This window comes from Phyllobates terribilis, unplaced genomic scaffold (assembly GCF_046119375.1).
Source record: "Phyllobates terribilis strain yellow unplaced genomic scaffold, ASM4611937v1 Scaffold_12__6_contigs__length_324123572, whole genome shotgun sequence".
Classification (NCBI taxonomy): Eukaryota; Metazoa; Chordata; class Amphibia; order Anura; family Dendrobatidae; genus Phyllobates; species Phyllobates terribilis.
Genome location: NW_027362772.1, coordinates 43320150 through 43392238, shown reverse-complemented (window position 1 = coordinate 43392238; position 72089 = coordinate 43320150).

The following is a 72089-nucleotide window of genomic DNA, read 5'->3' as shown; positions in this document are numbered from 1 at the left end:
TGAGTTATCCTAGGGACCGAAACCCTTCCAAGCGACGAGATACTGCAAACTCCCTCTATACCATCTAGAATTAAGGATGCGGGAAATTTCATATTCCCCCTCCTCCACCACCGGAGGAACAGTGGCAGTGGCGCTTCTATCTGATACATAAGCTTTTTTCAATAGAGAAACATGAAACACCGGATTAATCTTCCAGGTGATAGGAACCTCCAACCTAACAGCAGATTGGTTACCTACCTGAAGCACCTTAAAGGGCCCTACAAACTTGGGACCCAATTTTTTAGAAGGAATCCTCAACCGCAGATTCTTAGAGGACAACCAAACCATGTCACCAACAGTAAACAAAACCTCTTGACGTTTCCTGTCAAAGTACCTCTTAGATTTTTTGTTAGCCTCCTGAAGATTACCATGCACATCCATCCAAACTCTTTCCAAATCACCGGAAAAACTCTCCTCCTCAGGCACAGCCGATACCAATTTGGAGAATGACCCAAAAGAAGGATGTCTCCCAGAACAACAAAAAAAAGGCGAACACCCAGCAGAAGAGGATGTATGGTTGTTAAGAGCAAATTCAGCAAGCGGCAGAAACTCAGACCACCCCTCTTGATTGTCTGCCACAAAACAACGCAGGAACTGCTCAACATCCTGGTTCATTCTTTCAGTCTGTCCATTAGACTCAGGATGATATCTAGATGAAAATGACAAATGAACTCCCAACTTGTCACAAAAGGCACGCCAAAAACGAGCCACGAACTGAGGTCCCCTATCAGAAACAATGTCAGTAGGAACACCATGGAGTCTGACAATCTCCTTGACAAAGGCCTTAGCGAGTGTCTTAGCGCAGGGCAGTTTGATGAAGGGAACCAAGTGACACATCTTGTTAAAACGGTCCACGACCACCCAGATGACCGTGAAACCCTCAGAGGGGGGAAGGTCATTAATAAAGTCCATAGCCAGATGTGTCCAAGGTGCACTAGGAACCTCCAGAGGGCAAAGCAACCCCACAGCAGGAGTATGTGAAGACTTAGATCTAGCACACACAGTACATTGACGCACCCACTTAATGACCTCCTTCTGCCATCCAGGCCACCAAAAACTGCGACCCACAAGTCTCTTGGTCTCAAAAATTCCAGGATGACCTGTCAACCGAGACTCATGACACTCAACAAACAAATCTCTCCTAAAGGTCCTAGGCACAAACAACCTCCCATGGGAGTGTTAGATGGGGCATTCTCCTGTGCTTTAAGAATCTCATCTTCCAAAACGGAGTCCAATGAAGCAATCACAACACCTTCTTGTAAAATGCTCTCCTCCTCCTCAGCACCGACCGTGGGAGAAAAGCTGCGAGACAAAGCATCAGCTTTAGCATTCTTGGTACCCGGGATGTAAGTAACGGAAAAATTAAACCACGAAAAAAAAAGTGCCCACCTAGCCTGACGGGCATTCAAGCGCTTGGCAGCATCAAGATAGATCGGATTTTTATGATCAGTGAAAACCTGAATGGGAAAATCAGCACCTTCCAAGAGATGACGCCAGTGTTCAAATGCGAGTTTAATAGCCAGCAATTCCTGATTACCAATATTGTAATTAAGTTCAGTCTCAGAAATTTTTTTAGAAAAAAAGGCACAGGGATGTACTCCATCCTTGTTTTCCTGAGACAACACCGCACCGACCCCCACAGAAGAAGCATCAACCTCAACCAAAAACGGCTTAGTCACATCAGGCTACATAAGGATGGGGGCAGAGCTGAACCTCTCCTTTAGAAACACAAAAGCTTCAATGGCCTCAGTAGTCCACTAAACCGTATTAGAACCTTTCCTGGTGAGATCGGTCAGTGGTTTAACAATAATAGAAAAATCTTGAATGAATTTTCTGTAATAATTGACGAAACCCAAAAACCTCTGTATCGATTTCAAACCAATAGGCCTAGGCCATTCCTGCACAGCTTGACTTTCACCGGGTCCATCTCAAAGCCCTCGCTGGAGATAATGTAGCCCAAAAAACTAATTCTCTGTACAGCGAACTCACATTTCTCCTGCTTAGCAAAAAGTGAATTGTCAATCAATAACTGCAATACCTCACGTACGCTCCACCAATGAGACTCCAGGTCAGGCGAATAAATCAAAATGTCATCCAAATACACAACCACATTTTTGCCGATCAAAGGTCTAAGGATGTCATTACTAAGATTCTGAAAAAATGCTGGTGCATTGGTAAGACCAAAAGGCATAACCAATTTCTCAAAATGACCCACAGGAGTGTTAAAAGCAGTCTTCCATTCATCACCCTCCTTCATGCGCAACAAATTGTATGCCCCCCAGAGATCAATTTTAGAGAACCACTAGGCCCCCACTAACTGGTTAAACAAATCAGGAATCAATGGCAGTGGGTAGGGATTGCGAACAGTAATTTTATTAATCTCGCGAAAGTCCAAACAAGGATGTAAACCGCCGTCCTTTTTTTAAACAAAAAAAAATCCAATAGCCACAGGTGACTTAGAGGGTCTGATAAGACCGGCGGCCAAGCTCGTCTGTATGTATTCCTCCAAAGCCTTTCTCTCAGGAATAGTCAGATTAAATAAATTACTTTTAGGAAGAGTCGCTCCAGGGACAAATTCAATGGTACAATCGTAGTCTCTATGGGGAGGCAAAATTTGCGACTCCTCCTCAGAAAAAACTTTCCAAAAATCCTGAATAGGTACAGGTAATTCCCCTTTATCCACAGCAGCAATGTGCCCATTACAACACTTGTCATAACATTTAGGGCTCCAGGACTTAATTTCATTGGTAGACCAATCCAGTACAGGATTGTGCAATTTTAACCAGGGCAACCCCAAAACTACTGGAAAAGGCAAATTATTTAATACCACCAAATCCAAATTTTGTTTGTGAATACCATTAATAGTGAGGGGAAATTCATAAACCTTGTGAGTAACACATTTCAAGGGAGAGCCATCGACAGAAACCACGGCAATAGGGGATGACAAAGGTTTGAGTTTTAAATAAAATTTTTCCAAGGATCCCCCATCAATCACATTCAGAGTTGAACCACAATCCACAAATACCCGAAATTCATTTAATTCTTCCTAAGCTGCGGTAGTAGCAGAAAGAAATACACCCTTAGTGTTTAAACAGGCTATTTGGGCGTAACTGACCTTTTTTTTTTCTTTGTTCATACGAAGCACACAGTTCTTAATGAAATGGTCAGACTTGCCGCAATAAAAGCACAAACCTTCAGAAAGCCTGCGTTTTTTTTCCTGAGAGCGGTGTGACATCGCCCCAATCTCCATCGGCTCTCCAGTGTCAGTACAGACCCTCTCAAGACTCTGAGCTGACATTGCAGAGGATTAACTCTCATTAACCCTTGCACACAGTCTCCTGTCCACCCGTATAGCTAATTGCATTGCCTCCTGCAAGTTTCCAGGTGTAGGATAAGCAATCAGCAGATCCTTAACCCTTTCACCTAGCCCAGCAAGACTCAAACTTTTCAGAGCTGAATCGTTCCACCCCACCTGAGCAGACCACCGACGGAAGTGAGTACAATAATTTTCCACATTACCTGATCCCTGCCTCAAATGTCTCAATTCCGTCTCAGCTGATGAGACACGATCAGGATCATCATACAACAACCCCAAAGCAGAAACAAAACTATCCACTGATCTAAAGCACGGATCACTAGGTTGGAGAGAAAAGGCCCATCCCTGAGGTTCTTTGCGAAAAAGTGACATTATGAACCCTATGCGCTGTGATTCATCACCAGAGGATCTGGGTCTCAAACGAAAATACAATAAACAGACATTTTTAAAGGAAAAAAAATCTTGTTGTTCACCAAAAAATAAATCAGGCAATCGTACCTTTGGCTCCACAAAATGCTCTCCAGAACAGCTACTCACGTGTTGTTGGAGCTCGGCCACCTCCAGAGAGAGTCCCTACAGGCGTTGAGCCAAATCCTGAACCGACACCATGATGGAAACTGGAGGTCTTTCCTTAGAGAAATTTTTTGGGCTGGACTTACTGTTATGATCTGCTACAAGCACTAAGGAAAGACAGGAGATCTGTCCCTACAATAGAACTAAGCTAGATCCCTACGATGTAACGGGGAACCTGATCCTGTGATCAGACCCGCTAAAGTCCTCAGCTAGTCTGAACGAAGACCTATAGATGTGAGGGAGGGATCCACACAAGTACTAGGGACTGGGAGAAAGATGGACACCTCCTAGCAGAAATTGTAGCAGTAAAAAGACAAACAAACAACATAGAACATAGAGGTCAAAAGACCTAGCTAAACTGACTGAGAAAGGTAACAAAGCACCTGGCTAGCTTAAGAGTAGAAATTACAATGAAGTCCAGCAAGGCCATAAGGGCGGAGCAGGATTAAATAGGCAAAAATGGTCATGTGACCAGCAAAATAGAAAAAACCTAACAGGAGAGTTCTAACAATAAGTTTGTCCCCTTTTATGCCCATAGCAGCCAGAGATGCAGATGTGTTATGTGCAGCATGAGACGGGGCATTATCATGCATGAAATGATCTCGATGGTCCAGATGGATGGAGTGGAGGATGGCCGGTTGATAGACACCCCATGCAAACATGGCTACGGCGCTAACAAGGAGGAGGTGGAGTAATGTTTTTGGCTGGAATCATGGGGATAGTGATTGTCGGCCCTTTTAGGATCCCTGAAGGGGTAAAGATGAACTCCATAATGTATGTTGAGTTTCTCAAACAGCACTTCCTTCCATGGTTCAAGAAGAAGAACCGTGTATTCCAGAGCAAGATCATTTTCATGCATGATAATGCCCCATCTCATGCTGCACATAACACATCTGCATCTCTGGCTGCTATGGGCATAAAAGGGGACAAACTTATGGTGTGGCCCCCATGCTCCCCTGACCTCAATCCCATTCAGAACCTTTGGAGCATCATCAAAAGGAGTGTCTATGATGGCGGGAGGCAGTTCACATCTAAGCAACAGCTCTGGGAGGGTATTCTGTCCTCATGCAAAACAATTGAAGCAGAAACCATCCAAAACCTGACAAATTCAATGGACGAGAGAGTTCAGAAGCTCCTTTCGAACAAGGGGTCCTATGTGCAAATGTAACATCACCTAGAATAAAGTTTTGAGTTGAAAACTGTTTGATTTCAGTTTGTAATAACCTGCTAATGCTTATAATTTCAAAAATGACCATTTTTTTGTTCTTTATTAAAATGAAAAGGTTGAAAACTCTGCTGTGCATAATAATTTGGAACATGCATTTTGAGAGCAGTTTGAGTTTTTTATTTTTTTTAAAAATATACTGTTATCACAGGCAGTTTGTACAAAAACCTTTCAATTGTGCTCTAATAGTTATTTGACTGGAAAATTAGAATGACTGCAATTCATATAGGTAATTTGGGAAAATCTGAGAAAATATTATTTGCATAATAATTTGGAACACAGTGTATGTAGATATTGCAATAAAAACAAGACGTTTGCAGCTAGAATAGTCATTTATCATATTAACAATGTATAGAGTGTATTTCTGATTCATTTAATGTTAGCTTCATTGAAAAAAAAATGAGCTTTTCTTTCAAAAATAATGAAATTTCTAAATGATCCCAAACTTTTGCACGGTAGAGTATCGATTGTCTATCTATCTATCTATCTCTCTATCTATCTATCTATCTATCTATCTATCTATCTATCTATCTATCTATCTAACTATCAACTATCTATCTATTATCTTTCTATCTATCTTTCTATCTATCTATCAACTATCTATCTATCTATTATCTTTCTATCTATCTTTCTATCTATCTATCATCTATCTATCTATCTATCTATCTATCAATATCTAATATATATAATTGTCTTATCCCATCTGTCTGTCTGTCTGTCCAGGAAATCCCGCGTTGCTGATTGGTCCGGCCGCGGCCAATCAGCGACGCGGGATTTCAGAACAAGATGGCGGCCGTTAGCGGCTCACCTGCGCACAGAGGTCAGAGGCGATGCAGCCGGGAGATGACCGGCGCTAGCATGGAGGTCAGCGGCGATGCCGCCGGCCGCGACCAATCAGCGATATTGGCGCCAAATTTACACTCTCACCCTCACACACTCACCTTCACCCGCTCACACGCACACCCACAGACGCTCACACTCTCACACCCTCACCTGCTCACGCTCACACTGTCACCCTCACACGCTTATCCTCATACGCTCACCCTCACGCGCTCACCCATTCACCCTCACACACTCACAACCACACGCTCACCCTCACACGTTCACGACCACACGCTCACCCTCACCCGCTCACCCCCACACGCTCACCCTCATCCTCACACACTCACCCTCAGACGCTCACCCTCTCACGCTCAACCTCATCCATAGACGCTCACCCTCAGACGCTCACCCTCAGACGCTCACCCTCACACGCTCACCCTCACACACTAACTCTCATACGCTCACCTTACACGCTCACCCTCACACGCTCACCCTTACACCATCACACGCTCACCCTAACGCTCACCCTCACATGCTCACCCTCACATGCTCACCCTAACATGCTCACCCTCACACGCTCACCCTCTCATGCTCACCCTCACATGCTCACCCTCAACCGCTCACCCTCAACCGCTCACCCACTCACCCTCACCCGCTCACCCTCACACTCTCATCCTCACATGCTCATGCTCACCCTCACACGCTCACCCTCTCATGCTCACCCTCACATGCTCACCCTCAACCGCTCACCCTCAACCGCTCACCCACTCACCCTCACCCGCTCACCCTCACACGCTCATGCTCACCCTCACACGCTCACCCTCAAACACTCACCCTCACCCGCTCACCCTCACACGCTCACCCTCACACGCTCACACCCTCACATGCTCACACTCAACCGCTCACCCTCAACCGTTCACCCTCAGCCGCTCACCAACTAACCCTCTCCCGCTCACCCTCACCCACTCATCCTCACACGCTCATCCTCACATGCTCACACGCTCACCCTCACGCGCTCATCCTCACACGCTCTCACCTTCACATGCTCTCACCCTCACATGCTCATTCTCACACGTTCACCCTCACATGCTCACCCTCACACGCTCACCCTCACATGCTCACCTTCACACGCATACCCTCACACTCACACCCTCAACCGCTCACCCTCACCCTCAGACGCTCACCCTCAGACACTCACCCTCAGACTCTCAGACGCTCACCGTAAGACGCTCACCCTCAGATGCTCACCCTCACACGCTCACCCTCACACCCTAACACGCTCACCCTCAGACGCTCACCCTCAGATGCTCACCCTCACATACTCCCACCCTCACACGCTAACCCTCACATGCTCCCACCCTCACACGCTCACCCTCACACGCTCCCATGATCACCCTCACACGTTCCTAAACTCACCCTCACACGCTCATCCTCACACACTCACCCTCACATGCACATCCTCACCATCACACTCTCACCCTCACACGCTCACCCTCAGATTTCAACCCTCAGACGCTCCCATGCTCACCCTCATATGCTCCCACACTCACCCTCACACGCTCCCAAGCTCACCCTCACACGCACACACGCTCACCCTCACACGCTCACCCACACACGCTCACCCTCACATGCTCACCCTCACCCGCTCACCCTCACCCTCACACGCACACCTTCACACACACCCTCACACACTCACCCTCACACGCACACCCTCACACCTGCACACGCTCACCCTCACACGGTCACCCTCACATGCTCACACACTCACCCTCACACGCTCACACGCACACACCCAAACACTAACCATCACACGCACACCCACACCCTCACACGCTCACCCTCACACCTTCACACGCTCAACTTCACGCTAACCCTCACACGCTCACCCTCACACACACACCCTCACATGCACACCCTCACACGCTCACCTTAACACGCTCACACGCTCACCATTACATGCTCACCCTCACACGCTCACCCTCACATGCTCACCCTTACACGCTCACACGCTCACCCTCACATGCTCACCCTCACACGCTCCCCCTCACACGCTCACCCTCACATGCTCACCCTCACATGCTCACCCTCAACTGCTCACCCATTCACCCTCACCCGCTCACCCTCACATGCTTATCCTCACACGCTCATGCTCACCCTCACACGCTCACCCTCACACGCTCACCCTCACACGCTCACCCTCACACGCTCACCCTCACACGCTCTCACCCTCACACGCTCTCACCCTCACATGCACATTCTCACACGCTCACCCTCACATGCTGACTCTCACACTCTCACACGCTCACACCCTCATATGCTCACCCGCACACCCTCACCCTCACACGCTCTCCCTCACACGCAAACCCTCACACGCACATCCTCAACCGCTCACCCTCACCCTCAGACACTAACCCTCAGATGCTCACCCTCAAACTCTGAGATGCTCAACCTCAGACGCTCACACGTTCACCCTCAGACATTCACCCTCACACGCTCACACGCTCACCCTCAGATGCTCACCCTCACACGCTCTCCCTCATACCCTCAAACGCTCACCCTCAGACGCTCACCCTCAAATGCTCACCCTCAGATGCTCACCCTCACATGCTCCCACCCTCACCTGCTCACCCTCACATGCTCACCCTTACATGCTCACCCTTACATGCTCACCCTTACACGCTCACCCTCACACGCTAACCCTTACACCCTCACACGCTCACGCTCACCCTCACACGCTCACCCTCACACGCTCACCCTCACATGCTCACCCTCACATGCTCACCCTCAATTGCTCACCCCCTTACCCTCACTCGCTCACCCTCACACGCTCATCCTCACATGCTCATGCTCACCCTCACACGCTCACCCTCACACTCTCACCCTCACACACTCACACCCTCACATGCTTATTCTCACATGCTCACCCTCACATGCTGACCCTCACACTCTCACACCCTCACTCGCTTACCCTCACATGCTCACCCTCACACGCACATCCTCAACCGCTCACCCTCACCCTCAGACGCTCACCCTCACACGCTCACCCTCAAACTCTCAGGCGCTCACCCTCAGATGCTCACCCTCAGACGCTCACACGCTCACCCTCAGACGCTCACCCTCAAACACTCACCCTCACACGCTCTCCCTTAGATGCTCACCCTCAGACGCTCACCCTCAGATGCTCACTCTCACATGCTCCCACCCTCACACACTCACCCTCACACGCTCCCACGCTCACCCTCACATGTTCCTACACTCACCCTCACATCCACTCCACACACACTCACTCTTACACGCACACCCTCACACCCTCACCCTCAAACGCTCAGACGCTCACCCTCAGACGCTCACCCTCAGTATCTCACCCTCAGATGCTCATCCTCAGACGCTCCCACGCTCACTCTCACATGCTCCCACGCTCACTCTCACATGCACACCCGCACACCCTCACCCGCTCACCCTCACCCGCTCACCCTCACCCCCAGACACACACCTTCACACACACACCCTCACACGCTCACCCTCACATGCTCACCCTCACGCATGCACACGCTCACCCTCACACGGTCCCACTCACATGCTCACACGCTCACCCTCACATGCTCACACGCACATCTCCACACTCACACGCTCACCCTCACACGCTCAATCTCACATGCTCACCCTCACATGCTCACCCTCACACGCTTACCCTCACACCCTCACACGCTCACCCTCACACACTAACCCTCACACACTCACACGCTCACCCTCAGATGCTCACCCTCAGACGCTCACCCTCAGATGCTCAACCTCACATGCTCCCACCCTCACACACTCACCCTCACACGCTTCCACGCTCACCCTCACATGTTCCTACACTCAACCTCACATCCACTCCACACACACTCACTCTCACACGCACACCCTCACACCCTCACCCTCAAACGCTCAGACGCTCACCTCAGACGCTAACCCTCAGAAGCTCTCCCCCTTAGATGATCATCCTCAGACACTCCCACGCTCACTTTCACAGGCTCCCCCGCTCACCATCACACGCACACCCGCACACCCTCACCCTCACACGCTGACCCGCACACGCTCACCCGTTTACCCTCACCAGCTCACCCTCACCCCCAGACGCACACCTTCACACACACACCCTCACACGCTCACCCTCACATGCTCACCCTCACACCTGCACACGCTCACCCTCACACGGTCCCACTCACATGCTCACACGCTCACCCTCACATGCTCACACGCACACCTCCACACCCACACGCTCACCCTCACCCTCACACGCTCACCCTCACACGCTCACCCTCACACGCTCACCCTCACATGCTCACCCTCACACGTTCACCCTCACACGCTCACCCTCACACGCTTACCCTCACTCGCTCAACCTTACACGCTCACCCTCACATGCTCAGCCTCACACGCTCACCCTCACACCCTCACACGCTCACCCTCACAGCCTCACACGCTCACCCTCACACGCTCACACTCACATGCTCATCCTCACACGCTCACCCTCACATGCTGACCCTCACATGCTCACACCCTCACACGCTCACCCTCACATGCTCACCCTCACATGTTCACCCTCACACGCACACCCTCAACCACACACCATCACCCTCAGACACTCAGCTTTAGATGCTCACCCTCAGACGCTCACACGCTCACCTTCAGACGTTCACCCTCACACGCTCACCCTCACATGCTCATCCTCACACGCTCATCCTCACACGCTCACCCTCAGACGCTCACACTCAGACGCTCACACTCAGACACTCACCCTCAGACGCTCACCCTCAGATGCTCCCACCCTCACATTCTCACCCTCACACGATCACCCTCACACGCTCCTACGCTCACCCTCACACGCTCATCCTCACACACTCACACTCACATGCACACCCTCACCCTCACACGCTCACCCGCACATGCTCACCCGCACACGCTCACCCTCACACGCTCACCCTCACACGCTCACCGTCAGATTCTAACCCTCAGACGCTCCCATGCTCACCCTCATATGCTCCCACGCTCACCCTCACACGCTCCCACGCTCACCCTCAAACGCACACACGCTCACCCTCACACGCTCACCTGCACACGCTCACCCTCACATGCTCACCCTCACCCGCTCTCCCTCACCCTCACACGCACACCTTCACACACACCCTCACACGCTCACACGCACACCCTCACTCCTGCACACGCTCACCCTCACACGGTCACCCTCACATGCTCACACACTCACCCTCACACGCTCACACGCACACACGCACACGCTAATCATCACACGCACACGCTCACCCTTACACGCTCACCCTCACACGCTCAACTTCACGCTCACCCTCACACGATCACCCTCACACACTCACCCTCACATGCACACCCTCACACGCTCACCCTAACACGCTCACATGCTCACCATTACATGCTCACCCTCACACGCTCACCCTCACATGCTCACCCTTACACCCTCACACGCTCACCCTCACACTCACCCTCACACGCTCACCCTCACACCCTCACATTCTCACCGTCAGACGCTCACCCTCAGACGCTCACCCTCAGATGCTCACCCTCACATGCTCACCCTCACACGCTCCCACGCTCACCCTCACACGCTCCCACGCTCACCCTCACACGTTCCTACACTCACCCTCACATCCACTCCACACACACTCACTATCACACGCACACCCTCACACCCTCACCCTCAAACGCTCAGACGCTCACCCTCAGACGCTCACCCTCAGAAGCTCACCCTCAGATGCTCACCCTCAGACGCTTCCACGCTCACTCTCACATGCTCCGCCGCTCACCCTCACACGCACACCCGCACACCCTCACCCGCTCACCCTCACCCCCAGACGCACACCTTCACACACACACCCTCACACGCTCACGCTCACATGCTAACCCTCACACCTGCACATGCTCACCCTCTCACGGTCCCATTGACATGCTCACACGCTCACCCTCACATGCTCACACGCACACCTCCACACGCACACGCTCACCCTCACACGCTCACCCTCACACACTCAAACGCTCACCCTCACACGCTCACCCTCACACGCTCACCCTCACATACTCACCCTCACACCCTCACCCTCACACGCTCACCCTCACACGCTCAAACTCACACGCTCACCCTCACATGCTCACCCTCACACGCTCACCCTCACACCCTCACACGCTCACCCTCACACGCTCACCCTCACATGCTCATCCTCACACGCTCACCCTCACATGCTGACCCTCACATGCTCACACCCTCACACGCTCACCCTCACATGCTCACCCTCACATGTTCACCCTCACACGCACACCCTCAACCACACACCATCACCCTCAGACACTCACCTTTAGATGCTCACCTTCAGACGCTCACACGCTCACCTTCAGACATTCACCCTCACACGGTCACCCTCACATGCTCATTCTAACACGCTCATCCTCACACGCTCACCCTCAGACGCTCACCCTCAGATGCTCCCACCCTCACACGCTCACCCTCACACGATCACCCTCACACGCTCCTACGCTCACCCTCACACGCTCATCCTCACACACTCACCCTCACATGCACACCCTCACCCCCTCACCCTCACACGCTCATCTGCACATGCTCCCCCACACACACTCACCCTCACACGCTCACCCTCAGATTCTAACCCTCAGACGCTCCCATGCTCACCCTCATATGCTCCCACGCTCACCCTCACACGCTCCCATGCTCACCCTCACACGCACACACGCTAACCCTCACATGCTCACCCTCACCCTCACACGCACACCTTCACACATACCCTCACACGCTCACCCTCACACGCACACCTGCACACGCTCACTTTCACACGGTCACCCTCACATGCTCACACACTCACCTTCACACGCTCACACGCACACACGCACACGCTATCCATCACACGCACACCCTCACCCTCACACCCTCACCCTCACACCCTCACACGCTCAACTTCATGCTCACCCTCACACACTCACCCTCACATGCACACTCTCACAAGCTCACCCTAACACGCTCACACGCTCACCATTACATGCTCACCCTCACACGCTCACCCTCACATGCTCACCCTTACACCCTCACACGCTGATCTCACGCTCACTCTCACATGCTCACCCTCACATGCTCACCCTAACACGCTCCCCCTCACACGCTCACCCTCACATGCTCACCCTCACATGCTCACCCTCAACTGCTCACCCACTCACCCTCACCCGCTCACCCTCACACGCTTATCCTCTCACGCTCATGCTCACCCTCACACGCTCACCCTCACACGCTCACCCTCACACACTCTCACCCTCACACGCTCTCACCGTCACACTCTCTCACCCTCACACGCTCTCACCCTCACATGCTCATTCTCACACGCTCACCCTCACATGCTGACCCTCACACTCTCACATGCTCACACCCTCACATGCTCACCCTCACACCTTCACCCTCACACGCTCACCCTCACACGCAAACCCTCACACGCACATCCTCAACCGCTCACCCTCACCCTCAGACGCTCACCCTCAGATGCTCACCCTCAAACTCTCAGATGCTCAACCTCAGACGCTCACACGTTCACCCTGAGACGCTCACCCTCACATGCTCACCCGCACACCCTCAAACGCTCACCCTCAGACGCTCATACGCTCACCCTCAGACGCTCACCCTCACACGCTCTCATTCATACCCTCAAACACTCACCCTCAGACGCTCACACGCTCACCCTCAGACGCTCACCCTCACACGCTCTCATTCATACCCTCAAACACTCACCCTCAGACGCTCACCCTCAAATGCTCACCCTCAGATGCTCACCCTCACATGCTCCCACCCTCAATTGCTCACCCCCTCACCCTCACCCGCTCAGCCTCACACGTTCATCCTCACATGCTCATGCTCACCCTCACACGCTCACCCTCACACACTCACCCTCACACGCTCTCACCATCGCATGCTTATTCTCACATGCTCACCCTCACATGCTGACCCTCAAACTCTCACACCCTCACACACTTACCCTCACATGCTCACCCTCATACGCACACCCTCACACGCACATCCTCAACCGCTCACCCTAACCCTCAGACGCTCACCCTCAAACTCTCAGGCGCTCACCCTCAAACTCTCAGGCGCTCACCCTCAGATGCTCACCCTCAGACGCTGACCCTCACACACTCACCCTCACACCCTCAGACGCTCACCCTCAGATGCTCACCCTCAGACGCTCACCCTCAGATGCTCACCCTTACATGCTCCCACCCTCACACACTCACCCTCACACGCTCCCACGCTCACCCTCACACGTTCCTACACTCACCCTCACATCCACTCCACACACACTCACTCTCACACGCACACCCTCACACCCTCAACCTCAAACTCTCAGACGCTCACCCTCAGACGCTCACCCTCAGAAGCTCACCCTCAGATGCTCACCCACAGACGCTCCCACGCTCACTCTCACACGCTCACGCTCACACGCTCACCCTCACACCCTCACACGCTCACCCTCACACGCTCACCCTCACATGCTCATCCTCACACGCTCACCCTCACATGCTGACTCTCACATGCACACACCCTCACAAGCTGACCCTCACATGCTCACCCTCACATGTTCACCCTCACACGCACACCCTCACCCACACACCATCACCCTCAGACACTCACCTTTAGATGCTCACCCTCAGATGCTCACACGCTCACCTTCAGACGTTCACCCTCACACGCTCACCCTCACATGCTCATCCTAACACGCTCATCCTCACACGCTCACCCTCAGACGCTCACCCTCAGACGGTCACCCTCAGATGCTCCCACCCTCACACGCACACCCTCACACGATTACCCTCACACGCTCCTACGCTCACCCTCACATGCACACCCTCACCCTCTCTCCCTCACACGCTCACCCGCACATGCTCACCTGCACATGCTCACCCTCACACGCTCACCCTCACATGCTCAACCTCACTCTCACATGCTCACCCTCACACGCTCCCACGCTCACATTCACACGCTCCCACGCTCACCCTCACACGTTCCTACACTCACCCTCACACGCTCATCCTCACACGCTCACCCTCACACGCACACCCTCACACCCTCACACGCTCACCCTCACACGCTCACCCTCAGATGCTCACCCTCAGACACTCACCCTCAGACGCTCACCCTGAGACGCTCCCACGCTTACCCTCAGATGCTCCCACGCTCACCCTCACACGCTCACCCGCACACGCTCACCCTCACACGCTCATTCTCACCCGATCACCCTTACCCCTTCACCCTCACACGCACACCTTCACACACCCTCACACGCTCACCCTCACCCTCACACCTCCACATGCTCACCCTCACATGGTCACACCTCACACCCTCAAACGCTCACTCTCACACGCTCACCCTCACACGCTCACCCTCACATGCTCATCCTCACACGCTCACCCTCACATGCTGTCCCTCACATGCTCACACCCTCACACGCTCATCCTCACATGCTCACCCTCACATGTTCACGCTCACAGGCACACCCTCAACCACACACCATCACCCTCAGACGCTCACCTTTAGATGCTCACCCTCAGACGCTCACTCGCTCACCTTCAGACGTTCACCCTCACACGCTCACCCTCACATGCTCATCCTCACACGCTCATCCTCACACGCTCACCCTCAGACGCTCACCCTCAGACGCTCACCCTCAGATGCTCCCACCCTCACACGCTCATCCTCACACGATCACCCTCACACGCTCCTACGCTCACCCTCACACGCTCATTCTCACATGCTCACCCTCACATGCACACCCTCACCCCCTAACCCTCACACGCTCACCCGCACATTCTCACCCGCACACACACTCACACGCTCACCCTCACAAGCTCACACGCTCACACGCTGAGCCTCACACGCTGACACACGCTCACCCAAACTGGCTCACCCTCAAACACTCACCCTCACACGCTCACCCTCACATGCTCCCACGCTCACCCTCACATGCTCCCACGCTCACCCTCACATGTTCCTACACTCACCCTCACACGCTCATCCTCACATTCTCACCCTCACATGCACGCCCTCACACGCTCACCCTCACACGCTCACCCTCAGATGCTCACCTTCAGACTCTCACCCTCAGACACTCACCCTGAGACGCTCCCACGCTCACCGTCACACGCTCCCACGCTCACCCTCACACGCTTCCTCGCTTACCCGCACACGCTCACCCTCACATGCTCATCCTTACCCGCTCACCCTTACCCGCTCACCCTCACATTCACACGCTCACCCTCACAAGCTCACCCTCACACCTCCACACGCTCACCCTCACATTCTCACACTCTCACGCTCACACGCACACCTCCACACGAACACGCTCACCCTCACACGCACATCCTCACCCTCACACGCTCACCCTCACACTCTCACATGCTCAACCTCATGCTCCCCCTCACACGCTCACCCTCACCCTCACACGCTCACCCTTACACCCTCACACGCTCACCCTCATGCTCACCCTCGCATGCTCACCCTCACACGCTAACCCTCACACGCTCACCCTCACATGCTCACCCTCAACGCTCACCCTCAACCGCTCACCCACTCACCCTCACCCGCTCACCCTCACATGCTCATCCTCACACACTCACACTCACCCTCACACGCTCACCCTCACACGCTCACCCTCACATGCTCAGCCTCAACCGCTCACCCTCAACCGCTCACCCACTCACCCTCACCCGCTCACCCTCACACGCTCATCCTCACACGCTCATGCTCACCGTCACACGCTCACCCTCACATGCTCTCACACTCTCTCACCCTCACATGCTCTCACCCTCACATGCTCATTCTCACACGCTCACCCTCACATGCTCTCACCCTCACATGCTCATTCTCACACGCTCACCCTCGCATGCTGACGCTCACACGCTCAGACCCTCACACGCTCACACCCTCACCCTCACACGCTCAAACTCACACGCTCACCCTCACACGCACACCCTCACATGCACACCATCAACCGCTCACCCTCACCCTCAGACTCTCACCCTCAGACGCACACCCACAAACTCTCAGACGCTCACCCTCAGACACTCACCCTCAGACTCTCACACGCTCACACTCAGATGCTAACCCTCACACGCTTACCCTCACACGCTCACCTTCAGAGACTCACCCTCAGATGCTCACCCTCACATGCTCATCCTAACACGCTCATCCTCACACGCTCACCCTCAGACGCTCACCCTCAGACGGTCACCCTCAGATGCTCCCACCCTCACACGCTCACCCTCACGCGATTACCCTCACACGCTCCTACGCTCACCCTCACATGCACACCCTCACCCTCTCTCCCTCACACGCTCACCCGCACATGCTCACCCGCACATGCTCACCCTCACACGCTCACCCTCACATGCTCAACCTCACTCTCACATGCTCACCCTCACACGCTCCCACGCTCACCCTCACACGCTCCCACGCTCACCCTCACACGTTCCTACACTCACCCTCACACGCTCATCCTCACACGCTCACCCTCACACGCACACCCTCACACCCTCACACGCTCACCCTCACACGCTTACCCTCAGATGCTCACCCTCAGACACTCACCCTCAGACGCTCACCCTGAGACGCTCCCACGCTTACCCTCAGACGCTCCCACGCTCACCCTCACACGCTCCCACGCTCACCCGCACACGCTCACCCTCACACGCTCATTCTCACCCGCTCACCCTTACCCCTTCACCCTCACACGCACACCTTCACACACCCTCACACGCTCACCCTCACCCTCACACCTCCACATGCTCACCCTCACATGGTCACACCTCACACCCTCAAACGCTCACTCTCACACGCTCACCCTCACACGCTCACCCTCACATGCTCATCCTCACACGCTCACCCTTACATGCTGTCCCTCACATGCTCACACCCTCACACGCTCATCCTCACATGCTCACCCTCACATGTTCACGCTCACAGGCACACCCTCAACCACACACCATCACCCTCAGACACTCACCTTTAGATGCTCACCCTCAGACGCTCACACGCTCACCTTCAGACGTTCACCCTCACACGCTCACCCTCACATGCTCATCCTCACACGCTCATCCTCACACGCTCACCCTCAGACGCTCACCCTCAGACGCTCACCCTCAGATGCTCCCACCCTCACACGCTCATCCTCACACGCTCACCCTCACATGCTCTCACCCTCACATGCTCATTCTCACACGCTCACCCTCGCATGCTGACGCTCACACGCTCAGACCCTCACACGCTCACACCCTCACCCTCACACGCTCAAACTCACACGCTCACCCTCACACGCACACCCTCACATGCACACCATCAACCGCTCACCCTCAGACTCTCACCCTCAGACGCACACCCACAAACTCTCAGACGCTCACCCTCAGACACTCACCATCAGACTCTCACACGCTCACACTCAGACGCTAACCCTCACACGCTTACCCTCACACGCTCACCCTCAGAGACTCACCCTCAGATGCTCACCCTCACATGCTCATCCTAACACGCTCATCCTCACACGCTCACCCTCAGACGCTCACCCTCAGACGGTCACCCTCAGATGCTCCCACCCTCACACGCTCACCCTCACACGATTACCCTCACACGCTCCTACGCTCACCCTCACATGCACACCCTCACACGCTCACCCTCACACGCTCACCCTCAGATGCTCACCTTCAGACTCTCACCCTCAGACACTCACCCTGAGACGCTCCCACGCTCACCGTCACACGCTCCCACGCTCACCCTCACACGCTTCCTCGCTTACCCGCACACGCTCACCCTCACATGCTCATCCTCACCCGCTCACCCTTACCCGCTCACCCTCACACTCACACGCTCACCCTCACAAGCTCACCCTCACACCTCCACACGCTCACCCTCACATTCTCACACTCTCACGCTCACACGCACACCTCCACACGAACACGCTCACCCTCACACACACATCCTCACCCTCACACGCTCACCCTCACACTCTCACATGCTCACCCTCATGCTCCCCCTCACACGCTCACCCTCACCCTCACACCCTCACCCTTACACCCTCACACGCTCACCCTCATGCTCACCCTCGCATGCTCACCCTCACACGCTAACCCTCACATGCTCACCCTCACATGCTCACCCTCAACGCTCACCCTCAACCGCTCACCCACTCACCCTCACCCGCTCACCCTCACATGCTCATCCTCACACACTCACGCTCATCCTCACACGCTCACCCTCACACGCTCACCCTCACATGCTCAGCCTCAACCGCTCACCCTCAACCGCTCACCCACTCACCCTCACCCGCACACCCTCACATGCTCATCCTCACACACTCACGCTCACCCTCACACGCTCACCCTCACCCGCTCACCCTCACACGCTCATCCTCACACGCTCATGCTCACCCTCACACGCTCACCCTCACATGCTCTCACACTCTCTCACCCTCACATGCTCTCACCCTCACATGCTCATTCTCACACGCTCACCCTCGCATGCTGACGCTCACACGCTCAGACCCTCACACGCTCACACCCTCACCCTCACACGCTCAAACTCACACGCTCACCCTCACACGCACACCCTCACATGCACACCATCAACCGCTCACCCTCAGACTCTCACCCTCAGACGCACACCCACAAACTCTCAGACGCTCACCCTCAGACACTCACCATCAGACTCTCACACGCTCACACTCAGACGCTAACCCTCACACGCTTACCCTCACACGCTCACCCTCAGAGACTCACCCTCAGATGCTCACCCTCACATGCTCATCCTAACACGCTCATCCTCACACGCTCACCCTCAGACGCTCACCCTCAGACGGTCACCCTCAGATGCTCCCACCCTCACACGCTCACCCTCACACGATTACCCTCACACGCTCCTACGCTCACCCTCACATGCACACCCTCACACGCTCACCCTCACACGCTCACCCTCAGATGCTCACCTTCAGACTCTCACCCTCAGACACTCACCCTGAGACGCTCCCACGCTCACCGTCACACGCTCCCACGCTCACCCTCACACGCTTCCTCGCTTACCCGCACACGCTCACCCTCACATGCTCATCCTCACCCGCTCACCCTTACCCGCTCACCCTCACACTCACACGCTCACCCTCACAAGCTCACCCTCACACCTCCACACGCTCACCCTCACATTCTCACACTCTCACGCTCACACGCACACCTCCACACGAACACGCTCACCCTCACACACACATCCTCACCCTCACACGCTCACCCTCACACTCTCACATGCTCACCCTCATGCTCCCCCTCACACGCTCACCCTCACCCTCACACCCTCACCCTTACACCCTCACACGCTCACCCTCATGCTCACCCTCGCATGCTCACCCTCACACGCTAACCCTCACATGCTCACCCTCACATGCTCACCCTCAACGCTCACCCTCAACCGCTCACCCACTCACCCTCACCCGCTCACCCTCACATGCTCATCCTCACACACTCACGCTCATCCTCACACGCTCACCCTCACACACTCACCCTCACATGCTCAGCCTCAACCGCTCACCCTCAACCGCTCACCCACTCACCCTCACCCGCACACCCTCACATGCTCATCCTCACACACTCACGCTCACCCTCACACGCTCACCCTCACCCGCTCACCCTCACACGCTCATCCTCACACGCTCATGCTCACCCTCACACGCTCACCCTCACATGCTCTCACACTCTCTCACCCTCACATGCTCTCACCCTCACATGCTCATTCTCACACGCTCACCCTCGCATGCTGACGCTCACACGCTCAGACCCTCACACGCTCACACAATCACCCTCACACGCTCAAACTCACACGCTCACCCTCACACGCACACCCTCACATGCACACCATCAACCGCTCACCCTCACCCTCAGACGCTCACCCTCAGACGCACACCCACAAACTCTCAGACGCTCACCCTCAGACACTCACCCTCAGACTCTCACACGCTCACACTCAGACGCTAACCCTCACACGCTTACCCTCACACGCTCACCATCAGAGACTCACCCTCAGATGCTCACCCTCACATGCTCATCCTAACACGCTCATCCTCACACGCTCACCCTCAGACGCTCACCCTCAGACGGTCACCCTCAGATGCTCCCACCCTCACACGCTCACCCTCACACGATTACCCTCACACGCTCCTACGCTCACCCTCACATGCACACCCTCACCCTCTCTCCCTCACACGCTCACCCGCACATGCTCACCCGCACATGCTCACCCTCACACGCTCACCCTCACATGCTCAACCTCACTCTCACATGCTCACCCTCACACGCTCCCACGCTCACCCTCACACGCTCCCATGCTCACCCTCACACGTTCCTACACTCACCCTCACACGCTCATCCTCACACGCTCACCCTCACACGCACACCCTCACACCCTCACACGCTCACACTCACACGCTCACCCTCAGATGCTCACCCTCAGACACTCACCCTCAGACGCTCACCCTGAGACGCTCCCACGCTTACCCTCAGACGCTCCCACGCTCACCCTCACACGCTCCCATGCTCACCCGCACACGCTCACCCTCACACGCTCATTCTCACCCGCTCACCCTTACCCCTTCACCCTCACACGCACACCTTCACACACCCTCACACGCTCACCCTCACCCTCACACCTCCACATGCTCACCCTCACATGGTCACACCTCACACCCTCAAACGCTCACTCTCACACGCTCACCCTCACACGCTCACCCTCACATGCTCATCCTCACACGCTCACCCTCACATGCTGTCCCTCACATGCTCACACCCTCACACGCTCATCCTCACATGCTCACCCTCACATGTTCACGCTCACAGGCACACCCTCAACCACACACCATCACCCTCAGACACTCACCTTTAGATGCTCACCCTTAGACGCTCACACGCTCACCTTCAGACGTTCACCCTCACACGCTCACCCTCACATGTTCATCCTCACACGCTCATCCTCACACGCTCACCCTCAGACGCTCACCCTCAGACGCTCACCCTCAGATGCTCCCACCCTCACACGCTCATCCTCACATGATCACCCTCACACGCTCCTACGCTCACCCTCACACGCTCATTCTCACATGCTCACCCTCACATGCACACCCTCACCCCCTAACCCTCACACGCTCACCCGCACATTCTCACCCGCACACACACTCACACGCTCACCCTCACAAGCTCACACGCTCACACGCTGAGCCTCACACGCTGACACACGCTCACCCAAACTCGCTCACCCTCAAACACTCACCCTCACACGCTCACCCTCACATGCTCCCACGCTCACCCTCACATGCTCCCACGCTCACCCTCACATGTTCCTACACTCACCCTCACACGCTCATCCTCACATTCTCACCCTCACATGCACACCCTCACACGCTCACCCTCACACGCTCACCCTCAGATGCTCACCTTCAGACTCTCACCCTCAGACACTCACCCTGAGACGCTCCCACGCTCACCGTCACACGCTCCCACGCTCACCCTCACACGCTTCCTCGCTTACCCGCACACGCTCACCCTCACATGCTCATCCTCACCCGCTCACCCTTACCCGCTCACACTCACACGCTCACCCTCACAAGCTCACCCTCACACCTCCACACGCTCACCCTCACATTCTCACACTCTCACGCTCACACGCACATCCTCACCCTCACACGCTCACCCTCACACTCTCACATGCTCACCCTCATGCTCCCCCTCACACGCTCACCCTCACCCTCACACGCTCACCCTTACACCCACACACGCTCACCCTCATGCTCACCCTCGCATGCTCACCCTCACACGCTAACCCTCACATGCTCACCCTCAACGCTCACCCTCAACCGCTCACCCACTCACCCTCACCCGCTCACCCTCACATGCTCATCCTCACACACTCACGCTCACCCTCACACGCTCACCCTCACACGCTCACCCTCACATGCTCAGCCTCAACCGCTCACCCTCAACCGCTCACCCACTCACCCTCACCCGCTCACCCTCACACGCTCATCCTCACACGCTCATGCTCACCCTCACACGCTCACCCTCACATGCTCTCACACTCTCTCACCCTCACATGCTCTCACCCTCACATGCTCATTCTCACACGCTCACCCTCGCATGCTGACGCTCACACGCTCAGACCCTCACACGCTCACACCCTCACCCTCACACGCTCAAACTCACACGCTCACCCTCACACGCTCAAACTCACACGCTCACCCTCACACGCACACCCTCACATGCACACCATCAACCGCTCACCCTCACCCTCAGACGCTCACCCTCAGACGCACACCCACAAACTCTCAGACGCTCACCCTCAGACACTCACCCTCAGACTCTCACACGCTCACACTCAGACGCTAACCCTCACACGCTTACCCTCACACGCTCACCCTCAGAGACTCACCCTCAGATGCTCACCCTCACATGCTCCCACCCTAACACGCTGACCCTCACACGCTCCCACGCTCACCCTCACACGTTCCTACACTCACCCTCACACGCTCAACCTCACACGCTCACCCTCACATGTACACCATCACACGCTCACCCTCACACGCTCACCCTCAGACCCTCCCCCTCAGACGCTCTCATGCTCACCCTCACATGCACATCTGCACATGCTCACCCTCACATGCTCACCCCCACACGCTCACCCCCACATGCTCACCCTCACACGCTCACCCTCACACGATCACCCTCATCCGCTCACCCTCACCCTCTCACCCTCACGCGCACACCATCACATACACCCTCATGCACTCACCCTCACACCTGCACACGCTCACTCTCACAAGGTCACCCTCACATGCTCACACGCTCACCCTCACACGCTCACATGCACACCTCCACACTCACACGTTCACACTCACACCCTCACCCTCACACCCTCACACGCTCACCCTCACACTCACCCTCACACACTCACCCTCACACACTCACCCTCAAACACTCACCCTCACACGCTCACCCTCACACGCTCATCCTCACACGCTCACCCTCACATGCTCACCCTCACATGCTCATCCTCACACGCTCACCCTCACATGCTGACCCTCACATGCTCACACCCTCACACGATCACCCTCACACTCTCACCATCACATGCTCACCCTCACATGCTGACCCTCACATGCTCACACCTTCACACAATCACCCTCACACGCCCACCCTCATACACTCACCCTCACACGCACACCCTCAAATGCTCACGCTCACCCTCACATGCTCACCCTCGCACACGCTCACCCTCACACTGTGACCCTCACACCCTCACACGGTCACCCTCACATGCTCACACGCTCACCCTCACACGCTCACACGCACACCTCCACATGCACACGCTCACCCTCACACACACACCGTCATCCGCTCACCCTCACATGCTCACTTGCTCACCCTGTGCTAGTCGGTCATCTCCCGGCTGCTCGCAGCAGAAGTACCCCGACTGGAGGCCTCGCTCCCCAGTCCTCAAAAATTCATTAGGGGCCCCAGGGGGATACATTGGGGGTTTAATTTAAAGTAGTGCACAACCCATTTAAATACTGCTTCGCTGATTAGTTGCGCCCGGTCGGCCGCATACATATTCTAGAATACCCGATGCGTTAGAATTGGGCCACCATCTAGTATCCATATATTTAACTATTATCTATCAATAAATCTATTCATCTATCCAATTATCTATCAATCGATCTATTATCTATCAATATATCTATCCATATATCTATCTATCAATATATCCATATATCTACAGTATCTATTACTCTCCATATATCTATCAATATATACATATATCTATCTATTATCTATCTTAAATAATTAGATAGGTCAACAGATAATAAAAAGATATATGGATAGATAGACAGATAGATAGATAGATAATAGATCGATAGATATATAGATAGCTAGATAATAGATAGATAATAGATAGATATACAGATAGATATAAAAATGTGATATATATATAATCTGTGCTTTGCATGTGTACCTTACTGTTCATGTAATTTATTAATAAATGAATGCATTTCTGGAAAAAAAATGGCGTGTGATCCCCATAATAATATTAACCAGCAGAGGGAAAATGGACAACTGGGGCCGATGTTTTTAGCCTGGGAAGAGGGTATTACCCATGGAGCTTCCCAGGCTACTAATATTAACCCCAAGCTGTATACATAGCCTTTATTGGTTATTAAAATGGGAGACCACCAAAAAAATGATGTGGGGTCCCCCTATTTTAACAGCTAGCAAAGGCTATGCAGACAGCTGTTGGCTGATATTAACAGCCTAGGATGGGGCCATGAATATTGGCCCCCTCCGAGGCTAGAAACCAGAGCCGGCATCAGCACCCGGCACACCTGGGCAAGTGCCGGGGCCCTGAGCACTCTCCTGAGCTGTCGCAGCGCAGAGCGGGAAGACGCACGCAACACTGGAGTCCGGATCAGCAGCAGGTAAGAAGTGAGGTGAGGTGAGTATTTGATTTTTTTTTTTTTCATGTATGGTGGCAGGCGGCATGGGGCATTATATGGTGGGGGGGTGACATACTGCATGGGGCATTATAATTGAGGGTGGGTGGGTGACATCCTGCATGGGGCATTATAAGGGAGGTTGGGTCGGTGACATCCTGCATGGGGCATTATAAGTGAGGGGGGGTGACATCCTGCATGGCGCATTAATTATAAGGTGAGGGGGGGGTGACATTCTGCATGGGGCATTATAAGAGGGGGAGGGGGGAAGTGACATCCTGCATGGGGCATTATAAGGGGGGTGACATCCTGCATGGGGCATTATAAGGGGGAACAGCCTGCATGGAGCGTTATATGGGGCCAGTATTCTGTATGGAGCGTTATATAGGGGCCAGTAGTCTGTATGGAGCGTTATATGGGGACCAGTATCCTGTATGGAGCATTATATGGGGACCAGTATCCTGTATGGAGCTTTATATGGGGACTAGTATCCTGTATGGAGCATTTTATGGGGGCCAGTATTCTGTATGGAGCGTTATATGGGGACCAGTATCCCGTATGGAGCGTTATATGGGGACCAGTATCCTGTATGGAGCATTTTATGGTGGCCAGTATTCTGTATGGAGCTTTATATGGGGACCAGTATCCTGTATGGAGGTCAATATCCTGTATGGGGCATTATATGGTGGCTAGTATCCTGTATGGAGCATTTTATGGGGTCCATTATACTGTATGGAGCACTGTACTGTCCGGTCTGCTCTGTGCGTTGTGGGGATTCTCCGGTTTCTGAGTTATTGTAGAATTTACAATAGATATCGCTCATGTAATGTAAGAAGTGACATCTTTGCTTTGTACTATACCTATATTTCTCTGCATTATCTGTGCATCATGAATCATGGTATGTGTTAAAGGGGCCCACTGAGACTCTTTCGCCCAGGGCCCACAAAAACCAGTAGCCGGCCCTGCTAGAAACAGCCGCCCCAGAAATTGCGCAACCACAAGATGTGTCAATTCTGGCACTTAGCCTTGCTCTGCCCACTGCCCTGTAGCGGTGGAAGTGGGGTTATAGGGTTGGGGTTGATGTCAGCTTATAATGCCCTCTGACATCAAGCCCAGATTAGTAATGGAGAGGCGTCTATAAGACGCCCCCATTACTAACCCCATAGTAAAAATTAAAAAAACACAAACACCCAGAATAAAGTCCTTTAATTGAAATAAAGACACAATTCTTTAATGTTCTAAATTCTACAAGACGCCCCCATTACTGACCCCATAGTGTAAGGCAAATGTTAAATAAAAACACCCACACCTAGAATAAAATATTTTATTTGAAATAAAATAGACACCCTTTATTGTTCTAAATTAAACTATACTTACTGTCACGCCCATTCCACCTGAAGCCAATGTCCCCTGTAATGAAAATAAAATAATAAAAAAAACTCATCCTTACCTTACTGAGTTCAACTTATTGCAAGTGTGGGAAAATACTCACCGCGCATGCGCTGACCTCATTTGCTCACTGAGTCAGGGTATTGCCAGCTGCTTAACAGAGCAATCATATTTTACAATGTGGCCGCTCTGTTCTTGGGATCTTCGTGAGACCCTCGCTATTTGAACTGCATTGGAAAGGTAAGGATGAGGTTGGTTTATTATTTTACTTTTATTACAGGTGATCATGGGCTTCAGGGATTAACTGTAAGGTGAGTATATGGTGTTTTTTTATTTTATTTCTTGCAGGGGCGGCGAACATTGGGGACAAGGTGAGTAAAATGTCTTTTATTTTTATTTTAATATTTTTTAAATTAATTTTAACATTTTTTTTTACTCTCAGCAGAGCACGGGCGCCAGCGGATGGGAGACTACTGCTCCCATCGAGCGGTGCCTGTGCTCGCTGTTTCCATGGCAGGAGGTGGCGGCTGATGGTGGCAGTAGTCCCTGAGGAAGTCTGTGTTCGGGGTCCGTGCCCGAACAGCAGATGTTTGGTACGGACCCCGAACTTTGCTGTTCGGGTTTGCCCATCACTAGTAATTGACAATTCAAATGCAGCACCAACAAATCAACAGATAATAAATATGTTTACACAGTTGTTGAGCTACACCTTTCTCCATCTGGATATTTCTCTGCATGTTATCTTTGTAATTTTAAGAAATGCAACATTTGTATATACTGATTTTCTTAATCATATTCAGGAATTTTTAAGCTGTGTAACATTCATTGTGTCAGTTTGTTCACCAAGCTTTGCAATTTTCTTGTCTAGTTTATGCCTAAACTACAGATGATCGAATTTTTTAAAATCAAATTTTCCAGGTTCAATGAATTTTCCTATAATATTAGTTTGTGATGTGATGTGACAATTCTGGGGCAGTTGAAGGCTGGTATTTTTAGGCTGAGAAGGGGCCAATAACCATAGACCTTACCAGCCTGATAATTTCAGCCCACAGCTGTCTGCTTTGCCTTAGCTGGTTATTAAAAATAGGGAGGACCTCACATCATTTTTTTAAATTATTTATTTGTTGCAAAAAATGACATGGTAATACAGTGAAAGATGGTGATTTATTTTTCTTATATTTTTTAGATTGCTTTATATACAAGTCCATATACAGGGGAGAATATTTCCTATCATTGTTTTCCTGTAAAATGTATTTTATCTCTGATTTTGTATGTTTTATTGTCAGTCCATAAAAGTGGTATAATACTCTGGCAACACTGTTCCTGGCAGTGACCTTGGATCCAGAGATGCATCTAGGGGTCTTCCCCATGCTATGCCCAGTCCATTTCAGTGGAGTTTCCATCCACGATTTTATGCCCTCCCCTAGACCTCCTGGTAATGTCTGCCGGAAAAATCCTTGAGTTTCCCATTGACTTCCTTTATGCTCGTTACTCAAAATGAGAACCCAAGCATTATGATCTGCTTGATTCGAGAAGCATTTTAGTGCTTGCCCATCACTAATCATTAGAAATCCATGTATCATTTCCTTTACACTTCACAAATATTTGATACTTTATGTTTGTGTATCACATTAAATCCCAATTAACTACATTTAAGTTTGTGAGTATAAGTGAAGAAATGTGCAAAAATTCATGGGGTATGAATTATTTTTCAAGCCACTGTATAGTGCAAGTCTCCTAAAGGATTAAAAAGACAAGAAAAAAAAAACAAACATTAAGCACGAAAGGTAGAAATTAAGTGTTTTAGATGGAATTAATGGTAAAGTTTGATGCTAGGCAGTTCATGTTTCCTCTGAATTGAAAACGAGGAAAATCTCTCCATGAACAGAGTTGTCATTTTTTTAAAAAGTACATCTTTATTAATTATTAAGAAAAATGCAATATATCTCCCCAGAAGACCCTATAAGGGAGAAATGCATCGGGAGGCACACAGGTCTAGTTTAGGGTATGTCTACATAGCGGCCCTTGTAAGGGCTGGAGTCTTCTGTGTGCTAGGGCCACTTAATGTCTATAGGGTCTAATAATACAAGCACAAAACATCGCCAATTTCAAACCAGATGGGGATCTGTAATATGGTCTGAGATGCCAGGAACCCTTTCCCTCATTGGACAAAAAACAGATGGGTGAGATTGCTCTATATTTTTTACACTTACTTTCTGTTCATTCTAATTAAGATCAAACACTCTATTGTTATATGGACCTGTCTCAATAGCAGGGTACCTTTAATTTTCTGATTTCTGTCATTAAAGGTGTTTTTGGTTGTTGGGTTAACAGTCATTTTTTTGGCAGCCCTATATCCACCTATCCACCATTGTATTCCTGCTTAAACTAAAGCTATTGTATTCCTGTTTAAACTAAAGTTTTAATATTTGTTTGCATAACTGCTGTCTTTTTTATGATACTTATTAAAAGTTAAGTTTTATTTTTTCTCATATTTTGCTGATACATACAAAAATATGTCCTCTCATATGTTCTTACTAGTGTTGAGCGAGCACTAAAATGCTCGGGTGCTCGAAGCTCGGGCCGAGCTCACCGTGATACTCGGGTGCTCGACACGAGCAACGAACCCAATGTTATTCTATGGGAGACCCAAGCATTTTTGTGGCGGCACCCCCGGCAGTCTGTAGAAATCCTAAAAAGTGCCCAAAACGATAGTGACAGTGCTCAAATGACATGGGGACAGCATGGGGATCGCACCAGGAAGCATTTCTGACCCCCAGGTCACTGCTGTCAACAACGTGGTCAGAGGTATTAAGACAATTTTACGGGCTCACAATAAAACATACAAAAATGAAACTGAAACTGCTTTCCTGTGAAATATGTTAAGGATCATCCTTTCCAGGGTATAGACTTGTGTATAAGGTAAAATAAATAACCAAAAACAAAAATACTCCTCCACACCTTGAGCTATGTTCACAAGTAGCATTTTTTATTCGTTTTTGCACTTTTGTATTGCTTTCAACCGTGACAAATGCATTAACCGGGAAATGTAATTTTAACATTTTACAACCTTATCTGGCCATGTGCTGTGTGACACATGCATACTGTGCTGAAAAGACATTGGAACAGCATGGGGAAGAACCCTGGAAGCATCTCTGACACCCAGGTCACTGCCTAAAAGTGTGCAAATCAGAAGTGATCCTTGCCGCATCAGAAGATGCAGACTTGCAACTATCCACGTGCAAGTCCTTGTCCCAGGGCAGTGTTCAATTGTACCTCCCCCATTCCTTGCAATGCAAGCGCATGTATGCAGCCTGCCACCCACCCACCCCCAGGCTGCAATACCATACTGCTTGCTTGCTTGCACTTGAAATTGGGCCTTTTAGGCATGCGGAGGCGGATTCTGGCCACCACGTCATGGCTGCGTCGGCGGCCTGGTATCCACACACGGTTCCCAGCCACCTGGGGGCGGCCGGGTGTCCATAAACGGTCTCCAGCCGCCCCTATTTGTCCCAGTGTGACTTATACACAAGCGCGCATTCCAAAACATTACCTGTGCCCTCCCCAGTGCATTTAGTGGGAAGGACAGCCTAACCACAAACATGTGGACAAGTGAATGTGGCCAGGGATGGTCCATCTCACTAACGCCTTCCCACTGGGTTAATATTGTGGAAGCTGGGACACAGTTGGACACTGGGATGCAACACATCCTCCAGACATAGAGGATTGCGGGTCCTGGGTCAACCAGGCTTCAACACAAAGTTCAGAAGGTAGACAGCAGCAGTGGTCGGCCCCCTATGCAATGAGTAAATTATTCATGATCATGAGGCCATCCATCTCCTTAGCTTTCTGTTCCTTGCAATGGAAGCGCATGTATGTAGTAGCGGCTAGGCTAGGCCTGAGGTGGTCAGCGTTTTGGTGCATATCCTTCCTCCTCCGAGGATTCCTGGATGTTTTCCTGCTACTATCCCAGTTCTATGACTCCCGTTAAAATAAAGCTTCAGGCGATAAATGATGGATGAGGTGGTGGCAAAGGAGAAAGAGCAGGAGGAACAGGGACCATTCACATCAATATCAGGCCAGTCAACCACACATGTCTTGTAGGATATGTTTCTGTAACAAAAGGAGCGGTTCGGCTACACAGTTATAGGGCATACAGTGAGTGCAATGCCTACCAAAAATTTCGAGGCACTCCAATGCCCCTTGGAAGTGACATGGAGGTCAGAGGGCCTTAACTAAACCATTTTTTCCATTTATATCAAATGGGTCTCCTGTACACTGTTGATCTAAGCAGTGAATGGAAGGCTTTCCAAAAATTTATGAGAAACTGCAATGCCCCTTGAAACAGACGTGGATTACAGCCTACTAAAAACCTTCTACCCATTATTGGGGAGTGGGTCTCCCTTAGTGTTCGCCTATGCATTGAAAAGCAAAAGCTGACTAAAATTAGGAGGAAATGCAATGCTTGTTGGAAGAGTCATGGAGTTTAGAGTTAATTAAAAACAGCAATTCAATGCCACTTGGAAGAGATGTGGAGTTCAGAGTGGTTAAACAAGACTGTTTTAATGCCCCTTGGAAGAGACGTGGAGGTCACAGTGGCTTAACAAGACTTTTTTAATGCCCCTTGGTAAAGACATGGAGTTCAGAGTGGTTTAACAAGATGATTTTAATGCCCCTTTGAAGAGACGTGGAGGTCACAGTAGCTTATCAAGATGGTTTTATTGAACCTTGGAAGAGACGTGGAGGTCAGAGTGGTTTAACAAGATGGTTTTAATGCACCTTGGAAGAGAAGTGGAGGTCAGAGTGGTTTAACAAGATGGTTTTAATGCCCCTTTGAAGAGACGTGGAGGTCAGAGTGGTTTAACAAGATGGTTTTAATGCCCCTTGGAAGAGACGTGGAGGTCATAGTAGCTTAACAAGATGGTTTTAATGCCACTTGGAAGAGACGTGGAGGTCAGAGTGGTTTAACAAGATGGTTTTAATGCCCCTTTGAATAGACGTGGAGGTCAGAGTGGTTTAACAAGATGGTTTTAATGCCCCTTGGAAGAGACGTGGAGGTCAGAGTAGTTTAACAAGATGGTTTTAATGCCCCTTGGAAGAGACGTGGAGGTCACAGTAGCTTAACAAGACGGTTTTAATGCCCCTTGGAAGAGACGTTGAGGTCAGAGTGGTTTAACAAGATGGTTTTAATGCCCCTTGGAAGAGACGTGGAGGTAACAGTAGCTTAACAAGACGGTTTTAATGCCCCATGGAAGAGACGTTGAGGTCAGAGTGGTTTAACAAGATGGTTTTAATGCCCCTTGGTAGAGACGTGGAGTTCAGAGTGGTTTAACAAGGTGGTTTTAACGCTCCTTGGAAGAGACATGGAGGTCACAGTAGCTTATCAAGATGGTTTTAATGCCCTTTGGAAGAGACGTGGAGGTCAGAGTGGATTTACAAGACCGTTTTAATGCCCCTTGGAAGAGACGTGGACATCAGAGTGGTTTATCAAGAAGGTTTTAATGCCCCTTGGAAGAGGCGTGGAGGTCAGAGTGGTTTAGCAGGACTGCTTTAATGCCCCTTGGAAGAGACTTGGAGGTCACAGTAGCATAACAAGACGGTTTTAATGCCCCTTTGAAGGGACGAGGTGTTCACAGAAGCTTAAGAAGATGGTTTTAATGCCGCTTGGAAGAGACGTGGAGGTCAGAGTGGTTTAACAAGATGGTTTTAATGCCCCTTTGAATAGACGTGGAGTTCAGAGTGGTTTAACAAGACGGTTTTAATGCCCCTTTGAAGAGACGTGGAGGTCAAAGTGGTTTAACAGGATGGTTTTAATGCCCCTTGGAAGAGACGTGGAGATCAGAGTGGTTTAACAAGACAGTTTTAATGCCCCTTTGAAGAGACATGGAGGTCACAGTAGCTTAACAAGATGGTTTTAATGCCCCTTGGAAGAGACATAGAGGTCAGAGTGGTTTAACAAGACGGTTTTAATTCTCCTTGGAAGAGTCGTGGAGGTCAGAGTAGCTTAACAAGATGGTTTTAATGCCCCTTGGAAGTGACGTGGAAGACAGAGTGGTTTAACAAGATGGTTTTAATGCACCTTGGAAGAGAAGTTGAGTTCAGAGTGGTTTAACAAGACGGTTTTAATGCCCCTTGGAAGAGACATGGAGGTCACAGTAGCTTATCAAGATGGTTTTAATGCCCCTTGGAAGACACATGGAGGTCAGAGTGTTTTTACAAGACGGTTTAAATGCCCCTTGGAAGAGACGTGGAGGTCAGAGTGGTTTAACAAGAAGGTTTTAATGCCCCTTAGAAGAGGCGTGGAGGTCAGAGTGGTTTAGCAAGACAGCTTTCATGCCCCTTGGAAGAGACTTGGAGGTCACAGTAGCTTAACAAGATGGTTTTAATGCCCCTTGGAAGAGACGTGGTGTTCACAGAAGCTTAACATGATGGTTTTAATGCCCCTTGGAAGAGACGTGGAGGTCAGAGTGGTTTAACAAGACGGTTTAAATGCCCCTTGGAATAGACGTGGAGTTCAGAGTGGTTTAACAAGACGGTTTTAATGCCCCTTTGAAGAGACGTGGAGGTCAGAGTGGTTTAACAAGACAGTTTTAATGCCCCTTTGAAGAGACGTGGAGGTCACAGTAGCTTAACAAGATGGTTTTAATGCCCCTTGGAAGAGACGTGGAGGTCAGAGTGGTTTAACAAGATGGTTTTAATGCCCCTTGGAAGAGACGTGGAGGTCAGAGTGGTTTAACAAGACGGTTTTAATTCTCCTTGGAAGAGTCGTGGAGGTCACAGTAGCTTAACAAGATGGTTTTAATGCCCCTTTGAAGAGACGTGGAGGTCACAGTAGCTTAACAAGATGGTTTTAATGCCCCTTGGAAGAGACGTGGAGGTCAGAGTGGTTTAACAAGATGGTTTTAATTCTCCTTGGAAGAGTCGTGGAGGTCACAGTAGCTTAACAAGATGGTTTTAATGCCCCTTGGAAGTGACGTGGAGGACAGAGTGGTTTTACAAGATGGTTTTAATGCACCTTGGAAGAGACGTGGAGGTCATGGTAGCTTAAAAAGACGGTTTTAATGCCCCTTGGAAGAGACGTGGAGGTCAGAGTGGTTTAACAAGATGGTTTTAATGCCCCTTGGAAGAGACGTGGAGGTCACAGTAGCTTAACAAGATCGTTTTAATGCCCCTTGGAAGAGACGTGGAGGTCAGAGTGGTTTAACAAGACGGTTTTAATGCCCCTTGGAAGAGACGTGGAGGTCAGAGTGGTTTAACATGATTTTTTTAATGCCCCTTTGAAGAGACGTGGAGGTCAGAGTGGTTTAACAAGATGGTTTTAATGCTCATTGGAAGAGACGTGGAGGTCAGAGTTGTTTAACAAGATGGTTTTAATGCCCCTTTGAAGAGACGTGGAGGTCTGAGTGGTTTAACAAGATGGTTTTAATGCCCCTTGGAAGAGACGTCGAGGTCACAGTAGCTTAACAACTCGGTTTTAATGCCCCTTGGAAGAGACATGGAAGTCAGAGTGGTTTAACAAGATTGTTTTAATGCCCCTTGGATGAGATGTGGAGATCAGAGTTGTTTAGCAAGACGGTTTTAATGCCCCTTGGAAGAGACGTGGAGGTCACAGCAGCTTTAAAAGACAGTTTAAATGCCCCTTGGAAGAGACGTTGAGGTCAGAGTGGTTTAACAAGATGGTTTAAATGCCCCTTGGTAGAGACGTGGAGTTCAGAGTGGTTTATTAAGTCGGTTTTAATGCCCCTTAAAGAGACGTGGAGGTCACAGTAGCTTAACAAGATGGTTTTAATGCCCCTTGGAAGAGACGTGGAGGTCAGAGTGATTTTACAAGACGGTTTTAATGCCCCTTGGAAGAGACATGGAGGTCAGCGTGGTTTAGCAAGACGGTTTTAATGCCCCTTGGAAGAGACTTGGAGGTCACAGTAGCTTAACAAGACGGTTTTAATTCCCCTTGGAAGAGACATGGTGTACACAGAAGCTTAACAAGATGGTTTTAATGCCCCTTGGAAGAGACGTGGAGGTCAGAGTGGTTTAACAAGACGGTTTTAATGCCCCTTGGAATAGACGTGGAGTTCAGAGTGGTTTAACAAGACAGTTTTAATGCCCCTTTGAAGAGACGTGGAGGTCAGAGTGGTTTAACAAGATGGTTTTAATGCCACTTGGAAGAGACGTGGAGGTCACAGTAGCTTAACAAGACGGTTTTAATGCCCCTTGGAAGAGAGATGGAGGTCAGAGTGGTTTAACAAGATGGTTTTAATGCCCCTTGGAAGAGATGTGGAGTTCAGAGTGGTTTAACAAGATGGCTTTAATGCTCCTTGGAAGAGAGGTGGAGGTCACATTAGCTTTACAAGACGGTTCAAATGCTCCATGGAAGAGACGTTGAGGTCAGAGTGGTTTAGCAAGACGGCTTTAATGTCCCTTGGAAGAGACTTGGAGTTCACAGTAGCTTAACAAGACGGTTTTAATGTCCTTTGGAAGAAACGTGAATGTCAGAGTGGTTTAACAAGATGGTTTTAATGCCCCTTGGAAGAGACGTGGAGGTCACAGTAGCTTAACAAGATGATTTTAATGCCACTTGGAAGAGATGTGGAAATCAGAGAGGTTTAAAAAGACGGTTTTAATGCCCCTTGGAAGAGACATGGAGGTCACAGTAGCTTAAGAAGATGGTTTAATGCCCCTTACAAGAGCCATGCAGTACAGTATATTAAAAACATTATTCCCATTATTGGGGATTGGGTCTTCCAAAGTCTTTGCCTATACCTTTCAAGCAAAAGATGCAAAAAATTAGGACGGAGGAACTTTCAATGCCCCTTACAAGATCCATGAAGTACAGCATATTAAAAACATTATTCCCATTATTTGGGAGCGGGTCTACCATAGTCTTTGCCTATGCCTTCCAAGCAAAAGCTGCCATAAACTAGTACCAAGGAACTTGCAATGCTGGCAACACGGATCACTGTCTCTCTGCTGAGATAGTAGTGGTAAAGGCTGAGGATAATGAGAAGAGCAAATAACAGCCGAAATGAGGACATGTATACCCATGTGTGAGTGTGAAGTAGTGCATGGGAATACACCTCCCAAAATAACACAGTGGATTTGACTTTATGTTACTCTGCTGTCATTTTGTGGTGATGAGAAGTCTGGCCCAATCCAGCCCTCATTCATTTTGATGAGGGTAAGCTTGTCAGCATTGTCTGTTGAAAGGTGAGTGCGCTTATCAGTTATAATTCCCCCAGCGGCACTAAAAACACGCTCCGATAACACGCTAGCGGCAGGGCAGGCCAGGACCTCCAAGGCATACAGAGCGAGTTCATTCCAAGTGTTCAGCTTGGATACCCAATAATTAATAAGCACGGAGGAATCACGGAGGACGCTGGTACGGTCGGCAAGGTACTCCCTCACCATCTTTTGAAACTTTACACTTCTTGTGAGAGTAACCCGCGCCTCAGGGCCTATAAGCTGGGCGTGTCTCAGAAAACTGTCCCAGAACCTTGACAGTGTTCCCCTGCCTCTGTTGGATCGGAATTGCGTCTCTCTCGCCTGTACGCCTTGGTTGGCCAACGAACTGTGACCTCTGCCGCTAGCGTGTTCATATGGGTATTTTTTTAACAGTTCTGCAGCAAGGGCATTCTGGTAGTACACCATTTTTGTAGACCTCTCCACCTCAGGAATAAGAGAGTGAAAGTTCTCCTTGTAGCGGGGGTCTAAAAGTGTCACCAACCAGTAATTACTGTCACCCAACATTTTGACAATGGTAGGGTCACGGTTAAGGCAGCGTAACATAAAGTCAGCCATGCGTGCCAGACTGGTAATGGGCAAGACTTAAGTGTCCTCACCAAGATGACAACTGACCATGCTCTCCTCCTCCTCCTCCTCCTTCCCTCTGTTCTCAGGCAACCCACGCTGAACCGACGGAATGACAGTTGTACATGTACTATCGTCTACAGCGCATGATACCAGCTCCTGCTCTTCCTCCTCCTGCTCCTCTCCCTCATTGTCCCCCAATGCACATTGGGATGAGATGAGGCTGGGCTGTGTGTAATCGCCCGCTATGGCTTCTTGATCCATCTCATCATACTCTGGCTGCAATGCCTCCTCTTTAATTCTCTGCAAAGAGCGTTGTAAAAGACAGAAAAGTGGGATGCTGACGCTAATGATGGCGTCATCGCCACTCACCATCTTGGTGGACTCTTCAAAGTTTGTAAGGATGGTACATATGTCAGACATCCAGGTCCACTCCTGAGGTCTTATGTGTGGAGTCAGACCTGAATATCGACGGCCTTGTTGCAGCTGGTACTCCACAACTGCTCTCTTCTGCTCACAAATCCTTTGCAACATGTGGAGGGTAGAGTTCCAACATGTGGGGACATCACATACGAGTCGGTGTGCCGGAAGCTGCAAACACTGCTGCAACACAGCAAGGGTGGCGGAAGCTGTAGCCGACTTCTGAAAATGAGCTGACAGGCAGCATACTTTGACGAGCAGATCTGGCAACTCGGGGTACGATTTAAGAAACCGCTGAACCACGAGGTTAAGCACGTGAGCCAGGCATGGTATGTGTGTCATCTCGCCTCGCCTCAGAGCCGCCACCAGGTTACAGCCATTGTCACACATGACCATGCCTGGATGTAGGTTCAGCGGTCTCAGCCACAGATCTTCCTGCTCTTTCACAGCTGTCCACAACTCACAAGCAGTGTGAGGTTTATCACCTAAGCTTATGCGTTTCAGCACAGCCTGTTGCCGCTTGGCTGAGGCAGTACTGCAGTGCTTCCAGCTTGTAACTGATGTGGTGATATCTGAGATGGAGGCTGAACATGAGGAGGAGGAGGAGGATGATGCGCAGGAGTTGTACACTGTGGGGGCAACTCTGACTGACATAGGGCCCGCAATCCTCGGTGTGGGGAGGATGTGTTCCGTCCCAAGGTACGACTGGGTCCCGGCTACCACTATGTTTACCCAGGATGCCGTCAGGGAGATGTACCGTCCCTGGCCAAAAGCACTTATCCACGTGTCCGTTGTCAGGTGGACTCTCCCATAAACTGTGTTGTTGAGGGCACAGCAGATGTTTTGGGAAACGTGCTTGTGTAGTGCGGGGAAGGCACAACGGGCAAAATAGTGTCGGCTGGGGACCAAGTACCGAGGGATGGCCACCGCCATAAGGTTGCCGAAGGATTCAGTCTCCACCAGCCTAAAAGGCAGCATTTCCAATGCAAGCAGTCGTGAAATGTGCGAATTTAGGACTGTGGCCTAGGAGCGTTGGCTGCTAATTTGCGTTTTCGTTTAAAGGTCTGGGATATGGACAATTGAACGCTGCGTTGGGACATGGACGTGGACGTTGATGCTGTTTCTTGAGAAACTGCCATAACAAGTGAAGACTGAGGGGGCATCTTTACATGCAGTATGGACAGGGGATTGCCTTGCACACACAACAGGGGGTTCTATTACACGCACAACAGCGGAAGAAGCAGTGGTGACACCTGCTGACACTGGTCGTGGACCCTGGGGTTCGCCCCACAAAGTCGGGTGCTTTGCTAACATGTGCCTGATCATGCTGGTGGTGGTCAGGCTGGTAGTTTTGTCACCCCTGCTGATCCTGGCCTGGTAGGTGGTCCAAATGGCCTTTTTGTGGTTATCAGCAAAGTCTTTAAAAAATTTCCAGACTCTGGAAGGCCTACCGGTTGTACTGGCAACGTCCCTCGTGCTGGTGTTACGGGGAACGGTTGCCCGCCTTCTGTGTGCGGCCACCACACTGCTTATTCCTGCCTGTTGGGGTACTCTGCCTCCCTCCCTCTGTGTGCTGCTGGCCTCACTCTGCATGTCCTCCTGCCACGTTGGGTCAGTTACTAGATCATCCACTTCCTCCTCCTCTTCCACTTCCGCACCACGGTGCTACTCCTCACTTCGTGGCAATTGTGTCTCGTCATCGTCCACCTCTTGTGACAAATTGCCAGCGTAGCCTTCCTGTAGCCGTGGCTGTTCAAATATTTGGCCATCGCTACATGGGATCTCCTCTTCCACCACTTCAAGTGGAGCAGGCGAGGGGCACAAATATGGAAATGGACCAGTGAACAGCTCTTCAGAGTGTCCAACTGTGGGATCAGTTGCTGTCTGACGACACTCGGCATGGTGGGAGGAAGGAGCATCAGGGTGAGGAGGATTATGCAGTTGAGACTCACGGCTACTAACACTTGACCGTGTGGAAGACAGACTGGAGGTGGTGGTGCCCAGGTGACTGGAAGTTTTATCTGCTATCCAATTAATAACCTGTTCACACTGATCAGTTCGCTATAGTGGTGCTGTTGTGTGCTACCCTAGTAATTCGGTCAAGAACTGGGAGCGAGAAGATGTGGCTGTTGGTTGTGGCACATTTTCACCTTGGCCACGGCCCCGTCCTCTGCACGCACCATCACCAGAACGTCCAGTTCCACGTCCCTTGCCAAGCGCCTTGCCCGTTGTAAATGAAGTAAAATAGCTTGCACTCGCACTATCAATAGCAAAAGGTAATAAAAAGGAGATTTGAACTGTGGAAGAGGAAAACCACAGTTCTATTTATCTGGCCTACACCCGACTCTTTCAAATAGATATATTTGTGTCTGAACATTCAGCGAGAAACTCAAAATGTTTTTTTTATGCAAAAAAGTGGATAATACAGAGATTTGAACCGTGTAACTTCAAAAACACAGTTCTAGTTATCTGGCCTACACCAGACACTTTTAAACAGATATACATGTGTCTGAACTGTCAGTGAGACACTCAAAATGTTTTTTTTTGTGCAAAAGGGTGGATTGCACCCAGATTTGAACCGTGGGAAAGGAAAACCACAGTGCTAGTTATCTGGCCTATACCAGACTCTTTTAAACAGATATATTTGAGTCTGAATAGTCAGCGAGACACTCAAAATGTTTTTTTCTATGCAAAAAATGCAAAAAAATGGATAATACAGAGATTTGAACTGTGGAACTGAAAAAACACAGTTCTAGTTATTTGGCCTACAAAAGACTCTTTTAAACAGATATATTTGTGTCTGAACAGTCAGCGAGACACGCTAAATGTTTTTTTTATGCAAAAAGGTGGATTACACCCAGATTTGAACCGTGCGAGAGGAAAACCACAGTTCTAGTTATCTGGCCTACACCAGACTCTTTTACACAGATATATTTGTGTCTGAACAGTCAGCGAGACACTCAAAATGTCTTTTTTTATGCAAAAAAGGCAAAAAAGTGGAAAATACAGAGATTTGAACCGTGGAACTGCAAAACCACAGTTCTAGTTATCTGGCCTACACCAGACTCTTTTAAACAGATATATTTGTGTCTGAACACTCACAGACAGACTCAATTTTTATTTATTTTTTTTGGTGGGGGGGGGGGATTCCAAAAGGTTAAAAAGAAGGGTATTTGTACAGTATAACTAAGGAAAAAAAAAAAGAGGATTTAGATGAAAGAAAAAAGGATTTTTCCTGGCCCCTGAGACCTGGGGCTAAGTCTAGCAATTTGAGCAGCGGTAGCACACAGGACTGTAATGCAGTGTTTTTTGGTATAACCACTGCGTCTCCTATACAGCCTGCCTGCCTGCCTTCCTGATATCTGGGATGGATATTAGTCCTGGGAAGGACTGTTGGTTTGATTTGGCAGGCTTTAGAGACCTACTCTACCTATTTCGCACTATATATCTCTCCCTAACTCAGCAGCACTGACTCTAGACTGTTTGATCCCCGGCGACTGAGTCCAAGATGGCGGCGCCCGGTTTTAAATACTTGAGGTGATGCTGTGCGACCAGCCAATCACTGTAATGCCCACAACCTACATGGCTGCAGCATTACAGTGACTGGCTGGCAATCCCTGTGTGGCGCTCCTGAGAGTTCAGTCGCCACAGAGGTACTGCATCTCACCCAGAGGTGTGGTATCTCACCCTTAGGTAAGGTAGGAGTATGGCTCAGGACCCTAACACCTTCATTCACTACACCACATTTCCGGGGGACAGGGCGAGATTGCTCCTACGGGAGAGCACAGTCCCTGATCCCTGGCTGGAGTGGGGGAACCACCTAGAGCGGGGGAACCATGTAGTGGATGGGGTGGAGGACGTAGATCCTGGGAGCACTTGTGGAAGGAGGTATAAAGGAGGGAACCATCTTAGATCAGGGTGGATAAGCCTGAGGAGAAGTGACAGGAGCAGAGGCTCTGCATGAGCTCTGCTCCGGTGGCAGGCCTAGCACTGAGGCCCAAGTTTGAGAGGAGAGGGAGCAGGACGGCTCCAGGAATGGAGGAGTGAAGGGACCCTAGGTGTGCGGACCGTGCAGCAAGCCACCCGTATGCCCAATGCTACCAGGAGGTAGAGGGGTCAGGCCAGATAAGGGGAACCAGTCCCTCAACTAGTGGAGAAACTACAAGGCTCAACTAGAAACCGGAGGCTGCAGCACTTTATGTACTGTAAGCCGCAAGTCCATGCCAGCCTCACTAAGAAGGTAGCCACATAGGACCCAGGGGACGGAACATACGTCGCCAGCCAAGGCCCGAGGGTACCGGATAGAAGTGTCGCTAGGTGTGAGGTGCAGGGAGAAGGCCAGAGAAAGGACACAAAAGGGGGTCCTGATAAGTACTCCGGAGCTATCTGGGGGACGACTGAGCCCCTCACTGAGTACGCACAGCACTACGGGGGAGATTGCTCTGGTATCTGTAATCTGGACTGCAACAACTGTGAGTAAAGACCCTGGGACTGCACTATTTTGTCTATGTGTTCCTTGCTGCGCCAGCACTCACTGCGCTGAAACGCCCTGCACAACAACCACCATCATCCACGCACACTGCCCTGAAGCTACACTCTTCCTGTGGGGAGTTATAGCACCCTTGCTGCCAAACCATCAGCTTCAGAGGACTGCTCTGCAGTGGCGGCCTCATTAGCCGCACTCCACAGGTGGTGTAGTCGGACATTTACACCCACATATATATATATGCCTTGGATTGACCGCCCTGGGTCACGGACCGGTCACCGCCACAGTGACTACAACCCCCAGCTTCTACCGGCCCGGCTCCGGGTACCCCACGGCCCATGGGGCGCTTCAACTTTGGCGTAGCCTGAAGGATATGCAACCAACCCGTTATCATCGGGTATTGCGTACCTAGAGACTGTTTCACTGTACTGAATGTGGCGCCCTTCCCAGAAGAACGGGCGCCATTATGTGCGTGCTAAAAGACGACAAGAAACCACCTCCCATCGTGGGCCAGGTCCCAGAATGGTGCCAGAAGTGGAGCCCACCCCAAACTGTAGTGGTCATATATGCAAGTGTGTCCATCAAGGTGGGGGGGGCTGACCCTGAAAGTGACCGACAGCAGATTGCCATGGGACCGCAACAAATTTCCCCTGGAACGCCCCCAAAAGGGGAGAGGAGAGAAGAAATCTGGGAGACAGGGCGTGGTCTGGATCAGTCTAGACACACCGCAGCGGGTATGGAAGATGGAGGACGGCAGCACCAGAGCCCCAGTCAGCGGCATGCTGCAGGCCAAAGCACCGTACACCCTGGAGGAGCTAGTGGCTAAGCTGACCCAGGAGGACTCGGAGTTCCTCCGCGCTCGGATGGTAGCCCTAGGCAGGAGGATGGAGAGGGCCCAGCGCGACGCCATCACCGGGTGGAAACGGGAGATGGAACGGCGGATGGCGAACCGGCAGCCGATGACCCTATAAGCACCGGCGGTGCCCCAGCCTTGGCGGATCCCGACCAACGCCAGGAGGCGACACGTGATGCAGGAGTGGCCACGGGAGCAGGTAGGAGGAGTCTCCCTGTCCCGGGCGCTGCCAGCGTTGACCTGCTTCTGGGTCCCCTGGTGGAGCCACTGAGACCGGGCGCTACCAACACCAGCCCGCTCCTGACCCCGCAGCAAGGCCCACAGCCAAGCCCTCCAGCCCCGGGCGCTGCCAGCGTTGACCTGCTCCTGGGCCCCCAGGTGGAGCCGCTGATCCCGGGCGCTACCAACACCAGCCCGCTCCTGACCCCGCAACAAGGCCCACAGCCAAGCCCTCCAGCCCCAGGCACAACCAGCGGCAGCCCGCTCCTGATCCCGCCGCAAGCCCACAAGTCCTGGGCGCGCCCGCACTACACCCCCCGCAGGCCCAGACACCGCTACCTCCGGGCACTGACACAGCCAGCCAGCTTCTGGTTCCCTTGCAGGAACCAACTCCCCCGCCAGCCGAATGGGTGTACAGACGTCGCCGGTGGGACTGGTCCGCGGAGGTAGAGGACCAGCGGCCTTCACTCCTGCCCGCTCTGCAGCCCGCCACCGTCTCCCAGTTGCCAGAAGACGAGGCCCAGTTTGAGTGGGACCACTCTTGGGAGGACCTGATGGGGTTCTCCCAAGAGACCAAGATAGCCGCAGCCCGCTGCAAAGAGTTCTGCCAACAACAGCTGGTCCGGTTAGAGAAGGAGCGCAACTTACAGCGCATGCGGTGGGAGAAATTAGGGGCCCAGAAATCGTAGGAAAAGACCCGGGCCCGCAGGGCCAACAAAGCCACCCACGGTCCCAGGGAAGAAGGGACCATAGTAAAATTCAATTTAGAGGCCGGATGGGGGTTCATTCGGGACCCGCACACAGACATTGACTTGTTTGTTAACAGGAGGGACGTGGAGTCTCACCTAAAAGTGGGTCACCCTGATCGGGACCTCTACCCCGGAGACACAGTGACTTACACCCGTCACCGAGGAGTAAGGGGCTGGTATGCCCTCAATGTCCACAAGGTGGAGGAAAAGAGCGACTTCTACCTCTGCCAAGCTGAAGACCTGGCTGGGTCAGCTTATTGTGGACGGACAAGAGCCTCCCCATAGGGAGCACTTCTATTAAAGACTGCAAGTAGTCACCCGTACCCGTGCAGAATGGACACTGCAAGTTAAATTTGTGTGAACATTTAACCCGTTTACCTAGCTACCCGTAACGGGTCCAAAAACTGATCGGCTGAGGACTGGGAGCAGCCAATTCTTGTAAATAGTTGCACCTTTTGAGGTGCCCCCTATTGGTTTTATAAAAATCACAACAAATGACCTCAGAACAAAAACCCGTTTGGCGTGGCCGAAGACGTGGTCCAACACCTCGATCATCTATGCCCTGCAGCCACGCCCAGGGCCTACATTGAAGGTTTTCGGACGGGTCCCTCATGTTCGAGCTTGCAAGTTTGCACCTTACAGAAAAATGGACACCTGGTTGCAGATCTTACTGTGACCGGTTGACAACAGCTTTATATGAGAAAAATATTTAATATGAGAAATATATGTTTATACAAGTGAAAAGAATTTTATGCTGTTTTATATATGTGAAAAAGTTTTATAATGTTTTGGTCAAGAAACGTAACCAGTAACGTTAAAAGAAGTGTACCTCCGATAAAGGGAAGAAATGTAGTTCATGCTCTTATATGCGGATGCATCCTAAAAGTTTTTGCATGTCTTTAATCTACCCTGTCTTTTACTCTGTTCCAGCCCGCGGACATGCTGTGTTTTACCAGGGGGGTGTGTGGCACCACTGAGGGTGCAGTCACCACAGAGGTGCAGCGTCTCAACCAGAGGTGTGGTATGTCACCCTCAGGTCAGGAAGGAGTATGGCTCAGGACCCTAACACCTGCATTCACTACACCACATTTCCGGGGGACAGGGCGAGATTGCTCCTACGGGAGAGCACAGTCCCTGATCCCTGGCTGGAGTGGGGGAACCATCTAGAGAGGGAGAACCATGTAGTGGATGGGGTGGAGGACTTGTGGAAGGAGGTATAAAGGAGGGAACCATCTTAGATCAGGGTTGAGAAGCCTGAGGAGAAGTGACAGAAGCAGAGGCTCTGCTTGAGCTCTGCTCCGGAGGTGGGCCTAGCACTGAGGCCCAAGTCTGAGAGGAGAGGGAGAAGGACGGCTCCAGGAATGAGGAGTGAAGGGACCCTAGGGGTGCGGGCCATGCAGCAAGCCACCCATACGCCCGATGCTACCAGGAGGTAGAGGGGTCAGGCCAGATAAGGGGAACCGGTCCCTCAACTAGTGGAGAAACTACAAGGCTCAACTAGAAACCGGAAAATGCAGCACTTTATGTACTGTACGTCGCAAGTCCACGCCAGCCTCACTAAGAAGGTAGCCACATAGGACCCAGGGGACGGAACATACGTCGCCCGCCAAGTCCCGAGGGTACCAGATAGAAGTGTCGCTAGGTGTGAGGTGCAGGGAGAAGGCCAGAGAAAGAACACAGAAGGGGGTCCTGATAAGTACTCCGGAGCTATCTGGTGGTGAACTGAGACCCTCACTGAATATTCACAGCACGACGGGGGAGATTGCTCTGGTACCTGTAATCTGGACTGCAACAACTGTGAGTAAAGACCCTGGGACTGCACTATCTTGTCTCTGTGTTCCTTGCTGCGCCAGCACTCACTGCACTGGAATGCCCTGCACAACAACCACCATCATCCACGCACACTGCCCTGAAGCTACACTCTTCCTGTGGGGAGTTATATCACCCTTGCTGCCAAACCATCAGCTTCAGAGGACTGCTCCGCAGTCGGACATATACACCCATATATATAAATATGCCTTGGATTGACTGCCCTGGGTCACGGACCGGGTCACCGCCACAGTGACTACAACCCACAGCTTCTACCGGCCCGGCTCCGGGTACCCCACGGCCCAGGGGGCGCGTCACCTGCATGTTCATTGGCTCTCTAAAGAGCGCCAAAAGTGCAGGGCGGAGACCCGAGCTCCCGCCCGAGTAACCCGGAAATGCTCGGTGCTCGCCGAACATCCCAAGTAGTGAAATGCTCGGGCGAGTACCGAGCAGTGTCGAGCATGCTCGCTCAACACTAGTTCTTACCCTTCAAATCAAAATTTCCAAAGATTTTTTTAAGGGAAGCTTTATTTTGAATTATCCAGCTTGGCCAAAAATAACTATTTGAAGACAATGTTTTTATATACCTTTGCTATTTAGTTTATATTCATCTCTTATTAACCCCAATATGCCAGCAGTCAATGCTAAGGGGAAAAATTTTCCCATTCTGTTTTCAATGACTATATACGTGCTTTTCCAATATTCTTGCCAAACAAATCATTATATCTAGTGATGAGCGAGTATGTTTTGTTAACCCTTTCGCTGAGTATGCTCGGCCGAGCACCGAGTAGTTACAGCGTGCTCGGCCTTTAAGTTTTCGTCACGCCGTGAACATGTTTGCGACTGTTTGACAGCTTTAATACATGTGAGCAATGCTGGAAAAACAGGTATTCCTCGCATGTATTAAACCTGTCAAACAGTCGCAAATCATGTTCACGGAGCGACGAAAACTTAAAGGCCGAGCACGCTGTAACTACTCGGTGCTCGGCCGAGCATACTCGGCGAAAGGGTTAACAAAACATACTCGCTCATCACTAATTATATCCTATTACAATAGAATTGTGTAAATTTGAAAGTCATTTTCTTTCTACAGTTGAACAAAAGATCACATCTATATGACGCGCCCCCTGGGCCGCGCTTGTGTGGGGATACCCGGAACCGGACCCGTTATGGATGCTGGGGGTCGTAGTCCTTGTGTGGTGGGGACCCGGTCCCGTGGCTCAGGGTGGTCAACTCAAATGGCAGTCTATTTGTGTGGTTTTGTGATATTAAAGTGTCCGACTACGCCACCCATGGATTGCAGTCAGGATGAACCGCCGCTGCAGGGCAGACCGCTGAGGCTGGTGCTGTGGGTGCAGCTGAGTGTAGTACAACTCCCCTCGGGAGAAGTGTAGCCTCAGGGCAGTGTATGCGGAGGATGGGGGTGATGGTGCAGGAGTAGCAGTGATGACACAGAGTCAGTGATGCAGTCTAGGGTCTTTAATCAAAGTTCTTATTATCCAGACCACTTCTGCAGGTAACGGCTGCCCTCGTCGTACTGTGCTCACCAGGTGAGGGTCTCGGCCGACTCCCAGGTATCTCCAGAGTGTTTCACGGGACCCCCTTTGTGTGTCCTTTCTCTGGCCTGTCATACCCCGCCAGTGACCTCTCTTCTGTCCGGCTGCCTCGGGCCTTCTCTTGGTAAACTTGGCGCCAGTTTCCCTGACCCTATATGGTGCCCCTTTCTAGCGGGTGTAGTGAAGGGCTGCGCCACATGAAATGTCACAGCCTCCGGTTTCTAGCTGAGGGCAGTTCCCCGCCTCCACTAGTTTCGGGGACCGGTCTCCTCCTTTGGCCTGACCCCCCTACGCAGGTAGATTCGGGCGTGTGGTGGCGACTCGCTGGTCCACACCCCTGGGGTCCCTTCTTTCCTGGTTCCTGGAGCCTCCTCCGCTCCTCTTCCTTTCTTCTCCTTCCTTCAGGCTCCGCCTCTCTCTTAGGCCTGCCTGCGGAGCAGAGCCCATACAGAGCCTCTGCTCCCACCTCCTGCTCCCTCTTCTTCTGTCTGTACTGAACTAACTCTCTGATCTAAGATGGTGCCCTCCTTTTATACCTCCCTCTAGGTGCACCCAGGAACTGCCCTCTCCCTGCTCCTGCACTACAGGGTTCCCCCTTCCTCGGTGTTCCCTACCCCCACTTTAGCCAGGGACAGGGACTGTCGTGCTCTGCTTGGAGCATATCGGTCGCCCTGTCCCCCGGAAATGTGGTGTAATGCATGCAGGAGTCGGGGTCCTGATCCAAACTCCATCCTTACCTGGAAGTGAGATATCGCACATCTGGTTGAGATGCAATACCTCTGTAGCAACCGAGGAACTGCCCTCTCCCTGCTCCTGCACTGCAGGGTTCCCCCTTCCTCGGTGTTCCCTCCCCCCACTCTAGCCAGGGACAGGGACTGTCGTGCTCTGCTTGGAGCATATCGGTCGCCCTGTCCCCCGGAAATGTGGTGTAATGCATGCAGGTGTCGGCGTCCTGATCCAAACTCCATCCTTACCTGGAAGTGAGATGTCGCACATCTGGTTGAGATGCAATACCTCTGTAGCAACCGAGCCCTCGGGGTGCTACATATATGACGCGCCCCTGGGCCTGCTGTGTCACGCAGCGTCTCGCGCACGGGGGCTTACCCGGAACCGGATCAGATGAGGGTTGTAGTCTCCGCGTGGCGGGGACCCGGTCCGTGCCCAGGGAGTCAGACTCAGTGTGTGGCAGTCTTGATAGATGTTATTTGAGTGTCGACTACGCCACCCGTTGATTTGCAGCTATGGAGCTGCCGCTGCAGGGCAGACCGCTGAGGCCGGTGTAGAATTGTGCAGCGTGATAGTATAACCCCCAACGGGAGGGGTATGGCCTCAGGGCAGCCGACGTGGAAGATGGGGGTAGCAGGAACCACTCAGAGACGGTGCGGTGTAATTCAGGGTCTTTACTGGTAACAACGATAGACCCTCCCGGAGTACTTGCTAGCGAACGGGGCCTGGTCAGTCCTTGAGCAGATGGGATCTCCCCTGGCCAGGCGGAGTTGTAGGCCTCCCAAACTGACTGTTCTCTTCTGGCTACCTTGCTAGAAGCGGATATAAGTAGCCCACGTCCCTGAGTGTACTGTGTGGTGCTCACCCGTATGGCCGGTGACTCGGGGCCTTCTATTGGCTTCCGCTCCACGATGGCGGTGCTGGTCCCACACGTGTGACCGTGCCTTCGGGTTTCTGGGCCTGAGGACCTGAAATCCCCTGCCGGTCGGCTTCTGCTGCTGGGTAAGAGTTAGTCCCCACAGCCTCGGACGCCGGGTCCGGTAAGAAAACTTCTCAGTCAGGGCGAGCTCTGCAGCTGCCAGCCCCTGACTCGTAGTAGTATTGCTCCCACTGAGCTCCAGCTGTTTCTTCCTATGACTGTCTCTTGTCTCTACTCTCCTTGACTCCTAACCCTGCTTCAGCCCCGGGTTTATATAGGGGAAGTTCTTCCCCTCCCAAGACTGGGCAGGAGGTGTGGCATGCACAGGATCCCTGACCAAAGGACCTCCCACCTGCTCTCAGACATAACATCTCTATCACTGTGGCAACCAGACCCCTGGGGTGTCACATATACATGTATAACAATCTATCACAAGCATACTTTTATCACTTAACTTAGTGAATGCGTGGTGGTTCTGAACGTTTTAAAATAAACAACTGCTATCAAGACTATAACTCCTCTGAAGTGTATTAAATTATTTTAATTAAGTTCCACAAAACATGTGCTCTATATGTGTAATACAGCTTTTTCTCCATAAATAAGAGTGATACAATTGAGAAAGTTTACATAGTGCCAAAATGGTATAAAATCCAAAAAGTTCAGGGCCATCGATTGAATTAAAACTTCCTGCTTGGCTTTATTGAAGTATATATATTAGGTTTTTTTGATTTATATAAAGCCAACATATTCCACAGAACTTTACAATTGTGGTGGGGGGGCATGTGCAGACAATAAAGACATTACAGAATAACAAATAATTAGTGATGAGCGAACATGCTCGCCACTACTCGGTACTCGCCTGAGCATCATGGTGCTCGACAAGCTTGGCGCTCGGCGAGAATTTCCGGGTTGCTCAGGCGGGAACTCAGGTCCCCTCCCTGCATGGTTGGCGCTCTTTAGAGAGCCAATGAACATGCAGCGATTGCCTGCCATGCAATGTAATGCCGTAGCCATGTTGGTTGTGGGCATTACAGTGATTGGCTGGCCGCACAGCGTCATCAGGTCTATATCAGACCTAGCACCGCCATACTCGTCACAGTCACTCCGGAATCAAACAGTGTAGGCAGGGGTGCTGCTGCGACAGGGAGAGATTTCATCATGTATTAGGTAGTGTAGGGAGAAAAAACGTACATTACACGTATCCATCTTAACAAACAGTCCTTCTGACGACTAATCCATCTGCAGAGATATCAGGCAGGCAGTGTATATAGGCAGGCTGGCAGTGTATATAGCAGACTGCAGCGCACATAGCACAAGAGGCTCTATTCCAGTTCTGCCTTCTGCTGCTGTTACATATTTGTATACAAAGGCCCAGGTCTCAGGGGCCAGGAATACTTTTCTTTGGATCTAAATCCTCATTATTTTCTTAAAAAGCAATTCAGAAAACATAATTTTTCTGCGCCATTTGCTTGTTGGCACAGCAGAATACAGCCAGGTCCTTTCCATATTACAGCGCTAAAAGTCAATCTATTTAAAACTGTGTTTTCTCCGTCACACGGATCACATATACGTTTTCAGAAAATACTGCCATTTCTGGCCTCCATTAAATTTTTTTTTCAGCGTGTCAGCAAAGTTTTTGACACTGGTTTGCTGTTCAAAACAGTTACCTACAGGCCTGGTGTTTAAAACTGTGCTTTCTCCGTCATACGGCTCACATACGTTTTCAGAAAATACTGCCATTTCTGGCCTCCATTAAAAATTTCCTTTCATGTGTCAGTGAAGCAATTCACAGCAGTTTGCTGTTCAAACTACTTACCTACAGGACAGGTATTTAAAACCCTGTTTTCTCCATCACATGGATCACATATACGTTGTCAGAAAATACTGCCATTTCTGGCCTCCATTAAAAATTTCTTTCAGTGTGTCAGTGAAGCAATTGACTGCAGTTTGCTAGTCAAAGTACTTACCTACAGGCCAGGTATTTAAAACTCTGTTTTCTCTGCCACACGGATCACATATACTGTAAGTAAACTCCAAACTTAGTCATTTGTAGTGAGCGTGATAGATGCAGACCTCCATTTAAAATGGGCAAGGCACGTGGCAAGGGACAGGGAACTGGACGTGATGGTAATGGTGCATGCAGAGGCTGAGGACAAGGCCGTGGGCAAGCCGAAATTGTGCCACAACAAACACCCAGATCTTCTCGCCTGACCTTCCTGTCCCAATTTCTGTGGGGACCGCAGCACAGCACTATTGAACACAGAGCAGAGTCAAAAGGTTGTTGGTTGGATAGCGGATAATGCTTTCAGTTGCTTAGCCACCACCACCGCCCTGTCTTCCACACGGTCAAGTCTCAGTAGCCATGAGTCTGGACCGCATATTCCTCACCCTGATCCTCCTTCCTGCCACCATGCCGAGTACCCAGAGACAACTGATCCCACACTTGGACACTCTGAAGAGCCGTTCACTTTTCCATTTATAGATTTGGGCCTCTCACCCAGTCAACTTGAAGCGGGGCAAGAGGAGATCGCGAGTAGCGATGCTCAAATATTTGATCAGCCATGGTCACATGAAGGCAATGGTGGGAAAGTGTCACAAGAGGTGGACGATGATGAGACACAATTGCCAGAAAGTCAAGAGTAGGACCAGGGTGCAGAAGTGGAAGACGAGGTGGTGGATGATATAGTAACTGACCCAACCTGGCAGGAGGACATGCAGAGCGAGGAGAGCAGCACACAGGGGGAGGGAGGCAGAGCACCCCAACAGTCAGGAAGAAGCAGTGTGGTGGCCGCAGACAGAAGGCAGGCAACCGTTCCCCGTAACACCAACATGAAGAAAGTTGCCAGAACAACTGTTAGGTCTTCCTGAGTCTGGTTGTTTTTTAAAGACTCTGCTGATCACCCCAAAAAGTCCATTTGCAACACCTGCCAGGCCAGCATCAGCAGGGGTGGGAAAACGACCAGCCTGACCACCACAAGCATGATCAGGCACATGGCAGCAAAGAACCTGACTTTGTGGGCCGAACCCCAGGGTCCAGTAAAAGTGTCTGCGGGTGGCACCATTGCTTCTTCCGCTGTTGTGCATGCAAGCCAATCCCCTGTCCATGGTGCATGCGAAGATGCCCTGCACCTGTCGTTGCACACTCTCAAGTAGCAGCATCAAGAAGCACGTCCAAGTCCTTGTCTCAGCGCAGCGTTCAGTTGTCGATAACCCAGACCTTGGAACACAAGCGCAAATATGCAGCCAATGCCCCACAGGACACACTACTAAATTCCCACATTTCACGACTGCTTGCGCTTGAAATGTTGCATTTTAGGCTCGTGGAGACGGAAGCTTTCCGCAACCTGATGGTGGTGGCCGTCCCTCGGTACTCGGTCCCCACCTGCTACTATTTCTACCGGTGTGCCGTCCCAGCATTACACAAGCACGTGTCCCAAAACATTAGCCGTGCTCTCAACAACGCAGTTACCGGTAAAGTCCACCTAACCACGTACACGTGGACAAGTGCTTGTGGGCAGGGACGGTACATCTCGCTGACGGCACACTAGGTTAACATAGTGGAAGGCGAGACCCAGTCAGACATTGGTACGGAACACGTCCTCCCGACGCCTAGTATTGCGGGCCCTAGGTTAATCAGTGTTGCCCCCACGGTCTACAGCTCCTGCACATCATCCTCCTCAGCCTCCTTCTCCTCTTTAGCCTCCATCTTCGAAATGACCACATCAGTCACAAGCTGACAGCACTGCAGCACTGCCTTGGCCAAGCGGCAACAGGATGTGCTGAAGATATCATGCCTAATGCTTAATTGACAAACTGCCCAGAGCTGCAGAGTTGTTGAAAGCTGTAACACAGCAGCCTGATCTGTGGCTCTCAGGGCTGAACATACAGCTAGGCCTGGTCGTGTTTGACAATGGGCGGAACCTGGTGACAGAGAAATGACAGCCGGGGTAGATACAGTTTCCCTCTATGCCAGTCCTTTCACCGAGCTAAAGAATATGGCTGGGGTGAAATACAACTCCCACTGAGAAGCTGTTTCAGATTGAAAAACATTGTGCCCACCAGAGGTTTTGATTCTGAGGACTAACCTTTCTCCCCAGCTCAAGAGCCCCATAGCAGCTGCAAAGTTAGCACTATCATGAACTCTCCTGAGGTAGAAGCCAAGGCACACCAGATGATTCTCTGGTGGGACTGTCAAACCCTGCCAAGAAGCAGTCCTGGCTAAGTAAAGTGTGTGGGAAGGTTCCCGGACACTTTATGGCTGCTTTTTTACTGAGGAGGAACACGGGGAGAACGTAAAACGTCCTTGCAGATGCTGTCCTTGCTGGGATTTGAACCCAGGATCCCAGCGCTGCAAGTCTTCAGTGATAACCACTGATCCAATGTGCTGCCGTTCACCCTCTAATATCTAACAGGCTGGAGAAACTTGCACCTACTGCCACTCTAACTTCAGCTCCTTTGTGAGAAAATGTATTTGGGCATCCACTCAGTCTACCAAATAAAATTCCTGAGAAGGAAATTGGGGATGGCTTCTCTACTTGTACAGTGGGCAGTGCTAATACCATGGCGTCGTACCATAGTTTGCTGGAAATATTCCAGGCTGGTAGGAGGCAAGCAAATTCCCACAGAAAAGTTCCAGCAGTAATGTTCAGAGACCCACGCTTGTAGAAGACAGAGACAACACCGGGAGAAATAGTGACGGCTGGGGACCAAGTATGGACAAGAGGAATGGGGCATGTGGTTGTGAAAAGCTTCCGCCTCCACGAGCTTAAAAGGCCATATTTCAAGTGCAAAAAGCTGCCCAGAAATCTGGCAGTTTAGTGTTGCGGCCTGTGGTGGGTGGATGGCTGGCTGCATACTTGCACTTGCATTCCAAGTAACAGAAAACTAAACAGATGGTGGCCTCAATTATCATCATGGCCTCACCTCGGCACTATGAACTTTCCTGATGGAGAAGCCAGGGCCTGCCGGAGGAGTCTCTGGGTCTCTTGTGGGCCCGTCCAACCCTGCCAAAAAGCAGCCCTGGCTAAGAAAAGTGTGGGGGAATGTTCCCGGACACTCTATGGCTGTTTTTTTAATGTGGCCACATTCACCTGTCCACATGTTTGTGGTTAGGCGGTCCTTCCCAGTATGTGCACTGGGGAGGGCATGCAGTTCCCGGGCACTGTGCTTAGGGCGCACGCACTCATGCACCCTCCATCTTAAAGGGGCCGTGCACGTCATCCTAAAGAGTCCCCTGCAAATGGCCGGAGGACTCCCCCTATATAAGGCACCTCCTCCAAAATGGAGGTGCCCGTGCAAGGTAATTGCTCTGTGTACTAAACTCTGCTTGAGCCATCAGGTCCCAATGCCTGTCTGACTACCAGTCGAGTCCGTCTGTCTGACTATCAGTCTTGTCCGCCAGCCAGACTACCAGTCCAGCCCGACAGTCTGCTTACAGCCCAGTCCGCCACTCTGTCTGTGGGCTTGGCCAGTCCGCTTATTCGGAGCCTTTACCTGCTACCTGTCTCCGCCAGCCAGTATACTCTCTAGCCGACGGTCTGCCTTAGGTCCAACCCGCCAGTCTGTCTATGGGCTAGGCCAAGTCTGCCTACCCGGAGAACTTCCCAGTAACTTGCCTGTTACCTGCCATTATTACCAACCAGTCTACCTGGAGGCTCCTGCCTGTTACCTGCCATGAATACCAGCCAGCCAACCTAGAGGCTTCTACCTGTTCCCTGCCATGCCTACCAGCCAGCCTACCTGGAGACTCCTGCCTGTTACCTGCCAGCTACCCATGGTGTCTGAAAGTCCGTCTACCTGGATAACCCTTCAGCCTGCCTGCCGTGCTCATCTGCTGTACCGGTCAGTCCCTGCCATCTGACCCATGGGAGTCACCTGCTCTCATACAAGGTCGGTCCCAGAGTGGCACCTGGTCCCTCTGCTCGGTCCCTCCCTGGTTCGTGGAGTCGATTGAGCAGCCGTGCGACCTTGATCGGTCCGAGTTGATACTTAGTTACTCCCCTCTGGTCCCTCCTTGCACCACAGCACAGAAGTTCCACCACCCGGATCCGTAACAGTTTGCACGGGCCATGGAACCCGTTGGCTCCCAGGCCCCCGCGCTCTCTGACCAGCACCAGGAGGCCTCATGTCAGAGAGCCCAACAGGAGACTATCCTGTCTTATCGACGGACTGTCAACTCACGCCTGGACACGCTGTCCACCCCGCCAGTGTCTGTCTCTAGCCGAGTGGCACCTGCTCCGGTGGCACCGCAACCCAATGTCACTATGGCGTCGGGCTATGGACCCCGGCTCTCGGCAACTCTACATTTTGCTGGCTACCCCGCCTTAGCTCGGGGTTTCATAAACCAGTGCACCCTGCACTTCGACCTCCTGGCGTAACAGTTCATCTTCGACCGGGCCAAGGTGGCATTCATCTTGTCTCATCTCACCAGAAAAGCACTAGCATGGCTAAACCCACTGTGGGAGAATGGGGACCCTCTGGTGTCCGATCTACCGGCTTTCCTCGCTGCCTTCCGGAAGGTCTTCGATGAACCAGGACTAAAATACTCTACTGCCTCTGCTCTTCTCCGTCTCCGTCAAGGGAGTCTCACCGTGGGTCAGTACGTTTCCGGACCCTTGCTTCAGAACTTGCTTGGAACAACGAGCTGTTGGTATCCGCCTACTGGGAAGTAGTGTTGAGCCAACCCCGTAGTGTTCGAGTTCGGTTCGTCGAACACCCGTGTGTTCGCCGAACTGTTCGTCGATCTGTTCGTCGAACACCAATAAAACCAATGGCAATCAAACAAAAACACATAGAAACACATAGAAAACACCTTCAAAGGTGTCCAAAAGCTGACAAACTGCTCAGAAGACATAACTAAAACATGGAAAAGTGACAAGTACATATAGTCATGCGAAAAGAAAAGAGGTGGAGGAGTAAAAGGAGGGGGAGACACAGATATAGGCATGTCATGCCCTTCTAAAATCCAAAAAGTGAGAAGCCGACACGGCCAGTCCGCTCCTGCCCGTGCCACCTCCGTGTCGCCGGGTTTGTGCCAGAGCCGCGGTGAACCCTGACGGCCAGCCCCCCTCTCCCAATACTGGTGCCTGTCCGCTGGTGGGTCGAGAGAGCCCCCCTGTGGTGGAGGCAGCTCTAAGCTTTTTAATTTAAATTGTCTCTCTAATTTGAATGAATACACTTTAAATCCATTTACAAGGATCTATTGGAGGGCAAGTCTCATGCCAGCAGCCGCGTAATTCCAGCTCCAGTAGCATCCACTAAAGCTGCTGCAGTTAAAAAGCTTTTATAAGGATCGAGCTCGGCTGTCCACCGCAAGGCATCCTACTGCCAGTCCCAGCCCCTATGCCTTGGGGTGCCTCCTGATGCTCTTCACTGAGTATCCCGTGGTCCCGAAGCATTTCCTTTGAAAAAATTAAGTGTCCAAACTACAGGTGGTGTAGCTTGCTTAACAGCCGGGATAATCCGCTGACTAGCAGACACTGCTACTAGGCACAAAGTATTTCCTGGGCTAGATGCAGTTAAAAATTTGTAAGTAGATACTCTCGTTGGATGCTGAGAAAGCATTCCATAGAGTCTCCTGGCCATATATGATTCTCTTAAAAAAGCTTGGGGTAGGGGTCTAGGGGACCCTTTTATAGCCAAAATCACGGCCCTGTATCACAATACGTCACCTAGGCTGAAGATAAATGGAACTGTAGCACCGAGGGCTCGGTTGCTACAGACGTATTGCACCTCACCCAGAGGTGTGATATCTCACTCTCAGATAAGGATGGAGTGTGGATCAGGACCCGACACCTGCATGCATTACACCACATTGCCGTGGGGCAGGGCGACCAATATGCCCCTGAGATGGGCACGACAGTCCCTGTCCCTGGCTGGAGTGGGGGGAGGGAACACTGAGGAAGGGGAACCCTGCAGTGCAGGAGCAGGGAGGAAGCAGTTCCTGGGTGCATTGAGAAGGGAGTATAAACGGTGGGCACCATCTTAGTTCAGTGCAGAGAAGTCTGAGCAGAAGTGGCAGGGAGCAGGGGCTCTGCATGAGCTCTGCTCCGGAGGCGGGCCTAGTAACAGAGGCCCAGGCCTGCATGAGGGAGAAGGAAGGAAGAGGAGCAGAGAAGGCTCCAGGAATGAGGAATGAAGGGATCCCAGGGGTGCGGACGGGCGAGTCGCCACCGCACGCCCGAATCCACCTGCGTGGAGGGGTCAGGCCAAAGGGGGAGACCGGTCCCCGAACTAGTGGAGGCAGGAAACGACCCTCAGCTAGAAACCGGAGGCTCTGACATTTTATGTGGCGCAGCCCCTTGCTACACCCGCTAGGAAGGCACCACATAGGGTCAGGGAAACTGGCGCCAAGTTTACCAAGAGGAGGCCCGAGGCAGCCGGACAGAAGTGTTGGTAAGAAAGGCCAGACAAAGGACACACAAAGGGGGTCCTGTGAAGCGCTCCAAAGTTATCTGGGAGTTGTCTGAGCCCCTCACCTGGTGAGCACAGTACGACGTGGGCAGCCGTTACCTGCAGACGTGGTCTGGATAATAAGAACTGTGAGTAAAGGCCCTGAACTGCATCACTGACTCCGTGTCGTTACTGCTGCTGCCCTGCACCATCACCCCCATCCTCCGCATACACTGCCCTGAGGCTATACTCCTCCCGTGGGGAGTTATGCTACGCTCTGCTGCACCCACAACACCAGCCTTAGCGGTCTGCCCTGTAGCGGTGGTTCACTCTGACCGCAATCCACGGGTGGCGTAGTCGGACATTTAAACATCAAAACCACATAAATAGTTCCGCCACTGGTTTGACCGCCCTGAGCCACGGAAACGGATCGCCGCCACGAAGACTACAACCACCAGCATCCACCAAAAAGGGTCCGGCTCCGGGTGTCCCAAGGCCCAGGGGGTGCGTCAGAACATTTTCATCACCTTTCACAATCACCAATGGGACAAGGCAAGGATGTCCTCTGTCCCCTCTCTTATACATCCTAGTGACGGAGCACCTGCTCTCATCAATTCTCCATAACCCCAATATTAGGTGGATTGAGGTGGGAGGCACCGAGTACAAGTGCTCTCAATTTGCTGATGATGTCCTAGTATATATCACTCAATCACATATATCCATCCCTGCTGTTATGGCTGAAATAGATCACTTTGTTACATGGTAAAATTTTAAAATCAATGCAGCGAAGTCTGAGGCCCTCGATGTCTCCCTCCCCAAATCCATATAGGATTCCATCCAGTCCAACTTTCCCTTTGCCTGGCCCTCACAGGGTATCAAATACTTAGGAATTCCTATTCATAGAGACCTCTCCCATCTATGTTATCTTAATTTTGGGCCCTTTATTGAACAATTCCATACAGACCACGGTTGGCAAGTTAGAACTGTAAGATTCACTACGTAAACCGCTGGTGTTTTGTGGAAAAGCACATGTACACCGCGTTCCAAATTATTATGCAAAAAGTGTTTAGGAGTGATAAGGGAAGAATTTGTTTTTTTGTCAGTTAAACTCATTGATGGTGATGTGTGTCAGGGCTCTTTATATCACTGTAAGCAATTGCAGACACCTGTGCTAATTAGTTTGGCAGGTGTGTCCAATGAAAGGCAAGACTACTTAAGAAGGCTCTCCCACATTATTAAGCAGCCTACATTTTCTGCCAAAATGGGAAAGAAAAAGGATGTGTCGGCTGCTGAGAAGCAACAAATTGTGGAGTGTTTAGGTCAAGGCATGACTACAATCAACATTGTGCGATGATCAGGATGAAGTGTCTTGGCAATCAAGAAGTTTGTAGCTGATTCACAGTACACACGTGTGCGTGCTGATAAGGGCAAATTGAGGACTCTTTCCTACAGGCAATTACGTCAGGTTGAAAGATCAGCGGCAAAAAAGCCTTGTCATAGCAGCAGACAAGTTTTTGAAGCTGCTTGTGCCTCCAACGTCCCCCGAACAACAAGATGCAGGGTCCTTCAGAGGTTTGCAGCTGTGCATACGCCATCCTGTCGACCTCCTCTATCCACTTCACACAAGCAGAAACGGCTCCAGTGGGCCAAACATTACATGAAGACTGATTTCAAAACTGTTTTGTTCACGGATGAGTGCCGTGCAGCACTCGATGGTCCAGATGGATGGAGTGGAGGATGGCTGGTTGATGGACACCCCACGCAAACACGGCTACAGCGCCAACAAGGAGGAGGTGGAGTAATGTTTTGGGCAGGAATCATGGGGAGAGAGATTGTCGGCCCCTTTAGGATCCCTGAAGGCGCTAAAGATGAACTCCATAATGTATGTGGATTTTCTCAAACTGCACTTCCTGCCATGGTTCAAGAAGAAGAACCGTGTATTTCACAGCAAGATCATTTTTCTGCATGATAATGCACCATCTCATGCTGCACATAAAACATCTGCATCTCTGGCTAATATGGGCATAAAAGGGGACAAACTTATGGTGTGACCCCCATGCTCCCCTGACCTCTACACCATTCAGAACCTTTGGAGCATCATTAAAAGGAGTGTCTATGATGGCGGGAGGCAGTTCACATCTAAGCAACAGCTCTGGGAGGGTATTCTGTCCTCATGCAAAACAATTGAAGCAGAAACCATCCAAAACCTGACAAATTCAATGGACGAGAGAGTTCAGAAGCTCCTTTCGAACAAGGGGTCCTATGTGAAAATGTAACATCACCTAGAATAAAGTTTTGAGTTGAAAACTGTTTGATTTCAGTTTCTAACAACCTGCTAATGCTTATAATTTCAAAAATGACCATTTTTTTGGTCTTTATTAAAATGAAAAGGTTGATCGAAAAGTTTGGGGGATCTAAGAGTGTGGCAACCCAGTAGTCATGATTACTTCGAATTCTGACAATATGAGGGTCATGCTGCAGGTAGTGCAGCAAGAAGGCACTTATGTGTCTTGCGCATCTCGGAGCCCCAAAATTATTTTCCGGGCTAGATGCAGCTAAAAATTATATTTAATTTTAAATCTGGTGGAGCTTATTATAGATGGCCTAATAGGATCAGTGCTGCACACTGCTACAAAGCCCAAATTATTTTCCAGTCAAGATACAGATAAACATGATTAGTAATTTGAAAGCTTAAAACGGTTGGTAGGGTGATTTTAACCAATCATCAAGCTTTTACTCTCCCCAGGATGACACAGGGGTAGAAAAGTCGTTTCGGATCCATGATTTGTTCATCTTTATGAACGTGAGTCTGTCTACATTATCAGTGGAGAGCCGCGTGCGCTTATCTGTCAGCACACCACCAGCAGCGCTGAACACACGTTCAGACAGAACGCTGGCTGCGGGGCATGACAAGATCTCCAAGGCGTAAGTGGCTAGCTCCGGCCATTTATCCAGATTGGAAGCCCAAAAAGAGCAAGGGTCCAGTGACACAGTCGTGGCTTCAATGTTTACTTGGAGATACTCCTGTACCATCGTCTCTAGGCGTTGACTATGTGTCAGACTTCTTGTCTCCTGTGGCCTTGCAAAGGATGGGCTAAAAAAGTGGTGAAATGATTCCGCAAAATTGATGTTACCAGCAGATACTGTGGTTCTGTTACGGTTTGAGTGCTGAACACTTGACGGTCCCACGGTTGGCAAGTTGGAACTGTGAGATTCACTACGTGCAGCACTGGTATTTTGTGGAAAAGCACATGTAAGATTCTGCAACAGTCTCTGCTGATACTCCTGCATGCGTGCATCCCTTTCTATGGCAGAAATAATTTCTGCAAATTTACTTTTGTACCGGGGATCTAACAGTGTGGCAACCCAGTAGTCAGGATTATTTCTAATTCTCACAATTCGAGGGTCATGTTGCAGGTAGTGCAGCAAGAACGCACTCATGTGTGTTGCGCATCCAGGAGCACCAAGTCCCTGTTGTGTTGGTGGCGAGGTAACAATCATGCTTCCTTCCTCTGTCCTCTCCCCCCAACCTCGCACAACAGAAATGTGATCAAGGTCTCCCTCATCTGATGAGTCTTCCATCAGTTCGTCCTCCACTTCTTCCTGGGCTCCTGCACCTTCCTCACTAGTTTGGCTGCTACCATGCGCCCTGGTAAAATCATCTCCCCCACCCTCACATGCCTGCCGCCTTGGTGCTGCCGACCGTCTGGACCTTGCAGATGTTAGCCCTTCCGCATACAACTCCTCCTCCTCTACTTCCTCCACCTCCTCTTGTGCCACCACCTGACTCCGAATTCTGTTTAACATGTGCTCCAGCATGTAAATCACCGGAATAGTCATGCTGATAATGGCATCGTCAGCACTAAACATCTTCGTCGCCATTTCAAAACTGTGCAGAAGGGTGCATAGGTCCCTGATCTGAGACCACTCCTCCAGCGTGATTTGCCCCACCTCTGAATCTCGTTGGCCCAGGCTATACGTCAGAACGTATTGCACCAGGGCTTGTCGGTGCTGCCACAGTCGCTGCAACATGTGCAGAGTTGAATTCCACCGGGTAGGCACATCGCATTTTAGCCGGTGAAGTGGCAGGCCCAACGACTTCTGTAGAGATGTAAGTCGCTGAGCTGCGGGATGCGAATGGCGGAAGTGAGCACACAGCGACCGTGCCCTCTGCAGAAGGCCATCTAGTCTGGGATAGTGGGCTAAAAATTGCTGGACAACCAGGTTCAACACGTGAGCCATACAAGGCATGTGTGTGACATTGCCCCGGCGAAGGGCCGCACCCAGGTTTGCAGCATTGTCGCACACGGCCTTCCCTGGTTTCAGGTCCAGTGGAGACAACCATTCATGAAATTGGTTCTCCAGAGCTGACCACAACTCCTCAGCTGTGTGACTCACATTTCCCAGACATTTCAATGTAAAAACCGCCTGCTGACGTTGAGCCCTACTGCCAGCATAGTAAGGAGGTGTGCAGGATCCCTTCTGCGCAGTTAGAAAGCTTGTGGCATGACCAGACAGGCTTTGGGTGCAGGTGGAAGACCGAGAGGAGGTTGAGGAGGCAGAAGCAGTGGAGGAACTTTGACATAAAGAGGATTGACGCACAACTCGTGGGGACGGCAAGACTTGGACAGCAGCCCCTTGTCCTGCTGTCACCATAGTTACCCAGTGCCCAGTCAGCGACATGTAACGCCCCTGTCCATGCCTACTCGTCCAAGTGTCTGTGGTGAAATGCACCCTGTCACACACAGAGTTTCTCAAAGAAGCGGTGATGTTGTGTGCGACATGCTGGTGGAGCGCAGGCACACCTTTCTTTGAGAAGTAGTGCCGACTGGGCATCTGGTACTGGGGCTCTGCGACGGACATAAGGTCTCGAAAATCCTCTGTGTCCACCAGGCGGAAAGGCAGCATTTCTGTAGCCAAGAGCTTGCAGATGGTGAAATTCAACCTCTTAGCTTTCTCATGGCTAGGAGGAAATGGTCTTTTACTTGTCCACATCTGAGGGACCGAGGGCTGGCTATTGTGCTTAGACGGGGTTGATAAGGGTGTCCCCGGCAAACTGCCGGTCTGTGAGGAAGATGCAGGCGGACATGTTAGGTTGCCTTGATCCAAAGGTGGTGCTATCGATGTCGGACAGCGCTCAACACCAGCTGGTGTTACCACCTACAAAGAAAATGATGACCTGCCAATCACGCTGGCTGTTGCGGGTAAAGAGGTGGCAGGTCTGCGCCCCAAAACAGGTGTGACTGCTGTCCCCCCAGTCACAGAGGATGAAGAGGCCGCGGATGCACAAGATATGGCAGACGGTGGTTGGCCCGGCCGGCTAGGCCGCATTGTAGCACACTGAGCTTCCCACTGCAACTTATGCTTCATGTCCATGTGCCGGTTCATGCATGAAGTACTCAAACTATGTATTTTTTGGCCTCTACTTAGCTTTTGCTGACAAATGTTACAGATAACACGAGTTGGGTCATCTTTATCGATCTGAAAAAATGCCCAGGCTATGCAAGGCTTAGCACCCATGCGACCTGAAGAGCCACCACGACTTGTGGTGAGAGGCAGAGTTGTGTTTGAGGATGCAGTTGTTGACGTGCTTCCAGTACTACGTCTCTGTCCAGGAAGGCGCAACCTGACCTCGTCGTCACTAGCATCTTCCTCCACCTCCTCTGCTGACCTCATCTCTTGGCTGACTGTGGGTTGACAGTAAGTGGGATCTCCGACCTCATCATCATCACCCAGTGCGTTATCACACCCGTTGTCCTCAGAGCCAACCTGTTCCTGCCCTGACAAAAAACTAAAGTTGTCGCTCCAATCAGGTATTTGAGTCTTATCATCGTCTTCCTCATTGTCTCCACCAACAGGAGTTACAGTTTGGGAATGAGGGTCTACATTATGGTCAGAACCTTCTGCGTCTGGTCCTGGATCCGACTCATAAAGATTCTGGGCATCAGTGCAGATCATTTCCTCGTCTGGATTCACAGAAGCGCTGGAGTCGACCTCTGATTCCCAGGCTATAGTATGAGTAAACAGCTCTGCAGACTCAACCATCTGTTCTACCTCATACTCAGACGGGCAGCTGGAGATTTGGGAGCTGTGAGGAAGCAAGTGCGATTTGGGTGACACCTTTGAGGACTGGAGTATTTGTGATGTTGAAGTTGATGTGGAGGAGAGCCCACTTAAAGGAGCACTTGATATCCGTTGAAGCACCTGCTGTTTTTGTGCCTCATCTGGAATTTGTAGCGATTGGCGTGGCCGTAAGAAAGGGATCTTATCACATTGTCCGCTAAAAGAAGTAGACATTTTAGTTTGGCTGGAAGATGGTCTTTCTTCTGCAGATGTTACTGTTGCTTTAACACCTACCCCACGGACACAACCTTTTTTCCCCTTCCCAACACGCCTATTCCCCTTTCCACCAGCAGCAGGCCTTTTTCCACTCATTTTGGTGGTTAACTAATTCACAACTCTGGAGTTGTTTGCACAAAAAAACAATGGATGGTAACCGAGCAGAGCTGAGTGGCCAAACTGTGGTATTAGGCCAAAACTATTGGCTGGGTTAGATGCAGAAAAAAATTATTTTGAATTTGCAACCTGATGGAGGTCAGTATAGATGGACTAATACAACAAGTCCCACACACAGCTAGAAGCCCAAATATTTTTTCAGAGGTACTGTAGATGCAGATAAAAATTATTTTTAATTTGCAACCTGATGGAGGTCAGTATAGATGGACTAATAGAGAAAGTCCGACACACTACTAGAAGGCCAAATATTTTTTCAGAGGTAGATGCAGAAAAAAATATATTCAGTTTGCAACCTGATGGAGGTCAGTATAGATGGACTAATACAAATAGTCCCACACACAGCTAGAAGCCCAAATATTTTTTCAGAGGTACTGTAGATGCAGATAAAAATTAGTTTTAATTTGCAACCTGATGGAGGTCAGTATAGATGGACTAATAGAGAAAGTCCGACACACTACTAGAAGGCCAAATATTTTTTCAGAGCTAGATGCAGAAAAAAATTATATTCAGTTTGCAACCTGATGGAGGTCAGTATAGATGGATTAATAGAACAAGACCCACACACAGCTAGAAGCCCAATATTTTTTCAGAGGTAGATGCAGAAAAAAATATATTCAGTTTGCAACCTGATGGAGGTCAGTATAGATGGACTAATACAACAAGTCCCACACACAGCTAGAAGCCCAAATATTTTTTCAGAGCTAGATGCAGAAAAAAATTATTTTTAATTTGCAACCTGATGGAGGTCAGTATAGATGGACTAATAGACCAAGTCCCACACACCGCTAGAAGCCCAAATATTTTTTCAGAGCTAGATGCAGAAAAAAATTATATTCAATTTGCAACCTGCTGGAGGTCAGTATAGAAGGACTAATAGAACAAGTCCCACACACTGCTAGAAGCCCAAATATTTATTCAGAGCTAAATGAAGAAAAAAATTATTTTTAATTTGCAACCTGATGGAGGTCAGTATAGATGGACTAATAGACCAAGTCCCACACACCGCTAGAAGCCCAAATATTTTTTCAGAGCTAGATGCAGAAAAAAATTATATTCAATTTGCAACCTGCTGGAGGTCAGTATAGAAGGACTAATAGAACAAGTCCCACACACTGCTAGAAGCCCAAATATTTTTTCAGAGCTAAATGAAGAAAAAAATTATTTTTAATTTGCAACCTGATGGAGGTCAGTATAGATGGACTAATAGACCAAGTCCCACACACTGCTAGAAGCCCAAATATTTTTTCAGAGCTAGATACAGAAAAAAATTATATTCAGTTTGCAACCTGATGGAGGTCAGTATAGATGGACTAATAGAATGATGCTATGCCCAAAAGATTTTACTTCACTAGGTGCAGTAAAAAAATTGGTATTCTATACACAGGTGGTATATCTTGCAACACAGATAGGCTACTCCACTGACTAACACACTCTGCAATAGGCCAAAAAGGATTAGCTTTGCTAGATTCAGCCAAATGCTGTGAAAAAAACTTTCACAGCACTGGCACAGACCTGCCTGGCAAAAACTGATAGGAACTCATGTAACCTAGTCCTGAAAAGGACTCCAATTACAATTAGTCTTTACTCCCACAACCTATCTATTTAAGAGCACAGACCTCCCTGATAAAAGTCGTAGGAAATGCTGTAACCTAGTCCTTAAAGGGACTGCAATCACAACTATTCCCTACTCCCAAGCTATCTGTATATTTGTGCGAAAATTGGCTTGAAATTAACAAGGTATAGCGCACACAGCAACAGCGGTGCCGTCTAACACGCAGCTGCAGCAGTGAGAAAATGGTGGCGACGGGGAAAATGGCTTGGTCTTATAGGGCAAGGACATGTGACATACACTGCCAATGACACATGCCCTTGCTTGTGTGAAAAAAAGCACTTCGCTCCGTGTGTGCGCTGCTGATAGGCTGACAGATTGCACCTCCCCACTGCAAATGCGGGAAAGAGAAAAAAAAATGGAGATCTTCATTGTTCCTGCAAAGATCCATCCCCTGCCCCTCCCCCCACCCCGCTGTACACTCAAACTGCGTATTAACATTAATTTTCATCATTACTGAGAAAAAATCCAGTTATGATTTTGGTGCACGAACAGTTATCGAACATAACCTCGAACAGCCAAATTTTTTTCAAATTGTTCGTGTTCGCCGACCGGCTCGAACACCGCCCAAAACAGCTCGAATTTGAGATTGGCGAACAGTTCGAGTAGAACAACGCTCATCTCTACTGGGAAGGTCTTTCCGGACGGATTAAGGATGAGTTAGCCGGTCGGGACATCCCTTCCACCCTGGACGACCTAGTGTCGTTGGCTACCTAGATTAACATCCGTTTTCAGGAACGAGCCAAGGAGACCACCCGGGAGAGAAGATTTCCGCGTCTCGCGCCAAATTTCCTGAAGCCAGTACTGCAACCAATAATTCACCAGGCACGCTCGCCCAAACCATGCAAGTGAACCAAACCAAGATGGCAAGTGTCGCATGGAGATAAAAGGAGGGGAGTTGCTTCTATTCCGGCATTAAAGAGCATCTGATCCGTTCATGCCCGGCGAAGTCGGAAAACTCCACTGTCTAGGACCGCTTGGAGAGGTTGTCCTAGACAAACGTAAAACCTCTCCATCATTGGCTCTATCTGTTTGTATTTCCAGTGGCAAGACCTGCTTCTTTGAGACAGCACACCTGGATTCCACAGCTGCCAGGAAGCTCATTTCCCAGGCAATAGTGGAGGGGTACCAGATCCCTACTATACGTCTGGCTGAACCGTTGTCGGTTGCCTCTGAGGTCGAGAGGCTTCTCCCGGTGAACATCCTGCTCATCATAGAGCCTGTAACTCTTCAGGTGGGAATGCTGCACTCGGAGAAGATCTCCTTTAACGTGCTGTCCAGTCTCTCCAACCCTCTCCTACTCGGTCTGCCCTGGTTACAGAAACATGAACCCATCCTGGATTGGAGATCCGGTGAAGTACTCTGTTGGGGTCAGGGATGCCATGAGTCCTACCTGATTCTGGTACGTCCAGCCTGGCCTCCGTCTACTCCGGCTAACCTACCTGGTCTACCGGCACCTTTCTGGTCCTATGCTGATGTCTTCGATAAGAAAGAGGCAAAGACACTACCACCCCATAGGCCATACTATTGCCCCATTGACCTGGTCCCTGAGGCTACTCCACCCCGTGGGAGTACTACCCCTTGTCACTGGCCGAGACTCGGGCCATGTCTGAGTATATCAAAGAAAATCTTGCTAGGGGATTCATCCAGAAATCTATCTCCCCAGCAGGAGCAGGATTCTTCTTCGTAAAGAATAAAGATGGTTCACTGCGTCCCTGTATCGATTATAAGGGACTCAACCAGATTACCATCAAGAACAAATACCCCCTGCCGCTCATCTCTAAGCTGTTCGACCGCCTCAAAGGCGCAAAGATCTTCACCAAGCTCGATCTTCATGGGGCATACAACTTGGTCCGGATCCGCCAGGGAGACGAATGGAAGATGGTATTCAATACCTGAGATGGCCACTATGAATACCGTGTGATGCTCTTCGGTGTCTGTAATGCTCCAGCCATCTTCCAAGAACTGGTTATCGACATCTTCCGTGACCTCTTATATTCATGCGTGGTGGTGTACCTGGACGACATCTTGGTCTTCTCTCCGTATCTACCCACACACCGGAGGGATGTTCGTCAGGTTCTGCTTAGGCTCAGGCAGAAACACCTAAACGCAAAATTTGAGAAATGCCTCTTCGAGCAAACCTCTCTTCCATTCCTGGGCTATATTATCTCAAAGACTGGTCTATGGATGGACCCCGAGAAGGTCTCTGCTGTCTTAAGTGGCCCCGACCCGAGGGGTTGAAGGCGATTCAGTGATTCCTGAGCTTCGCTAATTATTGCCGTCTCTTCATCCCGCATTTCTCTTCCCGGACAGCACCCATCTTTGCGCTCACCAGTAAGGGAGAAAATCCTAAGGAATGGATGTCCGAAGTGGAGGAATCCTTCCTCTTCTTGAAATGAGCCTTCTCTTCAGCCCCGGTGCTGCACCGTCTGGATTGCAACAAACAGTTCTTTCTGGAGGTTGATGCTTCCTCTTCCGGAGCCGGAGCGGTGCTCACAGAGATATCCCCGTCCGGGTGAATGGCAACCTGCGGCTTCTTCTCCAAGCTCTTCTCCTCATCCGAGCACAACTACTCCATAGGAGACCAAGAACTGCTAGCCATCAAATTGGCGCTGGAGGAGTGGAGTTACCTGCTAGAGGGGGCTCTGCACCCGGTGGACATCTACACTGACCACAAAAACCTGGCATATCTACAAAATGCCCAAAGACTCAATCCGCGTCAGGCCCGGTGATCTCTGTACTTCGCCAGTTTCAACTTTACCCTACATTGGGCCGAGTTCTCCTATAATAACCATCTTCTTCCAAGTCTTCGTTCTTTGTGGTCTATGGTCAACACCCCCCGATTCCGTTTCCCGTCTCCGCTTGTGTGGGCAATCCTTCCGCGGAGTCCCTGGTCAGTGAATTTTCTGCCATTTGGGAGGACACTAGATCCGTACTTCTTCAATCCTCCGAGAGAATGAAGAGACATGCCGACAAGAGACGTCTGTTCCGCCTCAATTCCGTCCGGGAGATAAGGTTTGGCTCTCCTCCAAACATGTTCGTCTCAAAATACCCTCCTATAAGTGGGGTCTACGGTTCATTGGTCCGTTTGAAGTCCTCAAGAAAATCAATCTGGTGGCCTTCAAGTTGAAACTCCCCGCCACCTTACGGATCCCTAACTCCTTCCACGTATCTCTCCTCAAACCAGTTGTTCTTAATTCTTTTTCCGACGATCCAGGTACCACCCCAGCTCCGGTCTCCGCTGAGGACATCTATGAGGTAGAGAAAATTCTGGCCACCAAAAGGGTAAGAGGAAAAACCTTTTTTCTGGTGGATTGGAAGGGGTTTGGCCCAGAGGAGAGATCTTGGGAACCATGGGAGAACATCCACGGTCCGTTCCTTCTTAAAAAATTTCTTACAGGCCTAAAAAAGAGGGGGTGTAAAGGGGGTAGTATTGTAGCATCGGAGTTTCTGCCCCCTGACAGGCAGAGACACCATCCCCCTTACTGCTCCTGGTTCGGCGTCCTCCTGCTCTCCTGCTGCTGCTGCCGGCGCGTGCAGCTTCCCAGGCACCGTGCTTAGGGCGCGCGCTCGCTCCCTGCCTCTTAAAGGGGCCGAGCACGTCGTCCTAAAGAGTCCCTGGCCAATGGCCGGAGGACTCCCCCTATATAAGGCACCTCCTCCAAAATGGAGGTGCCCATGCAAGGTTGTTGCTCTGTGTACAAAACTCTGCTTCAGCCCTCAGGTCCCAATGCCTGTCTGACTACCAGTCCAGTCCATCAGTCTGACTATCAGTCCAGACTGCCAGCCTGACTACCAGTCCAGCCCGACAGTCTGCTTACAGCCCAGTCCACCAGTCTGTCTTTGGGCTTGGCCAGTCCGCTTATTCGGAGCCTCTACCTGCTACCTGTCTCCGCCAGCCAGTATACTCTCCAGCCCAATGGTCTGTCTATGGTCCAACCCACCAGTCTGTCTATGGGTAGGCCTGCCGTGCCTACCAACCAGTCTACCTGGAGGCTCCTGCCTGTTACCTGCCGTGCCTACCAGACAGCCTACCTAGAGGCTTCTGCCTGTTACCTGCCATGCCTACCAGCCAGCCTACCTGGAGGCTCCTGCCAATTACCAGCCAGCTACCCGTGGTGTCTGCCAGTCCATCTACCCGGATCACCCGTCAGCCTGCCTGCCGTGCTAATCTGCTGCACCGGTCAGTCCCTGCCATCTGACCCATGGGAGTCACCTGCTCTCATACAAGGTCGGTCCCAGAGTGGCACCTGGTCTCTCTACTTGGTCCCTCCCTGGTTCATGGAGTCGATTGAGCCGCCGTGCGACCTTGGTCGGTCCGAGTTGATACTTACTTACTCCCCTCTGGTCCCTCCTTGCACCACAGCACAGAGGTTACACCACCCGGATCCGTAACATTTATTTTGCCTTCCATACAAGTCATTACCCTGCAAAGGATCTTCCTTAACACATTTCCCAGGAAAATCCATTTTTGTTTTGTTTTTGTATGTTTTATTGTGAGTCCATAAAGTGGCATAATACTCTGACAACGTTGTTGACAGCAGTGACCTGGGAATCAGAAATGCTTCCAGGGGTCTTCCCCATGCTGTTCCCATGTAATTTGAGCACTGTTCCCATCAATTTGGGCAATGTTTAGGCCCTCTGCAGACCGCCGGGGGGAGCCACCTGAAAAATGCTCGAGTTTCCAATAGACTTACATTGGGCTCGTTGCTCAGGTCGAGCACCCGACTATTCCAATTTGCTCAACCCGAGCAACGAGTACCTGAGCATTTTAGTGCTTGCTCATCACTACAAATTATTCAACACTTATAGGAGGAGTGAGGGTCCTGCTAGCAAGCTAAAGTCTAATCTAAAGAGATGTGTTTTTAAAGCATGCTTAAAAATTTGGTATCAGTCGGATTGTCTGAGGTAGTGCATTCCAGAATACTGGTGCAGCACAAAAAAAGTCTTGGAGACAGAAGTGAGAAGTTTGAATTATGGAGGACGTTAGTCTTGGATCACTCTTAAAATGGAGAGTAGCGGTAGGGTGATAGACGGATATGAGGGAGGAAATGTAGGGTGTTGCAGAACTATTGAGAGCTTTGTGGGTAAGAGAGATACATTTATTTTGTACTTTGAAGTGAATGGGCAACTAGTTAAATTACTGGCACAAGGTAGAAGCATCTGTGTAACGGCTGGACAGAAATGTGTTCCGGACTGCCGCATTCAGGATGAATTGGAGAAGAAAGAGTTTATTAATTGGGAGACCAATTAGTAGAGAGATGCAATAGTCCAGACAAGAATGAATTAGAGAGTCAGTAAAAATTTATGCACTTTCTAAGGTGAGAAAAAGTCAAATTCTGGAGATACTGTATTTTCAAGAAGGTGGCGTGATCGAATGAGTTATTGGATATAGGGAAGAAAGGAAAATATCCACGTAATGCATCCAAACAAAAGCACAAATATATTTGTTAATGGTGATACTATAAATAAAGATCATAAATTATGAAAAACATCAGTAATTGTACATGTGTCTTCTTCTAAATGTACTTTCTGGATAATTCAATAAAGCCAAGCAAGAAGTTTTAATTGGAGGCTTGAGGCTTGATTTTTCGTATTTCCTTAAATCATAGGGGAGATCTTGTACCGAAATCTCGATTGGGGCAGGTAACATGCACAACCAGAGCAGAATTGTCTGATATTCCTTTAGATTTGTACACTCTTTTCTTAATATTTTTAGGGACTTGATATTAGCCAACAGCATGTTAATCTAAAACATAGCACCAGCAGACTGGCTGTGCCTCCAAATATCTAGCATGCCTGCATCCTGACAGAACATAGGAAGCTGTGTTTGTTGGCTTTGTGAATTATGAAAAAGGAAAGATGAATCCAGCCCAATCAAAAATCAGTCTTATTAATTCAAATAAATACAAACCAAAGGACACATGATAAAAAATCACTAAAAGAAGAAGACGTGTTTCTTGTACGACCTCCATTTGGATTATGGTGGACCAATGTGTTTTTATTTTTAATAAATGGGTGAAAGAGGGCAATTATCAGGCAGTGATTTTTACGAATAAAGGACTTCTGTGTGTGTGTTTATTTCTTTTGGCTACTTATTTAATAATGGGGGTGTCTTATAGACGTCTCTCCATTACTATCCCTTGGGCTTGATGTCAGTGCCAGCTGCTGACATGAACCCCACAATCCCATTACCCCGATTGCCAACAAACCTGGGCAATCAAGAAGAGCCGAGGCTATGAACCAGAATGGCGCATCGAATGTATGCACCATTTCTGGGGAGGCTGAGGGCTGGTCTTATTAGGCTGGAAAGGGGCCAATATCAATGACTTTTCCAAACTATTAATATCAGCCTCCAGCTGTCTGCTTGCATTAGCTGGTTATTAATAATAGGGGGACCCCACATAATTTTTTTGTGTCTCTCCATTTTTTATAACCAGCAAAGGCAAACAGACAGCTGGAGTTTGATATTAATATGCTGGGAAGGTCAATGGATATTGGCCCCTTCCCAGTATAATAAGACCACCTCACAGCTGTCTGCTTTCCCAATTAAAAATAGGACCCCATGTCACATTTATTTATTTTACACTGTCCCTCACTGAGGCAGCGTCACCACCCATGATCCGGGAGTTAAACAGGTCTTATGCAGGCCTTTGAAGCATGGAATTTCCTAAGTTTATGCAATTTTGTTACCCAGTGAACTTTATTTTTAAGAGGATTTTGGGGCTAGGTCTTGTACTCAGATATTTTTGCTGTCTACTTAAATGGCATTCTGCTTCCTATTTATTGATACCAATGCAAGAATAGACAAGTACTCTTCTTACAGAGCCCAAGGATAAGCAATAATTCTAAGTTAATAACGCAAATGTACCATGTAGAGTTTACCAACAGACTTTTATCTTGATCACAAAGATTTTACAGTAATCCTTCGAAAGTCCCCAAAAAATACAAAAGCCATGATATTATCTACCATGTCAATGTAACATTAAAAGTATTTTGACAGGTTGCTGATAACTGACGACGCAGATGAAGACATAATCTATGCTCTCATAGTACATTCAAGCAAAGACAAACAATGTCAGTGGTCAGTAAGCTTC